General features: G+C 41.6%; 1 long non-coding RNA gene across 3 annotated transcripts; it reads right to left on the bottom strand.

The window, feature by feature from the left end:
* Positions 1-31451: 31451 nt before the first annotated feature.
* LOC103093511 (uncharacterized) lies at positions 31452-53836 on the bottom strand. Of its 3 annotated transcripts, none has more exons than XR_008915974.1 (3): positions 53489-53836; positions 33992-34131; positions 31452-32624 (listed from the first exon to the last, which is right to left on the bottom strand). It is a non-coding gene; the product is annotated as an uncharacterized LOC103093511 (long non-coding RNA). The 3 variants fall into 3 exon arrangements; XR_008915976.1 differs by lacking the exon at positions 53489-53836 and adding an exon at positions 36346-36440; XR_008915975.1 differs by lacking the exon at positions 53489-53836 and adding an exon at positions 34343-34464.
* Positions 53837-72089: the final 18253 nt, after the last annotated feature.

The following is a 72089-nucleotide window of genomic DNA, read 5'->3' on the forward strand; positions in this document are numbered from 1 at the left end:
GAGTGCAAATCAGTCTAGGATGCCATTAGCCAAAGACCATTTTTGTCATTTTCATCTAAAATGAGATAGAATGTTGTTTTGCTCGATTTACTCTGTTCCCAATACAAAAGGATTCACACCCCATTGTGTGTGAGTAACAAGTTAATGCTTTACCTGAGAACACAATAATGGGAAATTCTGATAAATTAAGCCAATATCTATTGAAAGTAGGACTTGGGGAAAATGGTCCTGGGTGGTAATTACCAAACAAGTTGTTGTGAGCCAGCAAACTTTAGCTGTTGCATTGAGCCATTGCAATAGCTGATCTTGTCAGAACTATTATACTGCTATTTTTAAAAAATTTGATGAACATGATAAAAAATTTGGATATTCCAACATATAAAAATTAATTTAAAATATATAGTTTTCATAGAATTATAAGAATTAGTACTGGGAGGGATCCTAGAGATTCAAGGCAATTCAACACTCATTTATTAGGTGTCTAGAGAATACAAAGCAGTATGGGAGATGGAAAAAAAGAATACTGGACTAAGCCAGTCTCTGCCTCATGAAACTTACAGTCTAATAAGAAATCAGATAGATATATGGATATAATATATATATATATATATACAATAATGTAAATAATACACAATAACAAAATATCCAATAGTACACAGTACTATGTCTATTGAGTACAAAGAAATCATTACGTTAGGTCTAGGGAAGGAAGACTGGAAGGTAAAAAAAGATGGTGAAGGATTTGGGGAGTTGGACTTTCACTTTCTGGCTTGTTGAAGATAATTAGATTCAACCCCCCTCATTTTAGAAATAAGGAAATTATACTCGAGGTCACATAATCACACCATCAATAAACATTTATGAAGCATCTCCTACTTACCAAGTTCTGCACTAGAGCCTCTGGAGACTAAATGTAACTGTTCCTTCTGGACCTGGGTTGGGAAAGGCTTTAAATATCAGAGGGAGAGGTGTCTATGACCCTAGAGGAAATAGGGAGCCATAAGAGTTTATTGAGCCAGGGAATAACATGCTCAGACTCATGTTTTAGTGCCATCACTTGTGTGATGGAGAGGAGAGAAGGGGAGAAATTTGAGGCAGGAAGAAAAAGCAATTACAAGACTTGTAATAGTCTGAATCACAAGGATGAGTGTCTGGAGGTAACAAATACCAGAGTGAGCCCTGAATCCATGACTTCTGATTCTAAATCAATTGTTTATCCTTATATCCAAAAATAAAGATAATTAAGGTTTGTGTTTAATTCAAACACAATTTACTTTTTCATGTATTGCATTCCCTTCAACTCCAAGGACTCAAAACTAGGATCAGACACCTTATAGTGCTAATTATTTTTATTTCGCCCTTTGAGAGGCAGACTAGTTTATTTTGTAACCAGATTTTAAAAACTCAAGATATGAATTAAGGAGGTCTAGGATATTTCATTCAGAATTAATATTCTTAACCTGTGTATGTGCTGTGGAGCCATTTGGAAGCTGGGTGAAGAATGTGGACTCCATTTCAGAACCATGTTTTTAAGGTATAAAATAAAACATACAAGACATCAAAAGAAAATTAATTATATTGAAATATAGTTTTCAAAATATTTTAAAACAAATTCTAGACTCCAGCGTAAGAACCAGTGCCCAGTTTAGAACATTTATTGTGATGTGACCACTGACAAAGGGCAGCACAAATAACCTTTCTTTTCACATTCTTCTGTAGGTCATATACCCAAGAAGTCTAGTTCTTTTATTTTAGCTTCTGAAATTCAGCTATTTAATGGATATTCATTTAATAAAGTGACCTACCTACTTCATTAAATAAGGTTGACAGCATTCTAAGTCACTGAAATGAAGATGGCAAAGGCAGGAGTAGCCTTGAGGTGCGAGCATCATGTCCAATTCCCCAGGGTCCCATACTGAAGTCTAGAAAGGACATATTCCCACAAACAGATGGAAAAATCAATGCTAGAGCTCGCAATATGGCATCCAGAAAAATCCATCCAATTCTCTTCATCTATCACATTTCTCTGAAAGAACATTGTATACTTAGAATTAAGAACGTCTTCCTGGAAACACCTTTGACCTCCTTACAATTTTCCTCTTCTAAAGAAAAAAAAAAAGTGGCTCTTTCTCAAAATAACTTAATTTCTCTAGAATATGGAATTACTTGTCTAGACACAGAACTAGAGTACAGTACTGGTATTTCTGAGCTGCAGGCCTTCATTTATTTTGAAGGGGGTGATTGTCAACTGCCTAGAGCCTTTTTATGCCAGAGCAGATCTTTGGTATGTCTCCTGGTCCCCCCAGCTTTATTTCTTAAGGAAAGCAAATGAATCATGGATCATCTTTTAGTCATTCTTTTAAACCAGTAAACCTCCTATGAGAATTTATTTTTCACATATTGTATTAATTCTTGTATCAGGTCCCTGGAGTAGAAAGGTCCCAATTCCCATAGAGTAAGGTGAATAACTGCAATCTTGCGTCTGAGCTCTAGGACAGAGATTTCATCCAGGCTGCTACTTTTTGCATTTTCTTTGTCCTCTGGAATCCCAAAGATGTCCTCCTTTTTAATAAAACCTAGCTAATAAATGAAAAAGATGAGGCTTTATTTCCCACCCGTGTACAAGCCTTCAGTTATCCACCTGTCATTGTGGGGAAGGACATGGGGTTTATTGGACCACCTCCAAATTAGGCATTCACCAGTTAGACATGTCTTGGGATGTTCAAGAGAGGGACTGAATAATGACCTCCTCAAACTCTTTTAAGCTTGCCTGATGGACATTCAGAGCCTGGTCATTTGAGGGATGTTGACTTACATGTCAATTAATGAGTTATGATGCTGGCCTAGCCAATAAATTGATATAATCAATACACTGATCATCTTACCCCAAATCATTTTCTCAGGATCATTTTAATCACAACACTCATCAGAATGCATTGGTATAAATAGATTCTACACAGAGAGTTTCTTTGTTTAACTTATTAATTTTTTTAAAAAAATGTTCATGTAATACTACTAGAGCCTGTAAAAGTATTGTTTTAACACCAGGATTTATGGTCACTGAGTTGAGGTTTTGTCACTAAGTGAGAAGTATTTACTTAAACTGTTTCAGATCCAAATAATGCCACAGATTGCCCAGCTAGATTTATGATGGTAAGAAAGATGGGATGCCAGTAATTCATTTGACTCCTTTTTATATTGTTACAATGACCTTCTGGGAGCTAATGCCATGGATTCTGGGCTTGCTGGCTCATTGGCATTCTCTGCTGTTCTTCCAAGCAGTCGTCTCAGCTACACAGATGTTCTCTCCAGGGATGAAGCAACCACACCCATTCATGCATTTCCTACCTTGCTGGTCTCATCCATAAATCCCCCCACTGAAGGGTGCCCAGTGTGCCGAGGGCATTCTCTAGGCTTGATGGAATCGAGGGAAGATCGATGGATCCCTAGTCCATAGCCAGCCCATCTTCCTCCCCCACCAACTTTTCTTTTGAGATTCAAATGAGAGAATCGCGTGAAATATAGGGAAAGGGGGAAAGGGTAGAAAAAATTATTAACGTAATAATAATGATTTCCAAAAAAATCTGATAAAGCATAACATGAATGCTGATTGGAAAGCAGTATTGATTATATATGCTAAAAGATAAATAGTATCCATTATAGTGCCTGGTGACAAGAAAAACAATCCAGCGAGGTATTTCTCTGAGTAAATTATTGTCAAGCAAGCATTTGGGGAAATTGCTCAGGGCATAAATGACTAATTCTTTGCCTCTGGGAAGGGAATGCAGTCTCCTAATCATTTTGGAATTGAAGTCTGAGGGTCAGAGAAGATAACCTCCTTCCTCAATATCCCTAAGGAGTTCCTTGCCTGAATCTAGTAGAATAATGTGGGTGTACAGAGAGGACCGCCATGAAGCTCTTTCCACTAACTCAGATCATGGCCTGTCTTCATAACTTCCAGTCTTAGACATTTCCTTGAGGCCCAGAAGAGTTAAGTAACCACCAGTAGTTGCTAGGAGTCAAGGGTGGGTTTAGACACTAAGCTGCTCTGGTGCCAGCTCCAGCAATCTGACGCCATTGGCATGTTGCCTCTCTAATTAGGTTACCATTTGCACAGATACTTAAAAGCTCTCTGAATTAATTGAAAAGACATTTTATGTAACCTGGTACCTAGGCAAGACCAGTTCAAAACAGCAACGATCTGCCTCCCAACATATGGAGACAAAGAGAACCAGGTAAAAACTGTGCCACCAGGTCAGGATCCCCAGCCATTCCAGTCCCCACCAAGGAAAAACTGTGTAATTGAGTTACGAGGAGCGGCGACGTGGCAAAGAGCGGTCTCTCACCATATGCAGCGCTCCCAAATTGTAGGGAGTAACTTAATTATTAGCATCACTGCTGGCTCCCATGATGGCCATAAATCATTTCTCATGGATAGTTATCACAGAAACAGCAAATGGCAATAATCCCCTCATCCATTTTTTTTTCATCTTTCCATTAAGGACACAGCTAAGCAACTGTGAAAGCCCACGGTTAATTGCATCTTTCTTTTAGCCATGTACCTTTACCCCATTTTTACCCTGAAAAAGGTACATGAGAGGAGAGAGGATAGATGCCAATTTGCAAAGCCATTGTGCAAGTTGGGGAGACTCAAGCATACAACACTGAATGGCCAGATCTCAGAGACACTGTTCTTAAATGGCACACCTCTCATTGCCTACAAGGGGCAAAAATACAGAAGTAGACCTGAATATCATTGGGGAAAGGGGGAGAACGATCAAATTCCATTCACCAGATGGCTCCTGAAGTGTTTGTTATTTTTTCCAGAGCATTGTCAATAATGATGAAGTATAGCCCTGCCATTTGGAACATATGCCAGCTGAGGCTGTCGGGTGATATGTCCCCTGGCACTCGTGCCAAGGTAGGCTTCAGATGGAGTCCTGGCTGTTCTAGAGCCAGACTGCTCTGAATCAGGAAGACTTATCAGGTGTAGAACTTCGATTTTCCAAAAGAGAATGCCAATGTGCTTATTAAAGACATCACCTAGAGTGCACTGCCAGGTAGAGTCTTGGGATGGGACTTTGGAATTGTCCAGTCAAGGCTAGGTGGTGTGAATGCTCTTGTCCTTTTTCTAATCACCCATAATGTTGTGGGCTCAAAGACAACCAACTAACTTAACTAACTTATGAGCTTTTTTATTCTTTCCCACCGGGATGCATGGGCATGCCCATGATTGTACACACACACACACACACACACACACACACACACACACACACACATTCACACTCAAGATAATATACTATTCATGGAGAAAGAGTCTGATTGTTAGCTTACAGTGCACTATTATCTCTAACTGGGAATCACCAAAAGTCTCCATAAAATAAAAGTGTCTCTCAAAACTGATCTGGGTTCAAGAGCCACCATTTACATTTACCAGCATTGTGACTACAGGCAAGTCTTTGAATCTCACAGTTCTTTGGGTGGTTTTCTAAGACAACACATCACCAGTAAGGTGCTAATTCACACTGGTAGATGTTTCCCCATTGAAAGTTCTAATTCATTGAAATACCAGGTCCCAACCCTAGTCACAGATACTTGAGGATGCATGTCTTAATTGACTGGACTACTCTCTCCATCCATGCTACTTGGAAGCCATCTGCTCCTTATCCTTTGGGATTTTAAGCCATGTCCTCTTCTAGTCTCTCATGAATATTCTATCTGATGGCATGGAGGCCTTCTCAGTTTTTGGGATTTTTCTGCATTTTGGAGGTTCTAATAGAGAGTTGAGTTGTCCAACCATTACTCTTAATTCTCAACATATCACAATCCCACCTTATTTTCTAAGAATATAATTAATACTATTTTATCATATACATATAAATGTAAAACATGCATGTATATGCATGTGGTATGCAAAATATATCTTTTGTCTTTTTTTGGCTCTCTTTATTTTGGCTCTCTTTATAGCAACTTTTGTAGTTTTCATCCATAACAAAATAATTTTATAACTATGGGTAAGGATAAAAGTAAATATTATGTAGGAAAGAGAATAAATTCTTCACTATAAATTTATACATGCAGAATTCAGAGCCCTATCCTGGATGAATATTCTGCATAAATAAAAATTCTGGATAAAAAGTAAGGTCTATTCTATAAGGATTTTTCCATTGAGTAACTTAAAAATAAATTTCAGCCTAATGAAAAGATGATGTTGTATGTAATTTTTAGGCCCACTGTTTGTAATCACCCCTACTATTCCTTATTTGCACAGAAATGTCATCTGCATAAAATATTTTATGATCATGGTATTAATTTCACCTTAAGTAAAAAATACTTGTAAATGTTTTGTAAGGACAGAACTAAAATCCAGGCTAACAAGCACATGGCCTTTTTTTTCCTTCTAAAAGTCAATTTTGCTACAGTACCCTCATTACCGAGTAATGTGTTTCCCATTTGGTTTTTGTGTTTCTGAAATTTAGAAGGTTTTAATAAGTGAAAAGAAGTGAATTCACAACTTTAGGCCATACTAATCTTCAGTAGAGCCCTTATGTCTACAGACACCCCCAAATGTTTAAATGAAAAAAATAAAAAAGCCAAGAAAATTCACTTATTTAAATGTTTGGGCAATACGATTGATGAAGTATAACTTACTTATTTCCCTTGAATTTCTTGAATTCAATTCAATTCAGTGTCACCAGAATACTGTCCTTGGCCATTTTCTTTTGCTACCTGTCTTTCTTGGTGTTGTCATCAATTTTCATGGTTTTAATGATCATCTCTATGGAGATAACCCCCTCTTCTCTGTCTTAAGCTCCAGTCCAACACCACCAATGGCCAAGTAGACGTAGCAATCTGGATTTCTACTACCCTGAGGAACAAAAGTCAAGACCTAAAATATATAGTAAAGAATAGCCAATGAAATCCCTGAAAATGGTTTCTCCTTTAGAAAACACTGCTTGTAGTACAATAGAATCTTTCTAAATGGGAATAGCCACAGAGTTTCTGAAATGGAAGCCTCCATAAGCCCTGAAGTGTTTTAGAAATGTACTATTGTAATACAACCACCATTATCATCCTGTTGGGGTTCCTAAAGAGTTAGCTTTCCTTTTTTAAAAGCTCATTTTAATAAAGAAAGATTAGTGATAAAGATTTTAAATGTCCAACCCTATCTAACCCTCTGAGCTATTATTAAGTACTTATTCTACAGTGCCACACTAGACCCTGGAGGACATAAAGACAAAAGGAGAGCCATTCTCTGCCCTCAAGGAATTTATATTCCATTGGACATTATGGTTCCCATCCCAGTTATTTCTAATCACATGGAAAACAAAGGCATTCCTTTTTATGCTTCTAAATTTCCACTGGTTTCTAGGGGAGGGTGTTCTTAAATTAGCAACAGATTATTTTTGAAAACAAAACACAAACTGCCTGGTGTCCCATCTAATGAGCTAATCGCTGTGATTATGGTAGGATTTCATATTTTGTAAAAGAAGCAACATGTGCACATTTGCTGCCATTAGCAGAATGACTTTTTAATGGATATTGCAATCGCTTGTATCAGATAATCAGACTGAGATTCAGTCGATCCTGCCAACTGCAGAATGAAACAACATGCTCTTGCCTTACAGAAATGTTCCCTCTGGTTCCCTAAAGAGAGAGGAAAGGAGGGCATGGCTTCTCAACGATGAAATATTTTTGTAACAACTTAACTTTGGAAAATGACTCGGGTTCACCTAACCCTTTCTTCCCCAAGTTCTTAAAAGACTCTCTTTTGCTGTGCTCTCATTTCTTATCACCCTGGGTGTTTTAGGAAGCCCAAATCTTTGCTTTCAAGAAACGCATGCATGAAAGTTCCAAATTAGAGATCAGGAAAAGGCTAGTCATCTTTAAAAAATTAGTTATCACCATATAGAACTGATGCTATGTGGGCAATGGCTCAATTGCATATACGCAAGATGAGGAAGGGTTTGTTTGTTCATGATTCGTTTCATTTCATCTTCCTCAGAGGTCCCCTTTAATTCTAGATCTGGGCCAAGTCGTTGCCCAATCCCCCTGGCCTCAATCTTGTCATCTGTAAAATAAATGGGTTAGATGACTTCTGATGTCCCTTCAAGCTCTAGTTTTAAGATCCTGTCTGTGGAAAGGTGGGCCACATTAGAAGATCCTAAACTCTATCTCAGTTAACAGCAAGATGTGGCTTCCAAAAACACTTCACGTGTGGCCTTAATATGAATAAAAGCATTTCTGAACATATGAGTGAGTGCCAGTGTGGAGCTGCAGTAGCTAAATGGTCTAATGTTTAAAGGACTATAAGGAGAGGCATAGTTAAGGATGTGCCCATGTCTACAGCATGGAGCCTACCTCCTCTGCTTTTGGTTGTGAACGTGTGTTATTTAAAATGATCCCCAAGCAACTTGTGATGCAATCGATGAGAAAGAAGAGGAAATCATGCACCAAGTCCTCCAGCTTAGAAGAAACGTCCACTTGGGAAGGAAGACATCCCATTCCTGTTCACACATTGGTCTCAGATGACTTCAGTTCCTGGCTTCATCCTCGCTTCAGTGGAGAATCTTGTCAACACAAAGGCAGGCTATTGTCATTTGAAGGGCTCGAGATGGAAGCCAGTGATGTTCCCAGGCTCTAATTTCTGTCTCATGTCGATGCATTATCACGGGGAATTAAGAATATTATCTGTCTTGCTCTCAGAATTAATGTTCAACATGGAGGGGTAGCAGATTTACTCTGTTCTACAAAACTATAGAAATAAGATGATATTGATTTATCTGACTCGCAAGGCCCTTCATACATGTCTGGAGAGCAGAAACTGGCCATATACTCTCTTTCCAATCAGGACTTCAATTATAAAATGTGGGCATCTATTTGTAATACTTATTTTGACAGTCAATTTCCAGTTATATGTGGGAAAATGGTGCGTACCATAGCAGATGGAACATTCTTAGGATAGTTTTTTTCAGTTTGCCTTTAAGCTTTCCTCATGTTTTATCTTGTCCCCTCCTTCACTTATACAGACAGATAAGATAAGATAAAGATAAGATAAGATAAGATAAGACAAGACAGGTGGTTGGATGGATAGACAGACAGACAGATAGATAGATAGATAGATAGATAGATAGATAGATAGATAGATAGATAGATAGACAGACAGACCGACTGACAGACAGACAGATAGATAGATAGATAGATAGATAGATAGATAGATAGATAGATAGATAGATAATAAATAGATAGACAGACAGATGGACGGATGGATAGACAGACAGACAGATAGATAGATAGAGAGAGAGAGAGAGAGAGAGAGAGATAGATGAATGGATGGATAGAGAGAGAGAGAGAGACAGACAGATAGATTGCTAGATATGGACATATATTCATATACAACTTGCCCTCATACTGAAATTAGAGAGGAAAAGTAAGTTATTTTAAATGAATATCCTCTGGTTCATACTTTTTATTATCATATTTCATCTAAAAGCAAAAAAAAAATGGGGGCAGCTGGGTAGCTCAGTGGATTGAGAGCCAGGCCTAGAGACAGGAGGTCTTAGGCTCAAATCTGGCCTCAGACCATTTCTAGCTGTGTGACCCTGGGCAAGTCACTTCACTCCCGTTGCCTAGCCCTTACTACTACTCTTCTGCCTTGGAACCAATACACAGTATTGATTCCAAGATGGAAGTTAAGGGTTTAAAAAAATTAATTAATTAAATAAAATGAAAGCAAAAAATTAATCATACCTTTTCTCCTCCCTCTTCTGGTCAGTATTAAGTTAAAGGATCAGAATGGGGACTCTAGGCAGGTTCCCAGCATCTACTTATGGAATCGTGTTAAAAAAAAAATGTGTCTACATTATGCCAAAGTATCTCCATAAAAAGGTGGGAAATGCAGTCAGTTAGTCAGAAGTTGGCCACTGTAATGACTAAGATGTTTCCAAAGTTACTAGATGTGTTTGTCACTTTTTTGAAGTCTTAGGAATAGGCACTAATATCCAAATATCCCATCCCCAAATCCACTGTGGGATAATAAATAAGAGACAGTATGATATAATGGATAGGTGGAAAGTTCACAGGATTCCCTAATTAGACATGCTACTTTGAGGGCAAGTCTCTTTAGTTCATGAACCTCAGTTTCCTCTTCTCCAGAATGATTATATCTAAGATCCTTCTGACTTTAAAATTCTGGGTTTTTTGTTTTGTTTTGTCTTTTGGGATTAAGCATGGTTCTGAGTCATTTATATATAAATCATCATGTTGATTTTAAGATTTCTTCTTTTAGAATATGAACTATCCATGTCTTCTCATCCAAATGGCCTCTGTCCAACTCCTCCCCAAAATCTTCCACCCAATGAATCTGCTACTCTGTCCCTTGATATTGTGTGGATATGAATGGGCAAATTGGCCATCCATTGGTTTCCTCTTGCTCTTGCCATGCAGGTTGCTTCCCCAACCATCTTTCTTTCTGTTGCTATGTATGAATTAAAGACTGTGTTTTGATTATTCAAAGAAAAAATATGTGGCATAGTAGAGAGAGAGCTGGCCTCAAAGCTATCTCTGAGGAGCTGGTAGTTCCACCTCTCACACATTAACTGGGCGTCACTGGGCAAGTCACTGAACTTCAGTGCTTTGGGCAACTCTTTAAGGATACCAATTGCAGAAAAGGTGATGATCTACTTTACTAAAGGGAAATTCATCACCTGAAAGTTCCCTATACCAGTGAAATTCTAGGCCAGTACCTAACATTAATCAAAAGATAATTCTATTAAGGATAGTATTTGTTCTTAATTTGGTTGTCAATATCAAAGGATATTTGAGAGTTTTTTTAAACCCTTACCTTCCATGTTGGAATCAATACTGTGTATTGGTTCCAAGGCAGAAGAGTGGTAACAGCTAGGCAATTGGGGTTGTGACTTGCCCAGGGTCACACAGCTAGGAATGGTCTGAGGCCAGATTTGAACCCAGGACCTCCCATCTCTGGACCTGGCTCTCAATCCACTGAGCCAAGCAGCTGCCCTCTATTTGATGTTTTGAAGTAAACAACACCAGCCTGGAAAACTATTCATTCAGAGCCATCTGTTTCTCTGTCTCCAAATATATTTTCATTAGTGATCCTGAGCAGGTATTTTTGGTCCATTACTCCTCTGGAAAGATCTTTTAAAACAATAAATAATTCTCATTCATGCCACTCTGAGATGAAAGGATGATGGAAATAATCGGGTGATCCAAAATGCCAATGTTGGCTTTGATCTTTCAGTGACATAAACATTTATATCACAATATATTCCAAACTTATGGGCAGCCACATCCTATATAAGCCATCCTCATTTTGTTCTTCAGGCTATCCATTGGTCTAAGATTTGGAGCTCCCAAATAAATATGTGGAAAGACTAGCTTTCCTCTTGAACATGTCCTAAACCCTAGACTGAAGCTTGAGTGCTGCTCCTTAAAAATTGTATTCTTATGTAGGATTGATCAGAGATTAATAGATACCCAGACTTGGAAAACTGGAAGGGACCCAACGAATGGTCCACCAGTCCAACCCATTTGTAGCACAGCCTGTGACTGTATTTCCAAAATTGAATTAGTTTGTCTATAGCTATTTCTCTTTCTTTTCTACCTCTACCCCAGGCTGGGGAGCTATGGCAAGTGTTATTAGTCCCAATATGTAGGTTGTTGTGGAGATTTCAGGACTCAAAAGAGAGTCCCTGTGCTCGCTCACATCCTCAAACTGACTGTATCCATTGTGACCACACCAACCTGTACTGATCAATGACTACTCCTCAGTGAGGTTAAATCTCCTAGACAGCCCCAGATTCAATAATGCCCTTCTTCTGGCTGCTACGTGATCCTGGCCAATACACTTGATTTTGTCCAGAATGGAAAATATCCTCCAACACCTGGAAAAACAACAGTTCAAATTGACCTTATCAAAATCAACTCAAGAGAGACTAAAATTAGATGTCCTAACCCAGAGTAAACCCCTGGAAATTAAGTTGAGGTTTCAAATTGTTTTCCTTTTACAAAGGACCACACTTTATTGTAGGTAACTCTGTTTTCTTGACTCCACAACATGAAAACTAAAAAATAAATCAGATTTAGTCATGGATCCCCAAACTCTGACTTTAACCTTAGAGGGGGTGAGGAGGAGTGTGCAGTGGACCCATGATAATGGGGTTGTGATAGATTTCTACTACTCAATCTTCTTATTACTAATTTTCTGGATAATGCCCAAATAATGACACTTCTGACAATTTCAAGGATACTTACCCTTAATTATGAACTTTTGCTTTACTCAGAGTATGTCAGGCTTAATTACATGTCTTCTTAGTAGCTCTTTGTCATAAAAATTAACAAAATAAAGCCATCTGAGCCATCTTGACAGGAAAAAAATGGAGTTTTATTTGGGTGGAAAAAAGATTTTGAAATAAACAAGCTGTTTTTGGAAGCCTAATGACATAGAAATGTGCATTAATTGTGACTCTTGTAACAAATTATTTATTGAAATTAGTGGTAAACATGTGCACAACTGGCGAGTCTGATGTTCTAATTGGATCTGAATTTAGATTTTATAAGATTTCATCAGTATTCATTTCTTTTGATGTCTAGTGATTTGATGCCTTTCCAAGTTTGGCTACTCACCACCTGTGTGACCTCAGAGAAATTAGCTCATTAACTGGGCCTCAGTTTTCTCATCTGTAAAATGAGGAGGTTGAAAATGATGGCTTGTGTGCTCTCTTCCAGCTCTCAGTGTATCACCCTATCACCTCCCTGAAGAGCATGCGAACACCACTCCAAAATGGGTTCATAATTTTCATTAACAATAGATTTCATCTATGCTATCATTTTAAAATGGCGATCATTTTGGTGTGAATTAAAGCCAATTCTAGAGGCATCTAGAATGCTTTGAAGAGAAGTGAGGATGTCATCAACCCTTGTTAATGCCTGTCTAATGATGTCTTGATCAAATGAGGGACAACAACTCTCCCCAAAGCTTGGAAAGAGTTGTTGGTAGGAATGATGTCACCATCTTTTCTATCAGAATCACATCTCTTCCATCTCCTGCAATGTGCTCTCAGGAGTTACTGGTAATATTAACAAACAATAAGTAAGAATTTTCATAGGGAATCCTTTAGTCTACGAGAGGAACAATTGGTAATGATGTTGGGCTTGGGAGTTTTAACAATCAGGCCGATTTAGGACTCTCCATTTTCTTCACTCAGATTTTAAACACAAATACGTTTCCATTGACTTTCCAAAGAAGCATTCATCAGCATCAAGGGCATCTGTAGCGTCTGAATAGCAACCCTTCGTCCATTTTAATGGATTGGTTTTTAAGCTGATCATCTTGAATCTGATTTCTAGGGTTTCAAGAAGCAGGCACCTAGGGAACAGCAGCTGGATGTAGAGTCCAAGGGATTGGGCTCAAATTTGGCTATCGGTACTTGCTAGCCAAGGAGCTTTGGACCTCTGCTATCCTTTGTTTCCTCATCTATAAAATGGAGCGGGTGATGCTAACAGCAGAACTTCACAAGTCTCTTGGGGAAACCCCAAGATAAAACGACATCTAGAGCCCTCTTTAGAAACTTTAAAGTGCCATACATATATAGGTCAGATGTTGTGTTCTTTATAATCTCCCCTCTAGAAATGACACCCAAGGAAGAAAGACAAGTCAAAAGCAATAAAAAATGGCGCACGTGCGGGGATCTGTAGAATCAGCTCCTTTCTGGGCAAGGCTCAGAATCCACAGAAAATGCTACATCCTCCGTGACTTACCACTGCATTTATTACAAGGCCTTCGGGTCACAATCGGAGGGTGATTCACCATCAGGAGCCTGGCATCAACTTCTAAATGCCCAAAGTTGTGGTGAGAGCATAAGCAAGTGCCCATTTCTGTGCCCGCTTGAGTCTTTGGCAGACAATGTGCCCAAACATGGCCGCATTCGCTTCCCCTCTTACCCACTCGTGACCGTTACGTGGAACAAGAACATTCTTTAATTATGGGCCAGAGCTGGCTGGACTCCAAAACAAACCCGCTCCATAGGGCGAGCCCCACACTGGTTAGTTATTGATCGGCCCATAGGGAGGTTTGGCTGGCATTGCCTGGCACGGCCCTGCACCCATCGGGGCACTCGTTTAGAAACATTAGAGCTTTGGAGGGCAACATTTTTTTCAGAGCCAGTTTAGGTCAAAATGCCATTAAGGCCCCAGCTAGTGCCATTCATCAGGATAGAAGAGAAAGCCTGGATGCCTGCTCTTAGCCCTTCAAGCAAACATTTGCATAACACTTCACTGAAGGTAAATCAAATGAATGGCAGAGAATTATTTGAGTCCTGTCCCACGATTTCTTTCTGAATAATAAAGACTCTGCAGATTGATGACTATGAGGGAAGGGAGGAAGGGAGCCAGTCTCAAATCTAGGAATTTCATGCCGTCTTCCTATTCCTTTGGGAATGGAGGAAAACAATATTTTCTTTTACTCAAAGACAATCCAATGTGCATTTATTGAGCCCTTGATGTAAACAAGGCACTGTGCTGAATTCTGGGGACATACAGACCAAAGAAAAGGAGAGATGGGCTGGCAGCCAAAAAGAGCAGAGAATGGGGAGTCAGGGGACCAGGTTTCTAATTCCAGGTCTGCTCCCCAGATGATGTGAGCCCTGAGATCTAAACTCTCTGGTCTCATTTTCCCCATCTCTCAAAGGAAAAGTCTGGCCCAGAGGATCTCAGAGACCTGGAAAAGCTTAAGGAAACATTCCTGTCCTCATGGAGCTTGGATTGTGCTTGAATTCTTGCTTCCTTCTGCAGCTCCCAGTAGGCATTGCTTGTGGCAGCTTCCCACACCAGCTAAAAGCTCAGAACTCCTTCAGCTCAGCCATGGATGCCAATGCCTCTCGGGAGATGCCCTGGCACGCTTCTACATCCGTGCATCGTGATGGGGGCCCTTTCCAGGCTGGCTCAGTCCAGGGCCTAGAAAAGCCCACACAAATCAGGGCAAAATCAAATGCTATCTTTTCCATCTCAGACAAAGAGACCAGAAGAAAACAAATAAAATCAATGAATCATGGGGCTTGAAGATCCCTTTGTTTCCCTGAGACAGTGCTTTCCTTTAGAAAGAAAACCATTTCCAAAGCAGGCAAGTAATGTTCAACATCAACTGGGAGAATAGATTTAAGATAATAATAATAATGATAATAGAAGCATTTGTCAAGTGAGTATTCGTGTCAGAACTGCATCCTTCTAGCCATTCAAGGATTACAGTCTCTTTTCTGCCTCTGGAATAATTTCTTAACAAAAGACTGCGTTTGGGGAGACACTCACCAGGGGGAAAATAACGGATCTACCCAACGGGAATGAGACGACGAGGATTTTTTTTTGCATTTGCAGCACTCACACATAGGAAATACAGGCATCTCCTAGCAAACAAATTACATTATTGTAGGTGGCTTTTTTCGAAGAGCATGGCTTAATGAGTGCCTAAAAGGCTCTCTCTGGAGACCAGAAGGGAGCAGGGAGCTGACTGAAGGCAATTTGCTCTATGAAATCAAGGCAGGCAAAGCACCTAGCTGAGTGCCCCTGGGGATCCTTGCCACTCGAAGCCTTTTTTCACCTGCTATTTCATCGCTCTCCTAAGAGTGTATCCAGAGACTCAACTGTTTTGTTGTCTTTTTTTCCCTGTTCGGATATGAACTGGGGAGAGCCGTCCTCGCTTCAGTCTCGGGAGACGGGCTGGGCTGCGAGCCTCCAGTTGGAAGGGCTTTGTATGGGCTGCCATCATCCTGGATGACCAGTCGTGATTGGAGGGGCCTCACCCAGGGCTGTTTCAGCTTCCATGGACGAAGTGGTGAATCACTCAGGACACTCTCCCTCCCGCAGCCAACCGGCCACTCCAGCAGTTACTGTTGCAACTCCATTTTAGAGGTCATTCTGTGCATTGTAAAATGAACATTTACTTAATAATGTACACCTTGCCCATCAGCTAATGCAAGCAATTAGTACCAAGCATATTCCTGGCTCCCGCTGATTGCCTTTTGGGCTTTGATAGAATTCAAATGAAAGCAAGACATTAGTATGTATGTGACATACATCGGAGAATATCAACTTATGAACAGAAGCTTGGAGAATGAAATGGATGGCTGTTTATCCATATAATTAAAAATTAAGGTGATTGATTCATATACTCATGCACTGATGTCTTCTTGGGGAAAATGGAACCTCTTTGAGAGTAGATATCATTTTATTGTTCATCTCTGAATGCCCATTGACCAGCACAGTGCCTGGCATATGGGAGGCTCTTAATAATTGCTTCTTGTTTGATTGCTTGATGCCACTAAAGATCCAGAGGCTTAGAGAGAAGAACTTTTGCTAGACTTTAAGCCAGGGAAGAACACAGAACACAGAAATGGCATTCTTTTTCCACCTTGAATAAATAGCACAGAAGATAAAAACATATGCTTACCCAATGGATACGTGCTATAAGTTACATTAAAGCATCTTATTTGTAGTTTGCAAAAAGAAATTCTTCTTAAGCAAAATCCAATTTTAATTAAAACCTTTTCAATTGTTCTAAGTTCCATATAAGATTGCTATCCATGTGTTCATTTACATTTCTTACACACAGAAAATGATCCACCCTTCGTTTTTCAGCTTATGAACATCCCAGGATGACCTCACAGGGCATTCTCCAGTAACGATATATACAAAAGAAAAGACCCCCCACAAGTCCTTCACTGAAACCAAAGTAACATTGCTCCAACCTTCTCAATGATGTCAGTGGGAAAGTTTGGACCTTTGTGAAGATCTTAACCAATTTTGAAGTGATATCTTTGTTGTTGTTGTTTTTAATTTACTACTTCAGAATTGTGAAAGACAAGTTCTAGGATCAGCACTCCCTTTAGAAAATATTATATGGAGCTGAACACATTGTGGTATCTGCGGGTGATGGAATACTCTTGTGCTGAAAGGAATGATGAACTGGAGGGATTCCATGTGAACTGGGACAACCTCCATGAATGGATGCAGAGTGAGAGGAGCAGAACCAGGAGAACATTGTACACAAAGACTGATACATTATGGCACAATTGAATGTAACTGACTTCTCTACTAGCAGCACTGCAATGACCCAGGACAATCCTGAGGGACTTATGAGAAAGAATGTATCCACATTCAGAGGAAGAACTGTGGGAGCAGAAACACAGAAGAAAAACAACTGCTTGATCACATGGGTCGATGGGGATATGATTGGGGATGTAGACTCTAAGTGATCACCCTGGTGCAAATATTCATAATATGGAAATAGGTCTTGATCAATGACACATGTAAAACCCAGTGGAGTTGCTTGTTGGCTAGTGGGAGGAGGGGAGCAAAAGAACATGCATCATGTAACTGGGAAAAATATTCTTAATTAATTAATTAAATTTAAAAAAAAAAGAAAACATTATGTGGGAAACAGTGCATAGAAAATATTCTATTGTGACTTTGAAAGAAATCATTTTTATTAGGGTTTTTTTTTTACCAGTTGCTCAAAAAATGTTTAAGAATCCTTGCTGAAATCATCCTGATACAAATATTCATAATATGGAAATAGATCTTGATCAATGACACATGTAAAACCCAGTGGAGTTGCTCATTGGCTAGTAGGAGGAGGGAAGGGAAAGAACATGAATCTTGTAACCATGGAAGATATTCTAAATTAATTAAATATAAAAGGAATTCTTGCTGAAGGGAGCCTTTGGGAGTCTTGGGATAAAGCCTAGAGCATGCAATGACTTGGACACAGCCACCCCGACAGTTCAAACACCTGTAACATTTGCTGATTTGGAGAGTCCAGGAAGGTCACTATTTCATTCATTTATACAGGACTGTAAATACAAAACAATAGCATTCATCTAGCCTATGTTACATGGGTATAATAAATCAAATCAGAATTATTGCTTCTGATTGCTCATGCCAAACTATCCCAGGAGCGCCATCTGCAAAGTGGGTAGAGGAACAGAGGACATGTTTAGATTGGAAAAGGGACGACTCAAGAAGAAGATGATAGTTTTCTTAAAATTTCTGAAGGATTAGCACATGGAGGAGGAGATGCACTTGTTTTGCTTGGCCCACCAAGAGCAAAATGTCATTGGGTCAATGTGGGCTTGCCAATAGGGCTTTCCCAAAGAGAAGTGGGCTGCTTCTGGGGGTGCTGGGTCCTTGTCTCCTTAGAGACTGTCAAGTAAAGGTTAAAGAACTACTTAGCCAGATCATTCTTTCTCAGGGATGGGTGGGACTAGATGTCCTCTGAGGTCCTTTTGAGCCCTGAGACTTAATACTTTTCTCAATAGTCTAGGATGAATATTCAAACCAGAAGTCAGTCCATGGAAAGATTCATCTATTCTTTGGCCAGTGAAAGTCTTGATTCTCCCATGTAAACTCACCAACAAATGGTGATAGCGCCCTCCTAATTTCACATATGCAAAACTAGAAGTCAAAATAAGGTCCATTGTTGTTGACTGTTGTTTGTTCAGTCATGCCCAACTCCTCCTAATGCCATGCACCTACCTGTCCATGAGGCTTTCTTAGCCAAGATCCTGGAGTGATTTGTCATTTCCTTCTCCACCATTATTGTCTACTCCTCTCTAAAAAGTAATTAGTGAAAAGGATTTCATATTCCTCCAAAAGAAAATGCTCTAATCAGGAAAATTAGTTCTGGTTAGATAAAGCATTATGAAGTGTGTGTGAAGGAAATCTATGGTCCCCCCTTTCTGGGATTGCCCAGGTGACAGTGACTACCTGTGTACCTGGTGTGAGCCTGAACTTGACCCAGAGGCGAGGATCATATGAAGGAGATCATGGAGTGAATTGGGTACCGAGGATAGGATGGCAGTCAGAAAGAGGCAGCAATAGAGTCCAGAGATCAGGAGATAGTGGGCAGGGCAGATGTCCCCTGCACTGCCCCTGGATAGCCCAGGCAAAATAGAAAGCTGCAAAGGGCTCCTGAGAAAAAGTTTGATAAACTGAGGCAAGAGGGGATTTTTGCTCTCTTCTCTTCCATGTTTGTTTCTAACTGAACCTAATGGCAGTCACAAGATAGCAAGCTAAATGGAGCAGCCAGGATAAGTTTAACCATATAGCTCTCTCCTATTTTTCTCTCTTTTTCCCCTATTACTTTTGATTTAATTAAATTATTAATTTATGGTGAGGTTTATGATTTTCCCTCTTACAAGAGACTCCTATGGCTAATCCAGTCAAATTTCTAGAAGAGGGATAGTGGGACAAGAAGTATCATTAGCTACCTATTCTAGAGAAATGTCTGCTTAGAATAGTCAATCATCAAGCTCTCAAAGATTTTTACCGTGCGGAGCCAAAGAAAGTTCAAAGTGCTGTCCCTGCCCTCAAGGAGCCGACATTCTTATGGGGAGTTGATGCTCAAATAAATAGGTGCATAAAAGATACATGAAAACTATTTGGGAAGGGTTCCTTCCATTTGTATCTGTGAACTCTTCCAGAACTCGGCGAAATTCTCCAGAAGCCACAACAATCCTTGTTTTCTTCATCTTCTGTCTAAAATGAGAACGCTGTTTATCCAGATTTGATCTCTCCTCTGTCTCTAGGGATGTGCTTATGGGATATTTACATTTTGAAGACGCTCGTGGTTATTGATCTTGGTGTTGGAGCCTCAGTGGAGTCTCTCTTCCTTGAAGTTTCCTTCATTTCTCTCATGCTAATTGTCAGGGGGGGAAATGATAAGACCACAGATCTTTAACATGCCATCAGTTTCCAGCCGTACTGCATGCCTTGGAGCCACAAGGGAATGTCAGATATATGGCCTTGATGTTCTATTGCCAGTGTATTACTCTGCTCTCTGGGCCATTATTTTTAATTGCACCTCTGGACACAAAAGTGGGACTGGCCTGGGAATGGAGTGTCAGCTTGCTGCATTTTTCAGAGAAATTGAACCCAGAAAAGGAAGTACAGTGTGAACATCCAGCAGTCTGAGGAATCCAAACTTTAAACAATGTCTACCATTTGCTGAATGTATGTCATATTTTTAGGAGCAACAGAATATGCCATTTGAGGATTGGACGTAGACCAGGAGGAGATTACGGTGATTGGAACATCTGTGGAATATTGGATGAGTTTAGACACGATGGGCTCTGTGGTGCATTGTTCATGAAACGTCTCTTCTCTCCGAGAAGTGTACAATGTAAAATAATGGCAGTGAAAATATATGTTTTGTGTGAGAGGGAAAAATCATTTTTAATAAAGGTTCAAGTTTTCTTAGCTATAAAAATATGGCAAGTGTCCATGCGTACTTCTTAGCAACATTGGAGAAGCGGGAATATTTTCGATTTCATTATATTCATATGGGCCAAATAAAAGACTTTGACTCTATTGTTCATGGTGGTTGCTTTATACAAAGAAATCTAAAGCATTTTGCACTGAGAACAGTGCTTATCTTTCAGGCAATTAGTGAACAAAAGCTAGTTCAATATTAAAAGAGACTCCTGAAGCATTTCTAGCCAAACTGAGAGCAGAGCCATTCTGGTTCTAGAGACGGGAAGAACTCATCTGGAGGGTTCTCATTGGTTCCATGCTGTCACTCAGCCACAGGATCTTCTTCATCTCCAGCACAGAACCCACCAGAACCTGTTTAGCCTTTCTTCAGAACGTTCTCAATTCAGAACAACAATTTGAATAGACCATAGCGTACACAGCCCTCTGACTCTACCCAGCCATACAAATAAGCCATCTATGTAAGGAACTTAGTAAGGTCTTAAGACTTCAAAGAAATGGTTGTAATGATGATGATAAGAGCTGAGGCTTGAAGGTTTGCAGTTATTTTTCAAACCCTCACCTTCTGCCTTAGAATCAATATCCTGCATAGATTCCAAGGCAGAAGAGAGTTAAGGGCTAGGCAATGGGGCTTAAAGGACTCGCCCAGGATCACATAGCTAGGAAGTGTCAGAGATCAGATTTGAACTCAGGACCTTCCGTGTCTGGGTCTAGCTCTCAATCCACTGAGCCATCGAGCTGTCCCTGTCATAGTTTATTTCATTGGGCCATCATGAGACTCCTAGAAAATAGGATGATACTGTTATCTCCATTTAAGAGATGGAAAAACCGAAGCTTGGCCAATACGAAGCTCTACCCAAGTTCACACCAACTAGCAAGTGTCTCATATGGGACTGGAGCCCACATTTCCACAACGTTTCTCTTTATAGCCAGGGTAAGGCTCAACCACATCTCATCCACTGGTGTGTTCATTCTTCAGGAAGCATTTGTTGTTAGCCGCCATGTTGAAGAAGTGGTGTGAGGCACAAAACTAGAAGTAAGACGGTCCCTGGAGAAGCTTCAGAGAATACTACGTGTAAATTGGAGACAAAGCCAAAGTATATACAAACTAGTTTCAAGAGAGAGGGAGCACTGGCAACTGGAGCTTGAGGGGGAAGTTGGGGAGGAGAGATGGAGACTCTACCCATTCTGCCCACAGAACTACCTCATTTAAAAAGGAAGCAAAATTGCTTAAGTGGGGAATGGGGAAGAATACAACTTGAAGGCACAAAACAAGGCATCATGGAGAGTGGACAGGGCACTGGCTCTGGAGTTAAGAGGCCAAGGTTCTATTTACTTCAGACATTTAGGGGACAAATTCCCTAACCTCTCATCTCCGTTTTTCATCTACAAAAGAGTGGCGCTGGACTTGAGAGCCTTGAAGGCTCTTTTCATCTCTAAATGAGGCCCCTCTGCAACTTGCTATTGGAATGACTTTGGGTAGGTGACAATCTCCACGTTCCTCAGTTTCCTCATCCATAAAATGAAAGGATTGAATGAGATGACCCCTGTGGTCACTTCTAGCTCAAGATTGATGAGCCTCTGACTTCCCTCCTAGTCAGTATTGACCCCAGCTGGCCGAGCAAAGCAGCCGCCATCCCGAAAAGCAGAGCACGCTAAGGCCAGATGCAGAGCTTTGTAAACTTCCCCACCCTTGAGGGGAGACAGTACCATAAAGCTCTCATTCAGTGAACACTTAAATGCATTGCATTTTTCAAGGCTGGATGCTGGGGGCCAAAACAAATGACTGTCATGAAAGGGCTCAGCAAGCAGCTACAATCATGAGTGAGAAGTTTCGAAAAATAGGCCAAAGCCAGGTTGCCTGGCTATCAATAAAAGCCCAATATTGACATCCAACTTTCCAGGGGCAGCCACGGGGGAGATTTCTGAGTGAAGAGTGGAAGGCTGGGAAAGCCTAGATCTCCAGGGACCGAAAGCGGCTGAATTCTAAGTGAATCACATTTGATGAAGTGTACCCTCAGGTACCCCAGCAAATAATAAATTAGGAGTGCTTAACTGAAGGCTAAAAATAAGGCATCAACCTAATTTCCCTTTATTTCCTATTGAGCACAATCTTGGCAGCATCCCCAGAGGGGCAGCACTGGACTACTTAGGGTGCCTTTCCAAACTCAAGAATTGCATTGTTGTGGGCCCCATGAAGCTGAGCGAGTTCACCCGGCAGCTCAATTAGAGGCTCCAATCCAGCCCTGACACTGATTGGCTGAAGGTTAGCCCTTAGCCTCAGTGTCTTCATCTACAATTTTCCATCCCAGGTGTCCAGCCTCACTTTGGGGCTTTCCTTGCCCTGTTTGAATGTAAAGCTGTTTAGGGTGAGAAGTGTCTGGTCCACTTTCCTTGTATCCCTAGCACCTCCCAACAAGACCAGGTACATTGCAGGCAACTGACAGATGGTCTTTCTATCCCCAGATCCCTACATAGATCATATAAGATGGGGTGAGAGAAAAGAGAGAGAGAGAAAGAGAAATGAAAGAGAAAGAAGACAGAGAGATGGAGATAGACAGAGACAGAGAGAGGAAAGAGAGGAGAGAAACAGAGAGAGGGAGAGAGGTGGGAGGCAGAGAGAAAAAAGGGAGAAGAGAGAGGGAGGAATGAAGGATCTGTCTTCAAGGTCAGCAAGACCTCGTTTCACATCTCCCTTCTGACATGCTGACTCTGTGACAAGTTGGGGCAGGTTCTTCTCTCAAGCCTCTAAGAAATTCTCTAGGACTGTAAATTGTAGAGAAGGGGCCATCCTGTACTGGCAGAGAGATTGTCCTCAGGAACTTCTTATAGCAATGAAATTGCTCTTTGGGGTCTTCTCTCTGCCCCATTCCATGTTCCAGACACTACTAGGTGCTATGGCTGCTGGGCATGGATGGAGTCAGGAAAACCTGAATTCAATTCTAGCTTCAGATACTTAATAGTAATGTGGCTCTGGACAAGTCACTTCACCTCTGCCTCATTTTCCTCATTTAAAATAGGAATGATAATAATGGTACCTATTTCCCAGAATTGTTGTGAGGATCCAATGAGATAATGGGTATAATGTTATTAGGCATATGGATCTGACCCTCCCTATCATCTATCGTCTCTGTGTCCCTTTCTCTCTCTCCCTTCATTTCTGTCTGTCTGTCTGTCTGTCTGTCTCTCTCTCTCTCCCTCCCTCCTTCCCTCCCTCCCTCCCTCTCTCTCTCTTTCTCCCTCCCTCTCTCTCCCTCTCTCTCTCTGTCTCTGTCTCTCTGTCTCTGTCTCTCTCTCCCTCCTCTCTCTTTGCCTCTCTCTCTCTCTGCCTCTCTCTCTCTGTCTCTGTCTGTCTGTTTTTCTGTCTGTCTCTTCCTCCCTCCCTCTGTCTCTCTGTCTCTGTCTGTCTCTCTCTCTCTCCCTCTCTCTCTCCCTCTCTCCCTCTCTCCCTCCCCCCCCCCTCACCTCTATTTCTGTCTGTCCCGGTGTGCGTATGTGTCACATATTTGTCTAACATCATGATGCAAAGTGACTTCGCTGTTGCCTTTGGGCACTCTCACAGACTCGGCTTGGTTCCTATTTCTGCCGGACCTTCTTTTTCTCAAGGCAAACAGTCATCCCACTGATCATATTATTGAACTGATCTTCATTTTCCCCCGAATCGACCAGCGGCTGGGAAAGGCGCTTTGCCACCTGACGAGACATAAACCTGAGCTCCTTCTGCAGTCAGGAAGGAGCCCGAAGTCCACTTCACAAGCCCCCGGCATTGGTAGCTCGGGGTATGCAGATAAATCCTAGTCCTGAACCCTTAGCTGGACTCCTTTAATTTTTCGGAGCAGTTTGGCCCTCAACGCCTTCCTATTTTCCTCTCTGCTTCTCATGAATCTCTTTCTCAATTGATTTTTACATCATCTTGCTTAAAAAAAAAAAAAGCCAGTGGGAGCACTGCAGAATGGGAACTCCTAGCGGGAAGAGCCTATTGCATTTTTGTATTCATCATAATGGGGGGGGGGGAGCACTTATGTAGTACCTACTATGTGCCAGGCACTGTGCCAAGGGCTCTACAAAGATTTCCTCATTTGATCTTGACCTAGAAAGGGTGGCAATACTGAGCTAAACTCTGAAAAATGTCCTTCCACAATTTAAAAATGATCCCAAAGTTGTACATGAAAAGTAACACCCAATAGCTGCGGTAAAACGTCCCTGGGAGGTGAGAAATAGGCGTTGGAGGGACGTGTTTATATGCCCATTGTATGGATGAGAAGATGAGCTTCCTAGAGGGCGGGGGAAGGACCCGCCCAAGAATGCAGATGGAATCTAAGCTGGTCCTCCAGCCTCAGCCTTATCTAGGCTTTCTTGCTGAGGGCTTTTATACCAGGCAGCCTCTGACCAAAGAGATGGAAAACTCTCCAGTTTTAGCAACAGCCGAAGGGTTTGGGTTTTTGCAGTGGGGGGGGGAGGGGGGGAGTGAGAGGAGGAGGAGGGATGAGGCTGTTTGCTTTGAAGCAGATAAGCAAAGGCTCTAGGATGGAGAGCAGTAAACACTGCAGGAGAGGATGTGACAGGGAGGGAAGATAAGTGGGTTTCCCATTAGTGCTGAGCAGCCTACAAGGCAAGTCCAAAGATAACACGCTCAAGGTGGGAAGCAAGGAAACCCCACCTTTATGGCTGCTCTCGATGGGATGATCCAGAGCTGGCTTTATGTTTGTCAAAAGTCTGTTTGCCTGTCAGTTACAGACATAGCCCCTCAGTTCGGGAGCTTGCTAGGACTTGAAGTCCAACTCCCACGAGTTATGTAGGAGGAAACTGAGTCACAGGAAAGTGACCTGTCTGACCCAAGGCCAAACAGCCCTGGGATCCCAATCCACATTTCCCTCCTCCACCCCAGGGCCCTTTCCACCATCCTTGGCTGCCTCCATCTGCAGATGATTAAATATTACATTTTTTTAAAAGAATTGGATATTAGGATAGGGACTGGATCTGTGATATCATTAGTATAAGGAACTCCCTGGTAAGGAAATTCCCTCTAGATGCAGATGGAGCCCTGGAATGGGACTCGGGATGATCTAAATTCGAATCCTTCCTCTGACACTAGGTGTGTGATCCTTGGCAACTGGGGCTCAGTTTCCTCATCTGTAAAATGGGAATAATAATAACACCTACCTCCCAGGATTGTCATTAAAAATAAAAGAGAAAATGTGTATAAAGTGCTTTGGAAAAGGGCTATGAATTCTAGCTATTGTGATCAGCTTTACCAAGGTGCCAGGATGCCTTCTCTGCAGTTCAGAGTCTGAGAGTTGTCTGGATCCCTGAGAGGTAGCAAAGACTTTCCAAAGGGCACAAAACCATATGGCAGCATGTGTCAGTGTCAGGGTTTGAACCTAGGTCTTTGTATCTCTAAGCCTGCTTCTCTGCCTTACTCTCATTTCCTTTTCTCTCCTCTTCCTTCTCCTGGTCTCCTCCTTCTCCTTCTCCTTCTCCTTCTCCTTCTCCTTCTCCTTCTCCTTCTTCTTCTTCTTCTTCTTCTTCTTCTTCTTCTTCTTCTTCTTCTCCCCCTTCCCATTCCCCTTCCCCTTCCCATTCCCCTTCCTCTTCTTCTTCTTCCTCTTCCTCCTCTTCCTCTTCCTCCTTCCTTCTTAATTTTTATTCTTTCTCCTCCTCCTTCCCATTCTTCTTCTTCCTCTTCTCCCCACCCCAGAAAAAACTTCATTTCTACTTGGACTTTACCTCACCTCTGATATTTAGTAGCCTTATTTAGTAGTGATGGGGGGGGCGGGGAATCACTTCACATTCCTCTTTTGCAAAAATGAGGGAGCAGACAGCATGCTGTATTGAACAGATAACTAGAATTGGCCTCGGAGCAGGAAAGACTTCTGTTTGAATCTCTCCTCTAACTCTTTCTAGCCATGTCACCCTGGACAAGTCACTTAACCTAATCAGCCTGCCAACCTGCAGTGGTGAAGAGACTTTCTTCCCTCAGGAGTTCCCAATGAAACCTCAGGACAACTGATGTTCCCTCATTTGTGCCCAGAATGGAAGTGTGCCCATCACAACGTGGTGCTGTTATCAGGGGGTCAAATGAAAATGTATTGAAGTACTCTGTGTGTATATGGCTGTGATGTAGTCTCTTCCACTCTAAAATGGTGTTATGATTATATATTACATACATATATAATATAAATGATTATCCTCTTCTTTCCCTATTAAAAAGATTAAGCTCTAATTTACTGTTAGATACTTCAGGTTTCCTAGACCAGGGATAACATTTTTTGAATGAACAAATACTTAGAAAAGAAAGGAAAAATAAATTGCTCTGAGAATTGAACCTAAAAATGTGCATGGATTTATTTCAGAGGATTTTCAAGGCTTAGCCTCCTCGTGCCTTCAAGTTAATGAGACAGAAACAAAACTGTATGGACTTGAGTCCCCCCAAAATGCCTGATGAAAACCTCTCTTTCCGTTTGGTGGGTTTCCTTTGTCCTTGGACAGAGCTCATTTGTAATGTCAGCGGCTTCTAATTCCAGGATGAACTTGAAGGGTTTGTTTTTCCTAGACTTAAATTAGAGTTTGCTTCTGCTTAATTTCCTTTTTATCTCTAGCCGTCTCCCTCACCCGCAGAATTGCCTTTTTCTTCAAAAGTGTAAGAAGTAGCTCATTGAACTTGCATCAGTGTTAAAAGAGGGGCCATCCGGTTTGATCTTGGTTTTGTAATTAAGAATTTGTAAAGCACTTTGGGACTATTTTGATGGACTGTGTCAGCCAGCAGGTTTGCATTCGTAAATTGAGTCATTTGTGACTTCCCAGGTTTCTTTAATATTTGCTAATAATACACATTCTGCTGCTGGTCATTAGTATACCAAGATCTCTCTCTCTGTCTCTCTCTGCTCTGTCTCTGTCTCTGTCTCTCTCTCTGTCTCTCCCTCTCCCTCTTTCTCTCTGTCTTTCTCTCTCCCTCTCCCCCCCTCCCTCTCCCTTTCTCTCTCTCTCTGTTTTAAAAGCAAAACAAATAGAAACAATGATAAGCCAACATTAATAAATGTTGCATTTATGCAGACATAAACCTAGAATTCTGTTTGCAGTTAAGTAGTTGATGTTTGTTAAGAAGGAAAAATAGGAGAAGAGGGTGGGTGCATTTCAGAGAACAGCCTCCCTGAGCCCTGCATCTCCCCATGCTACATTAACTCCACTTTGGGTATTAAAAGGAGCTCAGGTTCTGCAGTCATCTGCTTTCTTTCCTAGCATGTGAATTGGAAAAGACCATTTCCTGTGCTCTCATCACTGAAACTAAAGAGGAAAAGACTTTTGCAGCATCCTTTTGCTTTTATGATGTGGGGGATAACTTTCCTCCTCCTCTGGAGACAGACAGACAGCGACAGAGACAGAAATAGAGACAGAGAGAGAGAGAGAGACAGACAGACAGACAGAGAAAGATACACACAGAGAATGAATGACTTGCCTTAGTGCTCCCTAGAGGCCCAGCATCTTGGCCTGGGGGTTTTGGTGGTGGGGAGAGGGTGGCTGAGTAGCACAAGTACACAAGTAAGTCCTCCTCCTGTTATTGCTGGAGGTAACTGGGCTGGGGAACAGATTGCTCCCAGCAAGCTCTCTACCCCAGAGGCAGACAGAATGACTTTTAGCTGGGGTGGCACAGTCAGAATGGGACTGTAAGCAGAAGGATGGTTCTCAGTCTCTTCACTGTGGAAATAATCTTAGTAAATGGGTAAGTCAAGGGAAGGCAGAGAGAAAGCTCTTCTTTCTCCTTATATCTGCAGGGGTTGGGCTTCAGAGCACACATTTATACTCTGACTCTGCTAACATCTTTCCCTTCTCTTCTTTTGGTCTCCCTCTCTTGCTCTTCTCTGTTTCTTTCCTTTCTTCACTTTTTAAATTTTCATACTCTTTCTAATCTCTTGTGCATCCTCCCTTTCTTCTTTTCAATTTCTTGTTTTTTTCTTTCTCTCTACTCCCTCTTCCCCTCTTTTTTCTAACATTGCCTCTCTTCTCTCCCATTCTTTTTTCTTACTTTTTCCTACCTTCTTGTTTCTGCCTCTCTTGCTATCTCTGTCTCTCCTCTTCCCTGTCTCATATTCTCCATCGTTTCTCTCTTTTGATCATTGTCTCATCTCTGGTCTCCTCTTTCCCTTTGACTCTATGCCTCTGCTTCTGTCTTCCCTTCACTATCCCATCTCTCCTTCCTCCCTCACCCCCACCCCATCCCTCCTTCCCTTATTCTAGGGGTGCCAAAGAAATTCTCACCAGTAAAGACAATGAAGTTGGTGCTGGTTGGGTTTTGTTAATATGAACACGCCACAGTTCTTGTAAGAGAAGGACAACATGACTGCTTGTGGAAACTGCTAAGAGTCCCCAAGGACAGCCCAACGAGCACTCGGTCCATACATGTAAGGGCTGTGAAGGGCGCAGAGAGCTTCTCTCCACCATCTCTCAAGGCCTCTCTAAGGTAAAACCTCACTTGAATCCCTTCAGCTGAGAATCTGCCTTTAGGAAGGACTTGAGTCCAAGAGCTTTCTTCCAGCAGTCTCCCTCTTCCTTCCTTTGGCTCTGAGCTTAGACTTGAAAGCCTCCTCCATGGTCTGAGATGACAAAGCCACTCCAACCTGCCATGCGTACTAAGGGACCATGTTGTAAACTGTCTTTAACAAAAAAGATAACCAGAAACTCCATCCGGGGAGCCGCCGAGATGCAGTTAATGGCTTTCCTTATCCCTTGAAAGTGAATTAGGAGGTTTAGTGAGTGTATTTATCTGAACGAGTGCAGATGTGCCTGACTAATAGCATTGCGCTGCCGTGGTCACGGCTAACTCCCAGCCGAAATGTTGGCACTCGTGGAAAAGTGCTTTGAAATAGACACAGTGCTGATTCAGGCTTTCGGGAGGAAGAGAGAGCCACTGAGGATTGGGGCTGCACTTTCCGGTTCCCAATGAGGGGGAGCAGCCACGGGGTTTCTTCTTCCCCAGTGGACTGAGGAGAGAGGCTTGGCTTTCTGAGTGGGCATCAAGGTGTGGATGAGGATGGTGAGGGAGACACCAAGGGTGATTGGTGACACTGGGTGATGGTGGTCAAGGGCAAGCATATACTACATGCCAGGCACTGTGCTAGGTGCTTTGAGAAATATAATCTCATTTAATGTCTAAAACAATCCTGGGCAATAGATGCTATTATTATCCCCACCTTATGGTTGAGGAAACTGGGACAAACAGAAGTGACTTGCCCAGGGTCACGTGGATAATAAATGTATGAGGTAGGATTTGAACTCAAGTTCCACTGACTCCAAGTATCTACTGTGCCACCAGCTGCCTCCTGCTGAAGGCAGACTAGATCTCCTAAGCAAAAAGATCTTGAGCGTTTTATAAGGAGCCCATCAGAAAACTACACCTAGGTGAGGACCCTAGAAAGAGGAGAAAAGGACAACCAGGAATGTGTAATCCATTTACCATGTGTTCTCTCAGCTAGCCCACTGTCTCCTATTCTCTAAATGTACTTGTTGGAAAATGTGCCTCTGGTTTGGGGGGATGGTTTGTGAGATCCATGCTTGCTATACCACTTAAGGAAATACCCATTTCTAAAACCTAATGAGATCTGGTTGACCAATTGAATTCAACTGATAATCAATGAAGGAAACACACTGGTGGGGGGCTCATGAGCCATAGAATTATCTTTTTTCCTGGCAATCAAATCTTTTTTTTTTAAGAAAAATTTATTTAGTCAATTTAGAACATTATTCCTCGGTTACAAAAATCATATTCTTTCCCTCCCTCCCTCCCCTCCCTCTGCCCCTCCCCCTCCCCCTGCCCATAGCTGATTCCACTGGGTTTTACATGTGTTCTTGATCAGAACCTATTTCCATGGTGTTGATGTTTGCACTAATAGGATGATCTTTAAGTCTACCTCCCCAATTATAGCTCCATGAAGCCATGTGATCAAGCAATTGCTTTCTTCTGTGTTTCCGCTCCCACAGTTCTTTCTCAGGATGCAGATAGTGTTCTTTCTTATAAGTCTTTCAGAATTGTCCTGGATCATTGCAATTCTGCTAGTAGAGAAGTCCATTACATTCAATTGTGCCACAATGTATCAATCTCTGTGTACAATGTTCTCCTGGTTCTGCTCCTTTCACTCTGCATCACTTCCTGGAGGTCTTTCCAGTTCACATGGGATCCCTCCAGTTCATCATTCCTTTTAGCACAATAGTATTCCATCTACAACACACAGCACAATTTGTTCAGTCATTCCACAACCCTAACCCAATCGAAGGATCCCCCCTCATGTTCCAGTTTTGTGCCACAAACAGTGCGGCTATGAATATTCTTATACAAGTCTTTTTCCTTATTATCTCTTTGGGGTATAAACCCAGCAGTGCCATGAGCCATAGAATTAGAACCATATCTCCCAACCCCTCAGGATTAACCCTAAAAAAATACAAGAGCAGGACTAACAGAAGTCAATCAATCTGAAGAGTCAATCTGCTAGTGCTTTTAAGAATTGTAGAGGATGAGCCCAGAATATTCAGTGTATAAATACACACACATGCACATAAACATTATATTTACATATACACATCATACATAGTCCTATATATTACTGTATGTGTCATATATGTACATATATACAAATATATAATACCTGCATACATAATCCATGTTTAATCTTACTCTAACATTGATTTCCCCCTTCTTAGCATCAGTTTCTTCTTTTGTAAAATGAGTGGTCCAGGCAGTACTCACTTCCCCAAGGTTATTAGGGCAGTCAAATGAAATCATGTACATGAGGCTCTTGGCCAATATAAAGCCCTAGATTCTTGGAAAGGAGAGAACATCTGCCAGGATTCTCTTCCCAGTCTTGCCCCAACCAATCATATGACTTAGAGCAAGCCTTTTCACCTCTCTAGGACTCTAACAAAATGAGGAGGTTGCATTAGGAGATCTCAGAAGCCTTCGTGAGCTTTAAAACTTCATGCTTCTATAACTTTCCCCCAATATTTTAGCGTGTGGAGTAACAGTGTGCTTTGGGAGGATTCCAGCCTACAATAAAATAACTAAAGCCTGCAGTTGCTTTATAGCCTTTGTTATTCCCCTCACTTTCTCCTCTAATCTTGCTCTTATGAACTGGAGAAACATAAACCTACACAAGCAGAAGCAAATTACCAATACATCTCTGTAAAGGGTCTTTAATATCTTCATGGACAGACGCTCCATTGCTCACCAGAGAGCCAGGGTTCAAAGATGGCATCAAGCTGTTGAGTTGAAGAGCAGGGAATACTTGAGTTCTTGTGCCAGCCCCAACCACTGACAACCTCTCAAGGCTGGGATCAGGGACTCGGTGGTCATTGCCCTGACCAGAGAGGGACCACCACAGCTCTGAGAAGATGAGAGAGGATTCCTAGACAAAAGTTTTGGAGTTAGAAAAGGTGGAAGCTGGTAGCTGCTGGAAGCTGGTAGACCAGCCCCATCAAATGGTCGGTACAGAGGCTCGGCAAGCTCTGGTTTTCAAGGAGATAGAAGCAAAGGTATCTCATTATTCTAGCGTGTCTGCCCTTTGGGAGCCTGAACGCATCCATATTAGCCATAGTGGCAGAGCCCATATGGCTAGAGATAAGCACATGTGCCCCAATTGTGCAGATGTCTTCTTGGGACTCTCCCATTTCTGCCTTTCCAGAATTCCAGAGGTTGAAGGAAAGATGTTCTTGGTGAAGGTCATTCAATCAGCTCCCAGCTGATGACTGTATTCCATGAATGTGTAGATGAAATTCAGAGCATTAGTACGGAAACACTAAATGAAGCCCCCTAGACTGCAGGGCAAAGAGAGGATGTTCCTCCTCACCGAAGAATGTGGTGGGTCTTGGGAAAGAGTGTGAAGGCAGCTTACTTCCCAGAACAGAGGAGTCAGCCACTGGAATCGTGCCAGTCCAGGGGTGGACCCATGGCCTTCTCCAGCTCCTCTTCCCCATCTGCAAGGGCTTTGCCTTGTTCTCTATTTTATGAATGTTCCGCTCTCACAGGTGGCTCGAGGGGTCCTTGGCTTTTGCTAATAACTCTTAGGGGATCCTCTGTGGCTACTTACTCTGTGGATAACACTGTGAGTTTCTGGTGGGAACTAACAGAATTACACGTCTCTGCAATATCCCTGCATGACACTAGCGATATTTCAGTTTAATCCCGGGGCAGGAGTTGAGCTGGGAACAACCATTTCAATTTATATTGCAGTTTACTTAGGCTCAGCCCCGGTGAGTTCTCATGAACTACATTAAAGCTCTTAGAGAAAACGACTGAGAAAGCCGCAAACGGCAGGACTCCCGAGTCTGGCTGCCTTTCTTGCCCGACGAGTCTGAAAGACATAAGAAGAAACGAGACATTCCTGTCCACGAGCTCATTCACATACGCACGCCCAAAGGAAAAGGCCATCACGTTAGTGACCTGCCAAATGGAGTCAGGGGAGAAGCGTTTATGAAGCTGACTAGGTGCCAAGTGCAGTATGAAGGACCGATAATACAGACAAAGGGCAAAACAGTCCGAGGAAGATGTATTCAAGGGGTGGAGAAGCCCTGTTACGGCAAGCCGTAAACAGAGGATGGAAAGTAATCTGGGAGAGGAAGGAACTCGCCACTGAGGGAACCCCAAAAGCTTTCTTGCAGCTGGAGCATCTTGAGTTGAATTTTGAAAGAAACCAAAGATAGAGGTGAGGAAGCAGCACATTCCAGGCATGAGGAACAGCCAGGGCAAAGGCATGGAGATGGGGCATGATGTATCATGGTCAAAGAACTGCAAGGAGGCCAGTGTGCCTGGGGGGGGGGGGATAGTTCTTTTTTATTTAAACCCTTACCTTCCTTCCATCTTAGAATCGATACTAAATATTGGTTCCAAGGCAGAAGAGCAGTAAGAGTTAAGCAAGTTGGGGTAAGTGGTTTGTCTGAGACCAGATTTGAACCCAGGGCTTGTCATCTCCAAGACTGGCTCTCTACCTAGTAAGCCACCCAGCTGCCCCAGTATTTTTGATTGTGGTGGTCATAACCAGGAGCTTTTGTAGTGTTGTTGATTTCCAAGTACATTGTTTTCTTCAAATAAGAACATTTTATGAACTTAACTAAAAAGTGCTTGAGGTCAAATTTGAACCCAGAACTTCTGATCTCCAGGCTGACTTTCTATCCACTGAGCCAACTCACAGCCCCTGAGTGGCTAGTTTTAATGAACATCTATGGCTATCAGAGATAATGCATTTCCAAATGTGTATGTTTATTATACTTTTCCTTTGACAATCTCTGTTTCCTTTCTATTATAACTGCTTCTGTGCACCAGTGACCTAGCCTACCTAATAGTGTATGCAGAGCACCCAAAGATTTGTGATCGACTTACAAACATTTTCTCATGTCATTTTAGTGATGATGATGATGATGGTGAAAACTGGCACTTGTATAGTGCTTGCCTTGTGCTGGGTACTCTGCTAAGCACTTACCATTGTTATCTCATTTCAGCCTCAAAACAGCCCCAGGAAGTCGGTGCTATTGTTATCCCCATTTTACTGATGGAGAAACTGAGGCAGACAGAGGTTAAAATGACTTTCTTGGTGTCATATAAGTAGTAAGTGTCTGAGACAGGATTTGAACTCAAGTTTTACTGATTCTAGATCCAGTGCTCTAGCCACCGCGTGTAATAATGGGAGAGACAAGTCAAATCAACTAAGATTTCTGCTCTTACCCATAAGATTGTCAGATTAGAAAAGACGGCAGAACTTGAGAAGAATCGGTGCTGGAGACAACGTGAGAAGACGGAAGTGTCATATATTGCTGGTGGAGTTGTTGGTGAACAGTTTAAATGGCCCAAATGATCCAAGAGTTCTGAAAAGCAATGGAGAATACCACTAAGAGAAAACTGAAAGATGGCTACTCTCGCCACTGTGGTACTCTCTCTCCCAGATAAAAGCACGGGCCATTATCCACCTCAATGTTCATGGCAGCATTTTTAATGCTGATTAATAGATGAAACAAAGCAGAGGCCCATCCATTGGGGGCTGATTCAACAACTGTGATATAAAAAAGAAAAACACACCACGATGCTCTAAGAAGTGATGAGCATGAAGGATTCAGAGAAGCTCAGGAAACCACAGGAACTGATGCAAGTGAAAGGATGCAGGAGTGGGGAAATGATGTACCCAGCAACTACAAGGTCCATGGAGTGGGAAAAAGAATAAAAAAGTAACTGCTATTGCATGATTATAAACTCTCAGACTGCCCTCAAAGAAGGAAGAAAATGCATTCCTCCCTCCATTGGAAGGAATGGGATGCAGAGCCTAGAAAACCACCCAAGACCACCCAAGGTTCTTTAGATGCACCAGGTAGTGTTACTGGCTGGTTTTCTTGTTTTCTTCTTCTCCTCCTCTTTTAAAATTATTACAAGGCATGATTGATTGGCTGGATCAGAGCAAGAGAGAGACAGATATAGATGGAAACAAACGTGATCAAAAAAACAAAGATATGATGAATCTTTAAAAAGAAAATAAAATGAGACAAAGGGGTTGGGATTCTGCTTCCTTCAGCTGGCATCAGTTCCTGTGTGGGAGGAGAAGGTTGTCACCAGTGCCAAATGCTGTAAAAAGGGCAAAAAGGACCCGGATTAAGAAAAAGCCATTAGCTCTGTCGGTTGAGAGATGACTGGTAACTCTGGAGAGAGTAATGCCAGAGTGCACAGGGCAGAAGTCAGAATGCAGATCATGAGAGGAGAGGTGACTAAAATGCCAAGTCCCAGCCTCCTATAGCCAATGTTTTACTTCTCTGATACAGCATGGCAGTCAGGGAGGAGAGGAAAGGAGGGGTGAGGCAGTAGATAGATCATGGGGCACATCACAGTCCCTCTCCCCATCACCATCCCCATCCCACATTCTCCATCATCACTGAATCCCAGCACATCTACTCAGGCTGAACAGTCTAACCTTCTCCACCCACCAATTCTCTTGGACAAACATCTGAGGCTTCCAGCTCCAAGACTTCCCTTGCATGGGAGGATTCTTGAAAATGGACCCTGCTTTCTCAGCAGGCTGCATTCCAAATTGAGCTGTCAGGTAAATCATCCCTCAGTTGTGTAGCCCACCCATTTGCTTCTCCCAGAATACCCGCCACTAATGCTGAGGACACATTTCAAGGACTATTAGAGACTCAGACACTGGAATGGATCTATGATCCCACCAGTTTATAGGTTCTCTCCAAAGATGCAGATTGCAGCCTATGCCGTGTGCCCATCCTGGACCACTCTTTCTCATGTTGTTCTCCCTATAAGTTCTCCCTGGGCGGTTCACCCAACATGTTGGAGGTCTCCCTCCCTTTCTCTCGGCATCACAAGGGCACCAGCAGAGCCATTGATGTGCCATCTTTGGCTCTCACCACTTGGCTCTCATCCCACCCTTCCCTGAGGCTGTTTTTCCTCCTGGTTGTCTCTGAATCTCCCCATCTCCATCACCCTCTTCACAATATTCACCTTGAGTTCTTCAGAGATTTTGGGGATGAATCTTCATTTAAGAGAGAATTCTGGGTCTTTAATAGAACTCTGTAATTTTCTGGAGGAAATTCAGCCCAGATCCTCCTGCTGGGTGCAGGAAGGACCCCAGTAATCCCCCCAAATCAGATCTATCCCAGCCCAGGGTCTCCTACCATAACCACAAGCCACCCAATCCCCTGATCCCATGAGACCTCTAGGACATTAGGGGTAAAGCCTATTTGTGTCACTATTTCTTGCCTTTTGTTCATTTCCTTGGCTTGCCATTCCTCAGTACTGGTCATGTTCATGACATTGAACCAGCAGCCAGTGGACCAGGAATAGTCCTTCCATTACTCATCTCTGTGCCCTGCCCCAGCTGTGCCCTCCACAAGGGCCATCCCCCCTTCTTGATCTCAGAAGAGGAAGGGAGGTATTTGTTCACACACGGAACAAGTGGGATTTCCACCCCTCAGATGGCTGTGTACATGGACACATGGAAAGACTGGAGTCATAAGGGGGGATCATTCACACTGTACTCTCTTGGGAGACATTTCTCAGCCTCCCACAGATGTGCTGCTTACCCTGATGGAATGTAATCATCTCCTTGAGGTCAGAGAGGGCTTCCTTTTTGTCTCTGTATCTTCAGCACCTGAAAAATGCCCAGCATGAAGGCCCCTAATCAATGGTTTGCTAATTCAGTGTATCAGCTGTTTCCATATTGCCTACTGTACTGAGTGTGCTGTTTATGCCCAAAGCACATTGTTATTGTTCAGTCGTGCTAGAATCCTTGTGACCAACCTGGCGGGGGACTGTCTTAGCAAAGATTCTGCAGTGGTTTGCCAAGTCCTTCTCCAGTTATATGCAGGCAGGGGTTAATTGACTTGCCCAGGGTCACACAGCTAATAAATGTTGAGGCCAGATTAGATCCCTGATCTTTCTAACTCCAGACCCACGCTCTATCCATTGTACTGCCTGGCTGCCCCACTGCTTGTGCTTATCTCCCTCTAGTTTTCAGCATCCTTTGGACAGAGTCCCATTGTTCCACCCCCATTCCGGCTCTGATGACAGCCAGTGTTGGAGGGAGGTGGAAACCATCTGATCTCTGCTCCCAGGAGCATTGCCCCAACCAGGAAAATTAAGAAATCATTATTTAAAATGAGGATCCCACTCTTTTCTAGGGAAATATCCCTGAAGCTTCATGGAGATACATACTGTCAGAATAACTACCAGAAATCTCAAGGGCTAACCCAGCAGGCTAATAATCAGTAATGGGAGCATATGACCATGCTGCTCCCCACCCACAGAGAGGGGGGGGAGGGGGGAGGGAGGGAAAGAGAGAGAGAAAGTGTGGAAGGGGGGGAGTAAGAGAGAGAGACACAGAGAGAGTGGGAAGAAAGAAGAGACAGAGAGATAGAGAGAGGAGAAAGGAGGAAGGAGGGAAGGAGAAAGAGAGAGAGAAAGGGAGAGAGAGAGGGAGAGATAAAGAGAGAGTGTGTGGGAGGGAGGAAAAGAGAGAGTGTGGGAGGGAGGGAAGGAGGGAGGGAGGAAGAGACAGAGACAAAGAGACAGAGAGAGAGAGGAGAAAGAAAGAGAGGGGGAAATGAAGGGGGAGTGAGGAGAGAGAGAGAGAGAGAGAGAGAGAGAGAGAGAGAGAGAGAGAGAGAGAGAGAGAGAGAGAGAGAGATGGGGTTGATTTATCTTTTTTTTTTCTTGGAACAGACTATTCCATGGCATAGATCAGTGCGCTGATGCCTCGTGATTCCCTTAAGTGTTCTTAGTACACTGCTGGTACCACTTCTTTATACTCACAACCTCTTGGGGGAAAACTGCACCATGTATCATCTGCTTAGTTCTGCTCCATTCACTCCACCCGCTGCTGAACTCTGTTACCAATTGCTTCAGCAAGAAGCTCACCTCCACAGATGCCCTCTCCATCTTCTCTTGGTCTAATAATAGCCTCCAAGGCCCCCTCTGTTCTCTTTCCTCCACCAGCCTCACAAACACTCGTCTGTAAAGGCCAGGGATCTCCAGATCCTCCCTCTCCTGGCTAGAGTCAGCCTCCACTTTTCTACACCAGCCAAGAGGGAGGACAGAGCAGCTCCTCAGAGGATGCCTCCACCGAGTCTGGCTTTGCAGTGCACATTCCATGTCCATATGTATCACTGACACACCTCTATGCTTCTGCCTGTGTGTGAGGATCTCACCGATAAGAGAGAGGATGCAGGTTTTGTTTTTTAATTTCTGCAGCAAGGTTGGTAATAGGTTCATCTTCCTATTTCACTTGCTTCAAGTGAATCTGCCTTCTAAGATCATAAGCCCACCAAGAACTGGGAAAGGTCACTCCGATATGTGCTGGCTGGGACAGTCAGGTGGGGAGCCCCCCCCCCGCGTTGAAGGTGGGGAGACCTGCACGCCCCAGTCCTGTGGCCCTGACTTCGTAGCCACATCAAATCAAATAGGGAAAAACTCTTCCCTACCTCCTGATCTAAGTCTCTGGGGCCCGCCTAGCACTCACTTCAGTTCATTTCCAGGTCCCACAAAGAGGTGGCTCTGTTGGTTTGGCCAATGTTTAACTCAAAGGTTAAAGATTACACACTGTCACCTTTGCAAACGGTTTCAGATTCGATCCATTTGAACAGTCGTTCATTAAAGGCCCACTTAGGGGGCCAAAAGCACTTTGCTAGATATTAAAGATACGTTTTTAAAGCAGCAGCATCTCACCTCAAGAGCCCCCATGTGTTGGCCAAGAACTCTAACAGGTACAGAGCAGAAGAAACAAGAATTTGCAGAACAGTCACAGGAGGGAAAGAGCACGAGCAGATGCAGGAAGACGATGAGGAAAGACACTTCTAGGGGGCACGTGAGCTCAGAGTTCTACAAGGCAGAGGTGGGGGACGGAATTCGAGAATGGGGGACAGCCTGTGAAACAGAATGGAGGCAAGAGACAAAATGGAGGCATGGGGGATGTCTGGGAGGGCAGGTGACGGGACTGCAGAGTGAGAGAATTGATGCATTGTGAAAGAAGACGTCAAAGAGAAAAGGGAGCCAGATTGGGAAGGAACTGACATGCCAGCATGAGAATTGGATGTTTTATCCGAAAGTGGAGAGACACAAAGCCATGGAAGGCTTTTGAGGAAGGGAGTGGCATGATCAGATGTGTGCCTTAGGAGATAATTCCACCAGCTATGTGGAGGATGGATTGGAAAGGGGAAAGACAAGAGAGAGAGACCAATCAGGAGGCTGTTGCGACAGTCCCAGTACAAAGCAATAATGGGCTGAACCAGGGGAAGTACCTGGGAGTGCAAAAAGAAACAACTCCATCATCCCTTCAATTTCCCACTAAACCGGCTCCCATTTTGAGCTCCTCTGTTGTGTTTGGCACCCATTATTCTGGCTACATGGCAGCCCACTTTGTTCCATGTGCTCCATGCTTCTGATGCTAATAAACATCATTTCAGACATAACTGGGGCCAATATAATTAGATTTCATCCACTTTGAATTTAAGTAATTTGTATCAGTCGATTTCTAACCCTTTTAGTTTTAGTCATCCCACCAAAAAATATATTTAGACAACTAAAATAATAGCCAAGTTGTGACTGACAAGAGAATAACGATTGTGATATAAGAGTTTACCAAGAGACCATGTCAGTATCTGGAGCTAAACTAGCCCAAGGTTCTAAGATTTAGGAAATGGAAATAACTTTTATATTTGACATTGAAGGAAACTGTTAGCCAACCTCACATGATAATCATTTTATGTAAAATAAAAGTTCTTTGAAGTATTTTTATTCTGCATTACATAAAATGAAAGTAGAGAGTATAGACAGTACCTGATGTCATCAATGAATTGGAACTGAGCACTGATTACATTAGCATCTGTTGACTACACAGTGCAACTGGTGTGAAGGGCAAGAAGAAAAGAAACCTTTTCATAAAAAGGTCACTGGAAGGATAGTGTGTCTGAACAGGCTGTAGCATGCATTCCTTTTCATTTGGATTTAACATCAACATTGAGAAAGATATCAAACCAAGAGATATCTAGGCTCAGTGTCTGCCCTGATCACCAGATGTTTACCTACATCTGTCCAACAGACATCTCATTCAGAATGGAACTCATCTTCCTTCTGAAGCCGTGATTCATCAGCTTTCCTCTTTCTTTAGAGGTTGCCTCACTCCTTCCAGTCCTCTAGCTTCAACTCTTCATCTACTCTCTTCCTCACTCCCAAAATTCATTCAGTATCAAGTCCTATTAAGTCTACCCCATAGTACTTGGTCTCTCTTTCCCTCATCACATAGACATAGAACAATCTTAACCCACCACCAATCCAACTAGTAGAAGCGTGTTGTGAATCCCAGCCACATTATACCAAAAGAATCTTAGAGAAACAAAACAGTGGAATATGGAATAAAAATGAAATGAGAAAGATGTGCCATTGGTCGTGTAAGGATTTATCCTCATCCACAATGACACTGGAAACACTACTCTGTTATCTCAGCAAGCAGCCAACCATAAGAAGAAATGAAAAGGCATTTAAAATGATGAAATCAGAAATTTCAACAGGATGAGCATATGAATGACAGGGTTTAAATTCATCTCTCCATCACCTAAAAGAAAAAATAGCAATAAATGAGGTAAAAACAAAACAAAATCCAAGAGAGGAAAGTAAAATGTCAGGAAAGAAAACACCAGAGATACTGGTGGGAAACAAATTAATAGTAATCAATGATACTATACAATGATTAAATATTATGAAAAAAAGAAAATGTGGTAAAACATCTATCATGGATAATACTTAAGAGAAAAAAAACCAAGATATTGTCAAAACAAGAAGAGAGAGAAATAATGCAAAGATGAAAAGAAGAAAGAGGGAGAAAGGAAGGGAAAAGAAAAAAGGAAGGTACGAAAGAGGGAAGAAGGAAGTAAAAGGGAAGAGAGCAAGAGAAGAAAAAGAATAAAAGAGGGAAAGGAAGGGAGAGAGGGAGAGGGTATAATAGCGAGGGGACTTAGGGAAGGGACCAGTGAACAGCTGTTTTTGGAGACTTCACTTCCTCTTTCTTTCTACTGAGCTAAGCAGCCACTAATAGAGTAAGTTAGTCAGTCAACCTAGACGGGTAAGTCTACTCCCCACAGCTTTCCTTCTAAACTTGATAGATGGAAATTCCCCTTCTATTACATAAACTCTGAATCAATTCTGTTATAATTCAAAGTATCTAATTTATTTTGAAAGGAAGGGAAAGGGCAGAGGGAAAAGAGGAAGGTCCCTACTATCTCTTTTGTATGGCAACTTTTGAGGGCTTGACCAAAACTCTCTCCAGGGAATATGGCCCTGAGTTTCCCCTAAGGAAAAAAATATTGACTCTCTGTTCCAAAGGTTGTCTTCAGTTGGGCATGAAAAACTTCATTCAGTTCAGTTCAGTTCAGGCAAAGAGATTTGAGATGAGTACTTCTCCCATCCCGTTCCCTCAGAGTCCTAGATAAGAACAGATCTTTCTCTCTGGCTCCAACTGTTTTGAACTTGGAACTCCCCCCACAGGTCCTCTGAATGTTCCATGTGCCCCTCCTGAAGCATCTTCTTCAAATTTCAAATTTTCTTTGCTTTTGGTCATTCCCTTATTCACAAGGGAAAGGAATGATGAGGAAGCAAGGAAAAATGGGAAGAAAGGAGAGATTAAGGAAAGGAGGGTAAGAAAGAATGAAGGGAGGGAGAGAGGAAGAAAAGAATGAAGTTGAAAATTATAATGTTTGAAGAATCAACCAATTAATCAACAATGATTTACTAGACAGTGGGGACACAAAAACAAAAATTCAACACACCCTCCCCTCAAGGAGATTCTAGTCTATAAGGAGTGGCAACATGCAAACAGAAGTAGAACATAATTTCCAGCCCCTTCCTATTTTTGGTATTATCCCCAAAGACCCAGATACTTCAATCAAGCAATAAGTAGTTTTAAATGTGTAAGCACGATGGTTTCAGGTACACGATCTTGTTACAATGTGTGTACATTTATAATTCAAAAAAGAAAGTATTACGTGTGTCTGAAAGAATCAGTTGGGCTCATTTAAGTTTATATATAAAATAGCCATCATCCCAGCACTAAGCTCATTCAAGCAGTGAAGCACTCTAGTGCTCCACTCAGCTGCCATTTGGAGAATTCCAAGTCCTGAGAGTGAAACATTCTTGTTGGGGATGTAAGGGTGAATGGAGGCGAAGGGAAGGAGGGGAGAGCTTCTTTCTGTCTCTCCTTCTTGTCCCCACTGACATGTTATCAGAGAGAGTATAATAAAAGGAATCATACATGCTCTCTGGAGCAGAAAACCTACTCATGACAAATATAGATAAATATGAATATCTGAAGATGGCTACATGATGGAGACACAGTGCCAAGGGAAACAATCCTTTGTACCTGGAGGAGAGCACAAGTTACAGACTTAAAAATGGACTTCAAAGCAATAATGGTAACAGGTACTATGAGTTATACTTCTGTCTTATGTGTATCCCAAATATGGGATGTGCCTCACTATTTTTGCACTTATGTCAATCAGTAAACTTTATCAAGTGCCTACTATATTCCAGGCACCAGGCTAAATATTGAAGATACATAAAAAGACAAAAGACAGTCCCTGCCTTCAAGGAACTCACAACCTAGCTGCTTCCACTCTCCAGGGAGAATATGCCCTAGACTTTGGAAGAGAAGAGGGGAAATGTTTCATCACCATGCATCTTACTGCACTATCTTAGCAAACACCTTTGATAAAAATCTAATTGGGTCTGGCTGTTTATTTATGGGAAGTACACTGGTGGGGGCTCAGGAATTATAGTACTAGAAATATGGCCCTGAACCCCAAGAGTGTCAGTAGCTACCCCTTGAGCTCCCTGATGCTAAAAAATACATATAAGTTGGGAGTGTCCCAAGAGGGGGTGCTGTATAAATATATACAAATTAATTAGGAGGAGAAGCACTAATGCTTAGGGAAAATGAGAAAATGTCTTAAGAAGTAAGTGGCATTGACGCTGAGCTTTGATGGAAACCAGGGTCTGTAGGAGGCAGAGATCAGTAAGGAGTACACTCCAGCATTGGAGAAGGATATAAAAAAGCATAGAGGTGATAGAATATTGTGGTGGGAGAAAGAGCAAGTTTGGCCTCAGTGGGGAGGATGTAACAGAGAGTAATATAGAGTCTGGAAAAGTAGTCTTCTAAGGAAGGATTTCAACATGCTGAAGTTTACATTTTATTCTAGAATCAAAAGGGAACAACAGAAATATAGTAAGTAGCTTGGGGATATAGCCACACCCATATTTTAGAACATTCACTTTGGAGTTGTATTGGAAGATGGATTGGAGACAAGAGAGCTTTCATGAAGAAAGACCCATTAGAAAGCTACATTAATAGTCCAGGGGGCAGTGGTCAGGGCTTGAGAAGAGACCACTCTTGGGGTTGAGTGCTGGGAAGGACACAGATACCCTGAAAATAAATTAAACAAGATTTGGCAATTGATTGACTGATTAAAACCAAGGATTGTGAGGAACCAAGGATGACTCTGAAGTTGTGACCTTTAGAGCCTGGAAAACTGGTAAAGGTGTGCCCTCACCAGAAACAGGAAAGTCCAGAAAAGGGGTGTATTGCAGGAAGAAAATAATAAGTTAATTTTGAGATGCCTAACAGTAATCTAATCTGAAATGTCCAATAAACAACTGGAGAGGCTGAACTCAAGAGAGAGACTCTGAAACAGGGTATATAGATAGAGGAGTTGTTCCTAAAGATGATGAATGAACCCATAAGAGTAGATCGTGTCTGAGAGAGAGCAATGAAAAGTGCCCAGCTTAGTCTAGACCCTTGGTTAGTACACCCTGAGTTACTGGCCATGACATGAAGATCTAGCAAAGGAGACTTAGAAGGAATTGTCAGAAAATCTGAAAGAGAAATAAGGGAGATCAATGCAATGAACACCCACAGGGGATGAACTACCCAGGGAGGATCAACAGAGTTCTACTGCAGGGAATTAAAGGACTGAGAAAAGACCACTGGACTTGCCAACAAACAGATAGATCATTGGTAAGTCTGGAATGAACAGCTTCCACAAAAATATTCAGGTTGGAGAATAAGTGAGAAAAGTGGAAGCAATGAGTACACACGGGATTTTCTTTTTTCTTTTAAACCCTTTCCTTCAGCCTTGGAGTCAATACCGTGTATTGGTTCTAAGGCAGAAGAGTGGTCAGGGCTAAGCAATGGGGGTCAAGTGACTTGCCCAGGGTCACACAGCTGATAAGTGTCTGAGTCTAGGTTTGAACCTAGGACCTCCCATCTCTAGGCTTGGCTCTCAATTCACTGAGCCACTCACCTGCCCTCCTAGATAGCATTTTCAAGAAGTTTGACTCCAGAAAAAGAGGGGAAATATCTTGAGGGAATGGTAAGGTCAAGGAAGGATTTTTTAAGGATAGTAAAAATCTGGGCACACTTGAAGGCAGCAGGAAAGGAACAAGAGGTAAAGGGGATGATTAAACTTGACATTGGTGAGAGGCCAATTTTTCATCAGAGAGAAGGGGCTTTGAAATGTAGTAAAGAAGCTCTTGGAAAATGACCTCTATTTTCTCAGACAAGTATTCTGTTTTGTCTTCTACTGAGAATGGTGGAGGAGGAAGCATCATGATGTGGGAAACTAGAGGAAAGGAGAAGATGGGGAGAGGAAAGAAGGTTTGAAAAAGGTAAACAAGAGAACCAACCATCACTAACAAAATGGTAGGTAATATCACTAAAACAATGGATAGTTTGAAGATACTGATGCCCAAAGACCCAAAAAATTCAGTCTCCGAGTTTTCTAACCTTGGCAAATTTAGAATCATCCTCAACCCACCATTCCTTTTCCCCTAATCAATTGCTAAGTCTTCTTTATTCTTTTCTGACATCATTGGAGGGTTGGCCAGCAAGTCATTTTGTTGAGAGACAGTAACTCTAAGTGGTCAACTAAAGTAGTTACAACTTCTCTTAATAGATGGAGCATCTACACCAGTATTTTCATGAATCCTAGAAATATCAATTGTGACTTACCAAGTGGACCCTCCAACCTATGTTATGAGACTTCTATTGAGGAAGAACCCCAACACCACCACTACCATTCAAGGGAGCACAAGACACTTTTGTCCAGCAATAATTGTTAAGATTCCCCCCCACCCTCACCATCATGACCCAAGTAGCTTCTTTGAAATGTCCCCTAATTGATTCTAATTCTTCCCTCTAGGACCAAATAGAACCGATATAATTCTTCTTTCACATGCTGGACATCCAATTATTTTAAGACAACTCTAGATTCCTACTGACTCATCATCCCTCCATTGGTCTTCATTTATCATCTCTAAACGCCCCCAAATCCCTTCAATTTATCCTTATTTTCATGGATTAAAGGTCTCTTACATTCCTAATTCTCCTTCTCTGGAAGATTTCCAATGTAGTAATATCCCCCCTAAACTAGGGTAACCAAAACGAAATACAACATTCCAAGTGCAATCTAACCAACATGGATTGTAGGTGAATTGTTGCATTCCTTTTTCATTTTCATTTGATTCTTTTTTCATTCCAAAATTAATAAACACCAATCAGGTAGTACCATTCCTATATAGATTAAAACAGAAAAATAAGACTGTACATAAAAATGGGGATCTCTACTACAGACATCTTGTGTTTTATTTAAAATATTCAACAAATTCAAGGCAGCTAAACCTCAGTGGATAGGGAACCAGGTCTGGAGACAGGAGGCCCTGGGTTCAAATCTGTCCTAAAATACCTCCCAGCTCTATGACCCTGGACAAGTCACTCAACCTCAGTTACCTATCTTTTACTGTCTTCCTTAAACTAATATTTATTGATTATAACCAATATTATTGATTATAAGACAGAAGGTAAAGGTTATATATACATAAAACAAATCCAACATCTAGCATTCACCGTTGTTCTATTTGTCTATACTACTTCCTGGCCTTCCTTCCATTCTCTTCTAAGCCTTAAGCTCTCTTTTAGAGACCTCATATTTTGCTTTGCTTTCTCCTTCTTTTTCTCTCCTTTCCTTTCCCCCCCCTTCCCATCTCCCCTCTCATTTCCCCTCCTCTCCACTCCATTCCTGCTCACCATTTTTCTTTCCCCCTTAATTTCTTTGTTCTCAACTACCCTGGCTCCAGGCTTTCTTTCTCTCTAGTCCACTCTTCCAAACTGCAAGAAGAAGGGAAAAAATACGTCATAGCAAAAATGCAATAAAAGGCAAAAATAAATAAATGAATGAATGAATGAATGAATGAATGAATAAATAAGCACAATCCATCTCCACCATGGCTATGACTGAAAATATATGTTTTCTAATTCTTTAGCCATAGGCTGCTAAGTGGCCAGTGGATGGGACACTTGGCCAGGAGTCAGAAAGACCTGTGTTCAAATCTGACCTCAAACACTTAATATTCACGCATCCCTGAGCAAGTCACCTAATCTTATTTGCCTCAGTTTCCTCATCTGTCAACTTAGTTGAAGAAGGAAACAGCCAACCAGTCCAAATAAGGTCACAAAGGGTCAGACATGACTAAAATGACACAACAACAGCAACATTCTACACCCAGAGTCAGGCAGTGGACAGTTGACTCATTGGGATGACTCAGGAATGTTTGTGGATCATTCTATTGACTTTAGTAACGGGGACTGGATGGTATAAAGGAAGAAAATGATAAGAACTGATGTCATATGGGGGAGGGAACAATAAAGAGCATCTCTATACCGCAAACACCCAGAGAAGAAACACTAAATAAGGACAAGACAGTCGAGAGACGTCGCTCTTTACTTCTTTGCAGAAACTGGGACAAGGTTTGCCTTCTGCAGCCTTGCACAGCTTGTCCAGTTTTCCACGATCCTGGAAAGGTCAGTGGCAGGGGTGCAGCCATCCCATCTGGCACAGGATGGAGTTGACCTGGGCTACGTGATGTGGCAGCAGGTGCTCTCTTGCTGTCTCTGTTCTTACTTTGGGGATCAGCTTCCCATGAGCCACTTTTGTTCATCTTGTCCAGTCCCAAGGTCATGGTCTTTGGCAGAGAATGGCAAACAACAAGAGCCAGAACTTCTCCTGCCCCCTGAGTGGCAAGTGGTTGGAGCCCATATCTGAGATTCTATTTTCTCCCAATAAAAATTTAAAAATAACTTTTGTTCTACTTTCTTCACCACTCTCAGCTTGTTCATGCTTTAGCAATCTCTATTGCCTGTCCTTGTTTTTATCTCTAGCAAATGTCTTTTCAAAATCTATTTTGGCAATGACAAAAAGAATTGCTTCATACACAGCAAAATATTTATAGCAGCACTTTTGCAATCACAAAGAAGAGGAAATAAAATACATGCTCATCGATTGGGGAATGGCTAAACAAGTTTTGGCACAGAAAAGTAATGGGGTATTACTACTCTGCTATGAGAAAAACGAATATGACAAATATAGTGAAACACTGGAAGACTTCTCTGAACTGATGCAAAGTAAAGCCAATAGAATCAGAAAAACATTATATAAAATAACAATGGAAATGGGAAGAACAGCAAAAGAAATGTGGCAAAATGTATAATAACCACACTTGACCCCAAAGAAGAGATCTGAGGAGGCAAATCTCTCTCTTTTGCACAAAAATGGGAGGTTGTGGTTATATAATACTTTTTGAATTTACCCAAAATTTTCTCTCTTTTTAAAAAAAATGGATGGCTACTTGGGAGGGAGAGGAAAAGAATGATGGGAAAATGCAGGTGACATCCAAAAGAGACAGCTATAAAAATGTATTCTTTAAAAACATAATTTGGTTTCTAACGTTTCTATTTATCTCTGTCTCTTTGAACAAATCCCCTTTTCTCTCATCATCAGAATTCTCTTTCTTTGTGACTCCAGAATTCCATTATTCCTCCGTAGAATTTTAGACCAGGCACTAGGAATCCACTAGCTATCCCTTACAACTTATCATCTAAGTATTTGATTAGTGTCTCTTCTATAATTACATCTGTTATTATTGGGAGTAGAAAGAAGTACTGGTGAGTTTTCCTTCCCAATTCCTCTATAAAGATCTAAAAAGTGCACCAAATGAAGTTCTGATCAAGATATCCAAGAAAAAGGCATACTAATGTTTTTGCCAGTCCAAAACACCATAGAAAATAAATAAAGAAGTCTGGAAACACAGAGGATGAGATTTAGCCAGAATCAGTTGTATGGAGTAGGATGCCAATTGGCAGCTCTCTCATTCGCTACCCAGGTCTGGGACACAGATTCAGGGTACACTGATCACAATCAATGAGTCTAGTATCCTTGCCAGAAAAGAGAAATGAGTTTATTCTGGCCTGGCTTGTTCTCCATAGTCACAAGCTATCTAGCATGGATCATTATTTCCTTTTCAAAATGCTCACAAACCATCTGTTAGAATCTTGCCAGGAAAGAAAGTCATGATAACTGACATGGTCTGGGGACTACATCTTCTTGGCAATTCAAAAAAATTCAAGACATTTACCTGTCTTTGGTTCTGCAGCAAAGATTCCATTCCCTACAATTTTCTGAAAGTCACCAACACCAGTTCAATAATCAAATTCCAAGACTACACACGCAATTTCAGAATTAGAAAAGACCTTGAAAATAAATGAGCCCAGGGGGAGCTGGGGGGCTCAGTGGACTGAGAGTTGGGCCTAGAGATGGGAGGTCCTAGGTTCAAATCTGGCCTCAGACACTTCCCAGCTGTGTGACCCTGGGCAAGTCACTTGACCCCCAATGCCTAGCCCTTACCACTCTTCTGCCTTGGAGCCAATACACAGTATTGACTCTAAGAAGGAAGGCGAGGTTTTAAAAAAGGGAAGGGACGGGACGGGACGGGACGGGATGGGACGGGAAGGGAAGGGAAGGGAAGGGAAGGGAAGGGAAGGGAAGGGAAGGGAAGGGAAGGGAAGGGAAGGGAAGGGAAGGGAAGGGAAGGGAAGGGAAGGGAAGGGAAGGGAAGGGAAGGGAAGGGAAGGGAAGGGAAGGGAAGGGAAGGGAAGGGAAGGGAAGGGAAGGGAAGGGAAGGGAAGGGAAGGGAAGGGAAGGGAAGAAACTAGCCCCAACAATCTTTGGGAAAAATAATCCCCTCTCCAATAAGTCTAGCAAGGGTTCATTCAACCTTTGCTAGAATGCATCTATTGAAGGGAATCCTGTACTTTCAAGGGTACCCCATTCGGTTTTTTGGAAAGCTCTAATTGTTGAGAAATTGTTTTTCTCCTTTATGTTAGGCCTAAATCCACATTTTGGAAACCCACCACCTGTTGTTTTGAATTTTACCCACTGGTGTGAGGAGCCAAAATCAAAACCCATTCCCTCATGATAGCTTATTGAATAATTGAAGAAATTAGCCTGTTCTCTCTAAATCTTTGGTGATGATCCCCATTCCTTTGGATGGGGTAAGGGATGGACTTCACCATTCCAGTTGGCTTATCAGATGTTCTTTGGCTTGTCAAGCAATGCCTTTCCAAAAAACTTTTCAGAACTGAACAGAACACTTTAATGGTGGTCGACCCAGCATAGACTACAATCCTAGACAAATGTCATTTCTCTCAGAACCTGAGGCTATAGTTTATCCAGGCACAACATGCTGGAATTTACTGATAGCAACTCTTTTACCATTTTCTCCATTTACAATTCCCATTAATGGTTTCTCATCGATTCTTCTCTGTTACTGTCTTTGGCAAAGAACATAGAAATGATACAGGAATTGAGTAGTTTTGCCTAGTGTTTGTTCTCATCATCACATCTTCTCCAAGGACTGGTCCTTTTGCCCTCAATATTTTTGTCCTCACCATTCATTGCAAGCTGTACCATGCTTTGAGTTAAAGCATCGTCTACCATGTTCTTATGGATGTATGGTACTTCTTATTCAATCCTACCTCCCTGGCCTTGTTTCTAGCTCATGTACATTGTCTTTATAAATTTAGAAAGGGCAAAAACTCCCTATGCAGGCACAATTTGTCTCTCCAGCCCCAGCCCCAGCCCTCTGTATTGCTTCATTCACTACAATCATTTGTGCCATCAGAATTCAGGGAACTTGAGGGTCCTCCAATTGGACCCCCAGAGTCTCAGGATTGGACCTCCCATTTTTCCTTTGGGAATCCAGCATCATACCCATCTACCTACTATCTTGGCCAATACCCCATGTCTCTCTTCTCCTGTTGGACTCCTAGCCCATGGACTCCTACTTCTCCTTTCTCTGATTCCTTTCTTTTGAGGCCCAGTGTCCATGCCAGGCTATAGCTGACATCAGGTCCAAGGTCCTAATAACTTACAGAGACAATGTGGGAAAAGGCATAGAGGGCTGTACCAGATTTAGCAAAGCTCCAGCTGGCAATCCTGCCCCAGACACGTAAAATCATAGATTGAGAGTTGGAAGGAGCACAGAGGGCAAGGAGTCCACACCTCTCCTTTGACAGGAGAAAGCTGAGGGGTGAAGGGGCTGACTCCAGCTTCAGACATGCAGTCAAGTCGAAAAGCTAAATCTGGAAAGCAGGCGCTCTGGCTGTCACTCACACATTCTGTCCACTGTAGTATCCAGCCTCTAAAAACCTCCCCACACAGAAGCCATTCACTCTGGGTGTTCCTTAATAAACTCCTCAATGGTCCTGCTCTATTGAAATGGAAGCAATTGTCTTAGATCAAGGTTGTAAAGGAAATGTGTGTCCTTCCATTTACTGCCCGCCATTCTGGGGTCTTGGGAAATTCTGCCATTGGGTTTCCGAGACAGAAGAAAATGGACCAAAATATTCAACATTGATTAGGCGCCTACTGTGAGCAGAGCTTGTCGACCACAAGCAAGTCGCTTTTCCTAGACAAGCCTCAGTTTCCTCTTCCATAACATGACGTGAATAAGAGCCAAAATAGCCTAGTGTTATTTGAGGCAGCTTCTGAAGTTGCCAGATTCACAGAGCTGTCTGGGGAGAGATGAGCAATCTTTGGATGCTCAAGAAGAGCTGAGATGGCTTTGCAGAGATGAGTCTGGGGGTACAGAACATCACACATGCTCTATATTATCATATGTTAGTCGCACCTTGGCTGGTTTCACTGAGCTGCTGCCTCCTCTTTTCTATTTGCTCTATGGAAAGGTTTATTGGGGAGGGGAGGAGCAATGGATTCAGAAATGAACATTATGGGAAAGGAAATCCATAACAACGTAAAATCTAAGAATAGGACATTATAGGGAGAGAATCGGGAGGAAAGGTAAAGAGCAATGGTAGTCCTGGCGGCTTCCTAGTCCCCAAAGGCTCTGTCTGGCCTTCACACTGAAATATCTGGGTGCCTTCTTTGGCTTTTCATGGATATCACAGAGCTGACGGATTTCTGCACCCAATGGTGCACTTGGGCATCTGAGATGCATTGAGCTGATGGACAAAAGCCATCAGAATTGCCTCTCTCTGAGTCTGAGCAAAAGCATCTTTTCCAGAAAAGCCGCAGAAGCTCCAAGTAGCCAGTCCCTTGAAGAACTAGCAAGCTAGAGTTGGAAAAAAACAAAATGGCTGGGGCTTTGTCCCATTTGAATGTGGATTCCTGATGGCCAAATGTGATGCTCCTCTTGCTCATTTGAACTCTGCCTTCTTCACATCAAGGTTAGGGACACCAGCCATGCTCCCGAGCATCCTATTGCTGTGGCAAACGCTATTCTCTTAAATCTGAAAAAACTGTATTTCCTGGAGTCATCCGTGGAGTTTAGCCGATGAGCAGGGCAGGAACAGAATCCAGGTTATCTTCCCAAGTGTAGTGCTGACAGCCTTCCCCAGTAGATGAAAACCCACATTTGAAATCCTCTTATCTTGACCCTTTTGTTTCAGGGCTCCTTGCTCTGGAGATGCCTCTCCAAATTCACATTGCTAAGCCTGGGGACTGCTTAGACCCGCCCATACAAAAACAATAAAGGGAAAAGGCTGCCATTTGGGATCAGAGGGCTCCTTTTGATCTCTCATGTCTAATTTCAAAGTCCATATTAAAATACAAGGGAGCAGGAAGCGCTCCACTGAAAATGCCGAAGCTCTCCATAGTCAAAGGTATTCTTGAGCTGAAGTCCACTCACTTGTTCATATTTGGGTAGCTGCATTTCAACTTAACTGCCTTCCTTTGTAATCCTCTATTTGTAAGCATTTGAAAATGTGATTCTGAGGGGGAGTCCATAGGGTGGCTTCACCAGACACTGTCAACATAGCTCAGGAGAAGAAAGGGTAAGAATTCCTGCTCTAGACTCATTTCACCTTCCACAAAGAAAGGAATTCAAAGGAACCAAGTTCATACCCAGCTCCAAACTCACAACTTATGTGACTTGAGGCAAGACTCCTAATCTCTCCGACTCCGTTTCTCCATATAGAACTTGAAAGGAGTGGACCAGATTGTGTAGAAGGACCCCTCTGGTTCTAGAGCCTTATAATCTGATCCTGTAACCAAGTCTGATGACATTTATCTGACCAACATGAAAGGTGATGCAGATGGAAGAATAGTATCTCTGTAGGGCATGTATGTAAGGAGGTAGAGATGCGTGAAAAACAGACATGGGGGCTACAAATAGGAGCCAAATAATCCCTCCTCTCAAGGTGCTCCCATTTTAATGTTAAGGAAATAATACATGGGTGCAGCTTCAGCTGCAGTACAGATGGGAAAACTCAATCGATGGTCTTTAGAGTTGAGCAGCCAGGGAGATGATGGTATGGTCGCCATTGTTAAAACTGTGTCCCTTTCTGATAATGGTCATGTTGTGTTGGCAAAGACTTTATTGGTGAGAACCGTCTTGTATGGGCCATCCACAGAGAATCCTGAGGCTACAACACCAATAGATGTTATTGCAGGTTGTAGAAATCCCTTGACAATGGCTAAAGCCTTGGTTTGGAAGCTGGGTCAGGGCTTGGATGGGGGTTGGAGGTTGCTGCTCCTTTCTCCTGTAGCTCCAGGCCACGGGCTACTAGACTTGCTATACTGGGATATAAAGGAAGGAGATGGGCAGATGGGCAGATGGGGCTGCTTTGGTCCACCTGCTCCAGGCTCTCTGTCTCTTTCTCAGGTCTATCATTGTTTCACTTGGGAGGTAGCTAGCTACATGGGTTGGTTTGGGGATCCAAGATCCCTATCATGTAAGTCTGGGCAAATCGCTTGGGCTCCCTGCTTTAGATGATACACTTGTCTTTGGAATAAGAATATTCCTAGCTAGGATACCTCATCTCACAAGGCTGTTGTGGGGATCAAATGAATTTATGCTTTTAAGGGCCACCTAAATGCAGGTTATTATCCTTCACCAGGCTTCCAAAGGAGGCTGCAGAATTTTTTATCAATGGATTTCACAAGGAACACCAAAACATCTTCTGTGTTTTTGTCATCGCACTGTGCATATTTGCCAAAGATATTGCACTTCCTTCTTAACCAGAGGATTTCATTCAATACAAGAGATATTCACTAAACACCTATAATATGTACGGCACCGAGGTCAGTTACTGAATTTAATTTGAACATTTAATGATTCCATTCATGGTGGTTGTGGCTTCCCCCTCCCCAATTCAACCAGCATTTATTAGATGTTAACTGCATATAAAGCTGAGGGCCAGGTCCTTACCCTCAGGAACTGACCCGGGAAACTAAGACACATGCACACTTGAGCATGGTAGACCATTCTGTATTTGCTTTGATGCTTCATTGGTCTGTGACCCCAGTAATAGAGCTGGTCACTCTCTGTACATACCTTCTCATCATTTGTCATTGACGCTAGAAGAAAATGGGTCAAATACTGAACTGAAGACCATCTTCCATGGCTTTGAATGCTTTGGGGATGCCATTAGGGGCTACCTCGATGTCTTTGGAGAATGTGGCCATAGGCAAGGGGGAGCACAGCCAGAGAGCCCTGAGTTATCTGAGGATGGATGAGAGGGAGCAGGGAGCAAGAGGTATCCTCTCTTATGAAGGCTGAAAGAGAGAAGATGCCACATTCTTTCAGAAACTGAGGGAAATGCCCCCTCCTCGAGGGCAGGGACTGACTGGGGTTTTTGTCATGGCAGCCCCAGGCCCTACCACAGAGCCTTATGTACAACAAGTGCTTACTAAATGTCCATTGTTTGTCTGGGTGCTTGTTGTCCCTTATGCCCAAAGGGCATCACAGGGACATTATTATGAAAGGGGTCAGTGGACAGTGTCCAACTGTGGCTGATCAGACCGATACTGACCACGAAGGCTCTCCCCCAGGTCAGGCCCCCATAGTGGGGATGAACATTGGGGATGGAGATGGCTCTCAATCTGGGCATTTCATATTTCTTTTGAGTGGCTGCAATTGTGTTCCCCTCAGAGGGCTTGGTGCCTTCTTTGACGTGGGCAGGCCATGCTGGACCGGCCTGTGCCAGTGTCTCTGTATCTCACAACTGATGGCAAAGTTCTTCAGAGAGACCTCTCGAAGGCTCTTGTACACGTCTGACTTCTGCGTGAACCCCTACCTTGAGCGAGTTCTCCATAAGAGTCTTTTAGGCAAACATCTGGCATCGGAACAACATGGCCAGCCCATCGGAGCTCTGCTCTGTCATAGTCTCAATGTCTGGCAGTTCATGTTGAGAAAGGACCAGTTTCCTGTCCTTCATCTCGTCAGAGGAGCTTCAGAACCTCCCTCGGGTAGCTCAGATGGAAGCGATTCCATTTCCTGGCATAGAGCTGGTGGAATGTCCAGGTTGCACAGACATACAAGGAGGTCAGCAGCACAGCTCTGGGACCGTCAGTTTGGGAGGCAGCCTAAGACATCTCTTTGTCCTCTTCCTTTGGAGCCTCCCAAACACTGAGCTAGCTCTGGCTGTGTCCGCCTCAGTATCATTGTGGACATCCCTGGAAAGCAGAATGCCAAGGGAAGAGAACTTCTGCCATTTGTTGGAACCATTGCTCCACACGTGGGTGGCACAGTGCTGGCGAGTGGAGAACCCATGTGCTGGAGTTGTCAGGCCAAAATTCCCACAAGGGGCGAGAACGATTCCTGCTCTGCGGCATCTCAGCCTCCGAGGCTACACTGAATGCGTGGTCATCTGCATATGGAAGGCTGTACATGGCACCGTGCATGATGAACCCATTTCCAATCCTAGGAGGCCCATCTTCAAGTCTTGCCTCTGGCATGTTCACGATATGTGCCCTGTGCAATTCTCTTCATCTCTCGATGCCCCAGGCAACTGTTTCAGGCAAGAGGGTACCAACTGGCATCGACAGGGAGAGCTTCCTCATCCCAGAGCTCTTCATACCAGAGAAATCAGCGCATCAATCCCCATCCTACTAAAAGCACTAAAGGCTAAGAGGATTTAGTGGGAAGGAAAATGGCATGAACCTGTAGCTTGGGGAAAAACCACATTAGTAACTGTGAGGAGGATGGAGATGAGCAGAGAGAGCCTTCAGACAGGAAGACCAAAAAGTAGGCTATTCCTGTAGACTAAGCAAGGGGTGATGAGGGCCTGAGCTAGGAAGAGAGCTGAGGGGAAGGAAAGGCCTTTAGAGCTTAGAAATGGTTTCATTTCTAGGAGAAAGAAAGCTTTGAGAAGAGCTGAGCTTAAGGGAAATGAGCTTTGGAGAGCACTAAACAATGGAAAGGTTCCAAGGACCCAGCTGTATCAAGACTGCACGACTAGAGTGGAAACATTTGCAGAGCCCTTTATGAAATCTCTTCAGCCCATGCAAGGATTGGAGAAATTCTTATGTGTGCCCATTGTTAGGTGGGGATCTAAAGTAAGCTTGAGGCCACTGGACAGTGAGCCAGAAAATAAGGAGAGCAGGGTCAAGGATAAAGGCTTTTATTCCTCTCTACTATTTCTAGTAGGGCTAGTTTGGCAGCTAGGTAGAAAAATGTAAAGAGTATTGGATTGAGTTGGACTCAAGAAGACCCAAGTTCAAATCTTCCCTTAGCTACTTACTAGCTGAGTAAGTCATTTAACTTAATCTGCCTTTGTTTCCTCAACCATAAAATCAAGAATAATAATCTTTCCAGCCTGATGAGATTGTTTAAAAATCTGATTCAGGATCAAATGAGGTAATACTTTGGAAAGCTTAAAGCACTATATAAAGGTTAGCTATTAATATGATGATTATCGCTGGGAGCCAGACCCACTCCTTAGTCCAACAGATGGGCTGCATTTGTGCCTTCAAATGTGGCCCTGACAAAGGACCAGCTAGATTTTCTGCCTGGCATGTGCCAGGTCAATTGTTGTCCCTCCTAGAAAAACATAGTGGCAAGATGGTGTTGGACCAGTGCTCAGCCAAATAGTGATTTAGCCAATGAAGCCAGCATTCCATCTGAGTAATGTGGAAGTAGCCAGGAGGGGGAAAAGGACAGAACCCACCGGGCAGCTTGACCCCTTCAGTCCTGCCATTCATTCTTAGAGCAAGTGAGAGCATAGAACTCACATCAACAGGGACCATTTTTGTGGGGTTTAAAGCCTTGAGTATTTTCCAGCTCTCACTGTTTCTCTGAACAAAATCTAGCCTCTGTTGAACCGCCAGCCTCTGCTTTTATGTGGCCCAAAACACCTGGTGGCCAATTGCTGGGTGGAGGATAATTAGCCCTCAATTATCACCAGCCTGATTTTCACCTGTTCCCCTAGCATATCCCTAGAACTTGGAGCTCATCTAATTAGTCTTTTCTGACCCATTCCTTGCCAGCAGGCTCCCAACAATAGCCTTGTTTCTAAGCCATTAGCCCTTCCTAAGCCAGTCAGTCCTTCAGCCCCAATATTTATAGCCCTAGAACTGGATGAGAGAAAGAAAGAAGTTGGGCAAATATGGGAGCTATCCAAGAAATCTAATGAGATTTTGGCCCGCAGAAAAAGATGCAAGTGGCAAAATAATTCTATGTCTCCCCCACTGGACCCTCATCAGATTACATAGACATTCCATTCTGGGTGCCCCTTTATAGGCCATTGAGAGACCCAAGGATCCAAAGGCAAGGACCAGGTGGATGGATGAAGGGCTGGAGTTCCAACCAAATCAATAAATTAATCAACAAACATTTTATAGCACTACTGCATGCTACAGGCATTGGGCCATTCTATTTCTTCATCTGTTAATCTAGGCAATTTATATTTTTGTAAATATTCATCCATATCATCTAGATTGCCATATTTATTGCCATATAATTGGGCAAAAGTTTTTAATGATTGCCTCAATTTCCTCTTCATTAGAGGTAAGGTCTCCCTTTTCATCTTTGATACTGTTAATTTGGTTTTCTTCTTTCCTTTTTTTTTATTAGATTAGCCAGTACTTTATCTATTGTATTTGTTTTTCCCTCTCAACTTTCCTGTAGGGTAAGATAGAATTCACTACCACAATGGATCTAGATGCTCTTCCCTCTCAGAACTGATTCCACTGAGAGTAAGACTTAAGTGTCTCCTATTAGCACTCTCTTCCTCTCCTCATTATAGCATTCTTCCTCTCCCCCTCCCATGAACATCTTCATGTGGTATAAATTATCCTATTTTTCTTATTCCTTTAAGTTTCTCTTGGTGCCATTTTCTATTCCCCTCTTTTTTTCTTTCTTTTTACATATCATCTTAAACCATTTAGTATCCCAGCCTCTACCTATGAATGATTCTTCTAACTACTATGATAGTGAATACAGTTTTTGAGAGTTACAATTATTTTTCCATATAGGAATATAAACAATTTGAACTTACTGAAGCCCTTAAAAGTTTTCCCCCTCTCATTCTTATTTGCTTTTTCATGTTTCTCTTAAGTTTTGTATTTGGAAATAAAAATTTCCATTTATTTCTGGTATTTTCTTTACAAATACTCGGAAATCTTCTATTTTTTTTTAAATGTCCATACTTTCCCCTGAAATTATATTGTCAATTTTTATGGGTAAGTGATCCATGGGTGTAGAAAAAATCCACTTGCCTTTCTGAATATGACACTCCAAGCCATGTGATACTTTAGTGTGGGGGCTGCCAGATCCTCTGTAATCCTGATTGGTGCTCCTTTATATCTGAATTGTCTCTTATCGCTGCCTGCAATATTTTCTCCTTAGCTTAGAAGCTCTTGAATTTGGCAATTGCATTCCTTTTGAGGATTTAATGTAGAAGGTGATCTATAGACTCTTTCAATGTCAATCTTTCCCTCTTGTTCAAGAACATGATGGCAGTTTTCTTGGATAATTTCTTGTAGTATGATGTCAAGGTTTCTGTTTATTTCTGGGTTTTCAGGTAGACAATGATTTTCAAATTGTCTCTTCTAGATCATTTTTCCAGGTCAGAAATTTTCTCAGTGAGATATTTCATGTTTCCTTCTATTTTGTCATTCTTTTGACTATGATTTATTAATTTTTGCTGTCTTGTGAGATCATTAGCTTCTACTTACCCAATTCTAGTCTTTAAAGACTGGTTTTCCACTATGATCTTTTGATTTTCCTTTTCAGTTTGGCCTATCCTGCTTATCATGTGTAAACCTTAAAATTTCTTAGACTTATGAATGTTGGAAATTTCCCCATTGGGAAATTTCATTCTGGAAAAAATTTCCTACTGATAGTAAGAACTCTATTGGAATATGAAACTCCTTTGCATGGGAGGATCCTTCTCCTCCCTACTTAAGACTACTTTAGGACAGAAACCTTTTGCTAAACAATGGAAAGGGCTTTGACCTATGCTTAAGCATAGAACAGGAAGTTCTTTGAGTCATGATTGATTTTAGAATTGTTACAATAGAATGACAGAACCAGGTCTTGGAAACTACAATCTCCACCCTACTCAGAGTAACAGGATTTAGGAAGGGCTGCAGCAAAGATCAAGATTTAATTATTTGAGAATATGACCTTCAACAGACATGTGCAAAGGGGACAGACCTCTGGGAGGTCCTGGGTTAAGCTAGAGCCACCATTGGCACAGGAGAGACATCGACAGTGATTGGTAGATGTGAGAACTGAGGGGAGGGAACTTAGATTTTGGCGTAAAGATAGCGGGGTCTGAGGACTGGAGGAAGTGGATGCTCTGAAGGAGGTCTGAGAGGAGAGAGGTCCTGGAGGGAGAGCTCCTGGAGAGGTCTTGAAGGAGACTGTGGAAGGAGAACTCAGGAGGATTCAGGAGGAGAATTCTCTGGAAATATTTCTTGAAAGGAGGCTCTCTTGAAGGTGGAGCCTGAGGTTGGCATGAGAAGCCTTACCTAGAGAGATCTTGGGTGAGTGATAAAACCAACTGACTGATTTATCTCTTAGGACTGAGGTCTAGGCCTTATTGGCTTGAGCCCTTCATTCTTATTCCTTTCTTACTTTCTCTCTTTTTCTATTGATTAATCAGTGTATTATGAATTAAATTTCTCTATAAAACCCAGTTGGCTTGGGCATATTCATAAATTGGGAATATATTCCCTGGCGACCATCTTATATTTATATAAAACCAAGACACAGTAGAAAACATATTTCAGTGGTCATAATTGATATATATATTTCCCTTGCTCCCAAACATTTTAATTATCACAGTTTATGGCTCCCACTCTCTTATCTACAACTATTTAATGCTCAAAACTATTTTAAATCTAACACATGACTTCCAGCAGGTCAATTCTGTTCTCCAATTTGCTTATCATTTCATCTGATTTCTGAGATTCTTTTTTCAAGTGGGAGATTCTATCTTTTAAAATGTTGTTTTAGTTTTGAACTATTTCCCACTTTTCTTGCCAAGTTTCTTCTATCTTTCTTACTTCATTCTTGAACTTAAATTTGAATTCCTGCAGAGCTTGTGACCAATTTCCATTTTTTTTAAGTTTGGATGTTCTTGCTTGTTTGTTGCCCTCTGCAGTCTCCTCTGTAGTTTGTTGTTTCTCTAAGTAGAAATTATCCAGGGTCAAGATTCTTTCCTTAATTTTTTTGATGGTTGCATATTGTAGTTCCTGGGTGTTAGTGACCATTTATGTGCTAGTTCTTTTTTCACTTCCCAGTCAAAAGTGTGAGTGAAGAGGGTGGGCAGGTCTTTGTATGAAGTTAAAGAGCTATTTTTGCCCTGAGGCTATTTTTCAGTCTCTGTCACATCTGTTGTGGGCAGCCCCTCTCTGTCCTATATCTGCCCATGCTCCATGTTCCTCAGCCTTCTGGGATCCCAAGTGTTGCTCCTCTCAGGGGTAAGTCTGTGATGTCCTCAGCCATCACACACACACACACACACACACACACACACACACATACACACACACACACACACACACATCAGAACCTAGAGATTGCCCCTCACTGGCTCTGAGTCTGGTACTGTAGGTGAAGTGGGGGAAGGGTGATCAGTTTATGCTTTGGTAGGAATACTTTAACCCCCTTATAGCATAGAAATGCCCAAACCCTGCCTATCTTCAAGACTGCGCCATATGGTGGAGCCCCTTTCCTCATCTGATTTTGATTTTTGTCTTTTTGAGGTGCTTGATATCTGTAGGTGGTGAAGAGAGAGAGACACTTGCTTCTACTCTGTGGCCATCTTAACCCAGAATTTCCCATCTTTTCTTTATGTTGTATTAACCTTCAGTCACATTCTCCATGTAGCTATCCCATATATTCCCATCTCCCTTCGAGTAAAAGACTCCAAGACCAAGTCTTTATATTAATTCATCAGATGAACTTAACTGACTGACTTCCTGCAAAGATCAAGGTCATCAGAGGCCTCTTAAATCCACTCAGAATTTCTTTGTGCTCTTTCATACTTACCTCCTTCCCTGAAATCTTAAAGGAAAAGATGAAGATTCTATTTGCCTTCATTACTATCTTCACTTATCCCCTGGTTTCATCTATTGCTATTCCTGCTAGAGTTCTATTGCTCTTTTCTGTATGTGTGTACCTATTTCTGTCTCTGTCTCTAAATTCTGTATCTCTGTCCCTGTTTCTCTCTCTCCCCCTCTCCTCTCTCTCTCAGATTTTCATTCATATTACTGGCTACCTTCCTCTCACCCTATAACTCAATAAACTGGCTTCCTATGTCCCATCAACCGGCAGCATGGTGAAATATCCATAAAGATTCCAATCTAAACCCTAAAGGATCCACTGAAAGATGATTATGGTTAGCCTGGAAGAAAAAAGACTGAGGGAGACATAATATCTGTGTTCATGTTCATCACGATTGCCATGTGGACAAGTGGTTAGGCATAGACCAGGGGCAATAGTTGAAAATTTCAATTTAGTCTTGGCATCAGGAAAATCTTTCTAATTATCCAAAAGTAGAATGGGTTACCTTGGCAGACCATGGATTCCATTCACTTTATTCTTTAACCACAGGAAATAAAGCATTGGACTTGGAATCAAGAACTGAGTTTGAATTCTTCCCCAACACTTATTAGCTTTATGTCCCTGAGTAAATTGTTATTAACCTCAGTATCCTGCTCTGGAAATGGGTCAGTCAGTAAATTAGCATTTATTAAATGCTATTATGTGTCAGGCCCTGTATTAAGCACCAGAAATATAAAGAACAGGAAAAAATAGTCCCTATTCCTAAGGAGCTCATAGTCCAATGAGGGAAGACAGCATTAATAGTGTTAGGTACATCGAGGGATAATCTCAGCAGGAAGGCATTCAAATTAAAGACAAGCAGAAAAGACTGGAAAAGAAAGTGAAACTGGAGCTGAGATTGGGGTTGGGGGAATCTAGGAAGCAAGGATGAATAGAGAGAGAAATCAAAGATAAATGGGGGACCAAGAAAACTCAGAGTTGGAAAAATAATATCATCTATGTCAGAGGTGGCCTGAAGATTAAAAAATAACATCATATATGCAAAGCCCTTTCCCAACCTTAATACACTCTCTAAGTATCAGTTATTATTAATATTCAGGTCAGCTTTCACTGCTACCTGAACTATCACAATAACTTCAAAATGGATTTCCTGCTTCACCACTTCACCCTTCATATCACTGCCTGGTAATGACTCGGAGGTCACAATTCCTCAATTCAGAGTCCTTCAGTACCTTCCTCTTGTCCCCCAAAAAGAGGGGAAGTGAAAGATCTGGGGATTTGATCTCCGTATGTGATCAATAGTAAAGAAAGGCTAGATGCATGGAAATCCTCCATGATGCTTAGAACTGAGGGTACCAAAGGGAAAGAAGAGAAGTCTCTAAAAAAGGACGAAGTGGCTGATTCACTAAGTCAGTCATGTTTGGGCAAGAAAGAAGTCACATATGACTGGAGAGAGATATTATCGAGGTGTAACAGAGAGCACAGCAACTGATTGGATGAATGTGAACAGTGAAAGAGAGGAAAAGATACAAGAAGATTCCAGGGGACCCACCATAAAATAGGGAACTTTGGAAAGGATTTGGTTTTAGGGAGCATCTGAGGAACATGGTGTAAAGATAGTCATTACAATCTAGGACCCGTTGACTATGTAGTTTGAGTGAGATATCCAGATACGGGCACCCAGGAAAGATCTAGGAGTGCCAATATGGCATTCAGAGGCAAGGCAAGGGCAAGAAATAGGAGACTGGGGAGTCTTTCATCTAGGGATAGTATCAAAAGCCAGAGAATGGGCTGAGCTCACTTAGGGAAGATGCATGAATAGAAAAGAGATGAGTGCCAACCAGAGAATCTGGAATATTTAAGAAACAGCTCTGACACCAACTAGTGATGAAACTGGTGAATAACTTGAAGTCTCTGAGGCTCAGTTTCCTCATCTGTAAAAACAGAAGTTAGAATTCGATCACCTCTATGGAATTTTCTTTAACCCTCGCCTTTTCTGAACTCCCATTAACAAAACTGTGTGCTTCGCTTGGGATATGGGGTGACAGTGATTATATTCCACAATACATTGCCATTATTTCTTCATGTATTTGATCTGCCTTAGTAGATTATAAACTCCAGGGAGGAAGAGGTTATGTCTCATTCATGATTTTGTCCCCACAAAACCTTCTCTCAATTTCTTAGAGTTGAATGAATGAATAGATTAAGGTTAAACCTCCCATTTAACAGATAGTACAAGATCCTACATGTGGTTCAAAAGGGATCCTCGGTCCTCCAATGCTCTGAATTATACTCCATAAATTCTGGCTGAGTTTTTTTTTAATTTCCTGTAGTATATGAGGAAGTGGTTGGCAATCATTGGCTCATTGATATAAAGCTGACAGGAACTTGAGAGACCTCTAGGAAATAAAATACTGTGTAGAACTGGAGTCCTTAACCTTTTGTGATATGGATGCCTTTGCAAGCCCATGGTCTTCTTAGGATCTTGTTTTCATAAAATAAAATATATATAATTATAAAGAAAACCAATTATATTGAAGTTCAGTTATAAAAATATAATGCCTACTCTGGGCCAGGCTCTCCATTCAGCTCTTATTAGAAATAACTCATTTGTTCCTCACAATGACCCTGGAAGGTAAATGATATTATTATTCAAGGGTTACAGATAAGGAAACTGAGGGAAACTGAGATTTCTGTGGCATGCCCCAGGCAATATAGCTAGTCAATGTCTTCCTGAGTCCAGAGCCAGTGCTCTATCTAATGTTTCACCAGCTGCCCCCCAAAACCCTTGTTGAGCTTATGCTAGAGAGTGAGACCCTTATAGATCCTAGAATCATAGACCCTCATGGTTGGAAGGGACCTCAGTGACAATGAGTCCAACCCAAACCTGAACATGAATCATCTCACATGACAAACAATCATCTGGCCTTTTCTTGAAAACGTCCCATGGTTTGTAACTGATCACCTTCTGTGAGAGCCCACCCATTCCACTTCTGAATAGCTCTATTACAGGCTTGGCAACCTGAGATGAGACAGACGGGCTGCTGAATAAATTGGATGCAAGAAATATGAAACATTGGGAGTCTGGATGAGAACCCCCCCAAAGTGAAAAATAGTTAGAAACTGACTGTCTTACAAACAATCCCTTCTCATATGCGGTGGGGGAAACTGACTGACAGCACAGAGTTGTGATAAATAGAAGAGACTCCATGGGCATCAGCTGTTGCAGTCCTTCCTACCATGACAGTTCTGAGGTGTGGCCTTATTTAACATCTTTATTCAGGATTGGTGAAAAGGAGTAAACATTCCATTAATGAAGCTACAGCTCCGAAATTGAGTTGTGTGGCAAATGGCAGTAAGGACACAATACATAAATAATGCCAATTGCCTTAGCAGCATAAGTGGACAACGTTGAGAATTGATTTTTTAACAGAGAAAAATACAAGTTTGTGAGGATTGCTGATAAAAAATTCCAGGCATCATTAGAAAGGCAGATTGATACATTGGAAAAAGCTTTGGATTGGGAATCAGATTGTCTGGGTTTAGGTCTGTTGTCTTCTATCTGTGTGATTGAGAGGAAGCCCCTTCATCTCTTGAGACCTTGGTTTCACTCTCTGTAAATACAACCGGGCTTTAGTAGAAGTGGGAGCTTAAAACAAGACACTATTGTGGCGCTGATTCGATCTGTTCAGACCTCATTTTTGTAAAGAACTTACTCATACCCCCACCATAATGCTACATAGAGGGTTGTTCCGGCATTCTAGAAGCCTTCCTCTGGATCCCTTAAAATCCCATAATATTGAATGGGTGGTCAAAGAATATGAATAGTTGCAAAAAAGAAATAAAAATTATCACCATGAACTTTTTAAAAACGGGTCCTATCAGTAATTATTAGAGAAGTACAAATTTTAAAAAGGCAAAGGCATAGCATCTTGTTCCTCAAGCTCATAAAGATGCTAAAAGTCAATAAAATTCATTGTCATAGGAACCATGGAAAGACATGTACACTAATTCACTGCTGAGGGAACTGTGAATTGGATCAACTGTTCTAGAAAACAATTCAGAATGATTCAAAAACGGTCTCTAAGACAGAAGGAAAGATCAGTGGAATAGACTTGGCATAAGTGACCTCAGAGTTATAGTGTACAATCAGCCCAAAGATCCCAGATTTTGGGACAAAAATCCACTATTTGACAAAAACTGCTGGGAAAATTGGACAACAGAATGGGAGAGATTAGGTTTGGATTAATATCTCACACCCTACACCAAGATAAACTCAGTTTATGTTTTATGTTATATTTATGTTTTATGTTATATTCAAGTATATGACTTGAATATAAAGAAGGAAACTATAAGCAAATTAGGTGAACACAGAATAGTATACATGTCAGATCTTTGGGAAAAGAAAGATTTTAAGACCAAACAAGAGTTAGAAAAAAATATAAAATGTAAAATAAATAATTTGATTACATTAAAATTAAAAGTTTTTGTACAAACAAAATGACTGCAACCAAATAGAAGTGAGGCAACAAATTAGGAAAAATTATTTATAACAAAAACCTCCAACAAAGGTCTAATTACTCAAATTTACAAAGAGCTAAATCAATTATACAAAAAAATCAAGCTATTCTCCAATTGATAAATGGTCAAGGGACATGAATAGGCCATTTTCAGACAAAGAAATCAAAACTATCAATAGTGGAAAAGTGTTCTAAATCTCTTGTAATTAGAGAAATGCAAATCAAAACAACTCTGAGGTGCCAACTCACACCTAGCAGATTGGCTAACATGACAGCAAAGGAAAGTAATGAATGCTGGAGGGGATGTGGCAAAATTGGGACATTAATACATTGCTGGTGGAGTTGTGCATTGATCCAACCATTCTCGACGGAAATTCAGAACTATGCCCTGAAAGGGCTTTAAAATATTGTCTGCTCCTTGACCCAACCATACCACTGCTGGGTTTATACCCCAAAGAGATAATAAGGAAAAAGACTTGTACAAGAATATTCATAGCTGCACTCTTTATGGTGGAAAAAAATTGGAAAATGAGGGGATGCCCTTCAATTGGGGAATGGCTGAACACATTGTGGTATATGTTGGTGATGGAATATTATTGTGCTCAAAGGAATAATAAAGTGGAGGAATTCCATGTGAACTGGGACAACCTCCAGGAACTGATGCAGAATGAGAGGAGCAGAACCAGGAGAACATTGTACACAGAGACAGATAGAACTGTGGTACAATTGAATATAATGGACTTTTCTACTCGCAGTAATGCAATGATCCAGAACAACTCAGAGGGACTTTTGAGAAAGATCACTATCCACATTCAGAGGAAAAGCTGTGGGAATAGAAACACAGACAAAAAACAACTGTTTGATCACATGGGTTGATGGGGATATGATTGGGGATGTAGACTCTAAACAATCACTCTAGTGCAAATATCAATAATATGGAAATAGGTCTTGATCAATGACACATGTTAAACCCAGTGGAATTTCACATTGGCTATGGGAGAGTGGTGGGAGGAGGGGAGGGAAAGAGCATGAATCATGTAACCAAGAAAAATTTTCTTAATCAATAAAATAAATTTTTTTAAAATAGTCTCTAAATTCTTCATTCCTATTGACCCAGAGATTCCACTAGTGGTATCCCTAAAGTAGTCACTAGCAGGAAAAAAAAAAGATTAGTATATATAAAGAATATCTCAGCAGAATTTTTTGTAATAAAAAAGTCTGGAAATATATGTGCCCAACTATTTGGGAATGGCTCAAGCAATCATGGTGTATGTATGTCATGGAATATTACCATACTGCAAGGAATATAAATGATGATGTCTGAACAGATAGGAAAAGACTCCTTATTGGCATGAATGTCATTCCTGTATTATGTGTTTCTGTATAGTCAGGCTATCAGCTTGTTAGAGCAAACACACATACACACACACAAAAAAAAAACATAGTAAAAAGCTAAATAAAGAATAACCATGAAAAAGATACAAGATAAAATTAAAATGACTCAGTCTTGACATTTTGAAGAAGTAACAGGGAATAAGAATGGGAAATAGATAGCAGAAGGGGTATTGAAATGGGATATAATTTTATATATAAATATAATGTAAATAATTTGCTATAACAAGGAAAGCAAAATATTCTAAAAAGAACCTTAAGGGATAAGCTAGGTGGTTTTGTGGATTGAGAGCCAGGCCTAAATATAGAAAGTTCCGGGTTTAAAATCTGTCCTTAGATACTTCCTTAGCTATGTGACCCTGGGCAAGTCACTTAACACCCATTTCATAGACCTTATTGCTCTTCTGTCTTGGAAACAATAAATAGTATTGATTCCAAGATAAAAGGTAAGAGTTTTTTAAAAGTCCCTTAGTCAAGAATCATGTAGTAGAGGTAGTAGCCAAAGGGAGTAGTCATTTAGAACACAAACTTGTTTTCAAGATGTTATGAGGAAGAATAAAGAAAGAGTTTGAGAAATAACATTTCATAAAACAGAATCAATTGAGAGTAAAGCCAGTTTGTTTTTTTTTATTCTCATCAAGAGACCCAAAATCACCCCAAATCCATCATTTAGGGATGCAAACAGGAGGAAAAAAATTATAAGAAAAATAGAAAAGCTCTTAAAGGCTTTCCTAGTAAAATCTTTTCATCATCAAGGTCAATAGAGACTCTTCACTGGCAACTAGGTGTTACCATGGATAGAACACTGGATCTGGAATCAGAAGTGGAAGTTGGAATTAACCTCTGTGTGCCTCATTTTCCTCAATTGCAAAATGAAGATAAGAAAAGCACCTCATTCCTAAAGTTGTTGTGAGGAATCAGATGAGGCAATATTTGCAAAATGCTTGTCCTGATGCTTGGCATACACTGGGTGCTTAATGAATGCTGTTTTCTTCCTTCTTGATATATGATTGCAAATTTGTTCATATTTCTTGGTCTATTGATGTTCACCCAAATGCTCTTCACCGGCTTGTCCATTCTAATCTCTAAGTTTCTTGACATGAATTTAGCCTTTGACTATATACTCCCACCTCCTCCTTTTTACCTTTCCTGCTTCTACTGAATAATGTACCCATCAAGAACTCCACTGCAGTCATGAGTTTCATCCCACCAATTCCCAGGGGTAGTTATGAGGTAAGATTCACCCCTTTGCCTTAGCAACTCCATCCAATTCATTTCAGTTATTCTCCTAACTTGGTACAATTGTCTTTAGTCTACAAAAATACACATAAATAATGTGTGTATGTATCTATAAAAATATATGCACATATATATGCAGAGTGTGTATTTATATAGATATGTGGAGAGTATAGATAGCTGAGGTCATGAGTTTTACTATTGAATCATTTCTTTCTTCTGTGAACTTCTGGTCATCTCAACTACTATTCTTCTTGTTTCATCATAGGTATCATTCATGATATCTAGATTGATAAATACACAGGATTTTCCCTTTCCCCACTGTTTTTAATAGAAAGCTTTTTCATTTAAATTTGAAAGACAGGGGGCAAAAATGCCTGCCAAGCTTCCACCTTATATATAATTCTTGTATTTTAAAGTGTGGAATAGAAATTGAGGATTAATGCCATTCTTAGCTGTCATCATCAGAGCTAGCTGTTGGCATTCCCAATTATGTTCTTCTGAACTTCTTGCCTTCAATGGATGAAGGTAAGGAAAACACCACCAGTGTCCCTAGTGGTCACCAGCTTCTTTCCAAGGACTTAATAGTTTTTACTGATGCTTTTTGATTTCTTCCTTGCTTTTATTATTTGTGCCTTAGGCACATTCCCCAGGAAGTCAACAGATCTCTGTTTTTATCCAGGTTAACACAGAGATGTCTTTGTACTCCTTATTAGGAAGTTGTGAACTGATCTTTCTCCTCTCTTCTTCCTTTGGCACATAATGGATGGTCTGTCTTACCCAGCATCACTTGTTGTTCTGTTTATTCACTCCTAGGAAGACATGCAGTTCCTCTCTCCTTAGAACATACAGGTCCTTCATTTTAAGGAAGATTCTTGAACGTATTTTTTAGTTCTAAGTGAATAATAATTTGTCCCTTTTCTGCCCCTTCTCTTCTGTGCAATATTCTCCTACTCTCTAGCCTCCTCAGTACATCAAGTTTTCATTGTTTTCCTTCAGACTTATCAAAATTACAGTTTAATTTCCATTGAAACCCAATTTCTTGGATTTTTCCTTTATTTTCATTTAGGAAAAGAAACTGTACACCCTATATCATAATACCTGCTATCTCTGGGAAGGGAGGGATGGGACGAAGGGAGAAAACATGGATAACAACATGTAAGAAAGCAATTATTAAAATTGTATCTACAAAACACAGAGGAAAAACAACTGCCTGATCATATGGGTCGATGGGGATATAGTTGGGGATATAAACTCTAAAGGATCATCCTAACGCAAATCCTAATGCAAACAATATGGAAATAGGTCTTCATCAGTGACACATGTAAAAACCCAGTGGATTTGCTCATTGGCTACAGGAGGGGGTGGGAAGAGGGGAGGGAAAGAACATGAATCATGTAACCATGGAAGAATATTCTAAATTAGTTAATAAAATAAAATTTTTCAAATAAAAAATTGTATCTACACATAATCTGGAAATATATTTGAATAATGACCTCAAATAGAAAAAAAACACTTAATTTTTCCTGATGTGTCAAGGAATTTTTATCCCCTCCCCCTCCTGAGTAGCCTGTCCATCAAACATTCCTGAGATCGCACAATTGTGCCAGGTTTTGTGTCAGTCAACATGCAGTGTGTCAATAAAGGTGAAGGTTTGGAGAGAATAGGGTGAGAACCAAGAAGAGAACAGATGAGGCAGGTGAGGGGGAAAAGAGGAAAGAGACTGGCAGGCTATGCACCATGCGGTCAGATTACTTAGGAGTAATTGTCTACCCTTCCAATAAACTTTATAAAATATGTATCTGGGTAAAAATATGATTATTTCAATTCTTACATAATGGCAACCACATTGGTTTAAGAAAGAACCTTAATTTTCTTCTGAGAGAAGTTTTGAGTCTTAGGTAAAGCTTAGGTAAGATAGAAGCCACTTCAGTTTGGTGGCCTGCCTTCATATGGGAAAGGAACCTTGGAGAGAGGGAACAGGCTGCTGTTTTTCCCAGATTGAATCACATTGGATTGGTAAGAAAAGTTCCTTCCCTGGTGCTCCCCCACTCCCCAGCCACCCTTTTTATTCTTTTGGCTTGAATAGGGGTGAAGGGGCCTTTTTGCCCATAAGGAATACAGTGGGTTTTAGGACCCAACAGGAACTCCTGCTCTTTTATTTTTCATAGTACACAAGGTCCTAGTGTTCCTTCTTTCAGCTTAGTGTAGTGCAGGGCAGGGGGGTCCTTCCAGGCTGTGGATTAAAGTTAAGGGTTCCCTGGGGCAGTAGAGAAGGGAAAAGGACTCCCCATATAGTTCCCACCCCACCCCACCCAATCCAACCCGTTTTGGATGAGAGTGGGGCAGTAAAGGATGGTCTGATTTTCCTGGGCTTAAGAAAACACAGGCTTTTAGCCACCATGATCTTAGCTGGCTGCTGGGACTGTGCTGCGGGGACTGCACTCGGCACAGACTAGCCCTTGTGGACTGGGGGAAGAGTGTACAGGGCTAGACCCCTAGGAATTGGTGTAAGACCCCCCCACATTCCAAAAGGGACCAATTTTTTAAACCAAGGGGCACTAGAACCCAACAGGTCTTTCCCAGCCCAGTATCTGCCAGACTTTCCCCATGTGCCACACCCACTGTGTGGCCACTGTGGCAGGGGCATACTTGGCGACACCTGTTAAATTAATCCTGGGGATCCTTCCAGGTTGTGATAGGGTTAGGAGCTCCCTGACCCCCCCTCCCCAACTTTGCAAAAATGTGGCCACTGCCTAACTTCAGGGGTAGAGGAAACTACATTTTTACATGGAAGTTATCTTTAAATTTTTTTCTCTCTCTCCCCCACCCACCCTCAAATTTTCCTGGAAGACTGCCTGCCTTCTTTAGCATATCAAAAGCTACTCAAAGCTTTCTTGGAAGACTGCCTGCCTTCTTTAGCATATTAAAAGCCATTTTTTTCACTCTCTTTATCTGACTGCTTGCTTAGATAGGTCTAACCACAGGTGCCTTCTACTCTACACACATTTATAGCGCCACTACTGTTGAGAAATAAAACTGCAGGAAAATAAAAAGAATTTCTTTGCTACTGCTACTAGTGATCTAAAACAATGCTATTAAAATGAATGCATTTAAATAAAAGGATTGTTAATAGGAAATATTAATAATATTGAATTTAAATTAAAACCAAATTTCTAAAATTGAATAAAGTCAACATTAAATCAAATTAATTACATGCAATATTAAGGAATAATTTTAGAACACAATAGTATTAATACTGCTATCAATAACAATAATTATTAATTTTCAATAACTGTTACTAGTCACTACTTCCTATTATTAATTACTAATGGTTATTGTTGATGATTGATATTTGTTTATGTTTATTGTTATTAGCTATTCATAACAATAATTATAATAAATGCACATTATTGATTAGTAATGACATAATAATTATAATAACTGCTTGTTGTTATTAATTATTAATAACAATTATTACACTGAATACACATTCATTATTAATACTATTGCTGTGCAACAATTACTGTTAACTTACATTAGCTTTTTGTTTTAAACCTCCTCTTATTGCCTTCCACAATAACATTGCAGAACTTTGTGTCTCCATTTTTTTTTGCATGTTTTAGGAACTTTTCATTGTTTAAGCTGACCATTTAGCAATATTCAAACTTGAGAGAGAGAGAAGAGAGAGAGAGAGAGAGAGAGAGAGAGAGAGAGAGAGAGAGAGAGAGAGAGAGAGAGAGAGAGAGAGAGAGAGAGAGAGAGAGAGAGAGAGAGAGAGAGAGAGAGAGAACTCTGGCTTCTTCTGATACCAGATAGAATATTTAAGCCCCATCCAGGGGAAGAGAGTCTCAAGAAGATGGGCCTAACCTGAAGGCTTCATGCCTCCAGAAAGGTGGGGTCAGTAAGTCAGCTTTTCACTCACCAATGGTGACAGTCTAAAAGAAGTCTAGGTGTTTTCCTTTGGGTCACTCCTCAAGGGTCTGTCTTCCAGTCGCTCCTCTGAGTCAGTGCCCAAATCTATGAACAACTGTCCAAATGTCTGAATCCAAATGATTGATCCATATCCGAATGAAATCATCAAATGATCTCCTTCTGCCTTTTGGTCCTCTTTTTAAAGATCTTTTTCTCTTGTGTCACCTCCCCTATACTTCACATCTACCAATCACTGCAGATGCTTTTCTACAGGACTGCCCATTCTTTAGTTCTCACCTTCTCTGCTTAGATAATATCTTTGTGGGTTATTTAACACCTTTGGTAGTTAAATCTAAAACTACATTGTAGTTTACAATTCTAGCTTCACTATAAAGGAAGAGCTAAGTACCTTCATTGTTACAATCAAGAGATTACAATTTTATCTTCACAATAAAGAAAGAGATAAACATTTTCATTGTTACAATCAGGAGATAGCTAAATCAAATCTTTACATCATTAAAAACAAAGATTCCAAAGATTATAAATACTGGTACTTGTGGGCATATAATGTTAATAAA

The sequence above is a fragment of the Monodelphis domestica genome, chromosome 2 (assembly GCF_027887165.1).
Source record: "Monodelphis domestica isolate mMonDom1 chromosome 2, mMonDom1.pri, whole genome shotgun sequence".
NCBI lineage: Eukaryota > Metazoa > Chordata > Mammalia > Didelphimorphia > Didelphidae > Monodelphis > Monodelphis domestica.